Source organism: Sesamum indicum, linkage group LG11, assembly GCF_026168435.1.
Source record: "Sesamum indicum cultivar Baizhima isolate 11 linkage group LG11, ASM2616843v1, whole genome shotgun sequence".
NCBI classification, from domain to species: Eukaryota; Viridiplantae; Streptophyta; class Magnoliopsida; order Lamiales; family Pedaliaceae; genus Sesamum; species Sesamum indicum.
This window is the reverse complement of record NC_142667.1, coordinates 4,092,473-4,164,561: the sequence shown is the minus strand read 5'-3', so window position 1 is coordinate 4,164,561 and position 72,089 is coordinate 4,092,473. Positions and strand designations below refer to the sequence as shown.

At 39.0% G+C, this 72,089-nt stretch overlaps 3 protein-coding genes, 1 long non-coding RNA gene and 1 other non-coding gene across 13 annotated transcripts; 2 read left to right on the top strand and 3 right to left on the bottom strand.

Annotated features, from left to right (window-relative positions):
- The first annotated feature begins 16,497 nt into the window (after nt 1-16,497).
- On the top strand, nt 16,498-39,791 carry LOC105173307 (uncharacterized). The gene is made up of 3 exons (XR_002288008.2): nt 16,498-16,715; nt 16,998-17,055; nt 39,458-39,791. It is a non-coding gene; the product is annotated as an uncharacterized LOC105173307 (transcript).
- LOC148785019 (uncharacterized) lies at nt 18,501-20,920 on the top strand. The gene is made up of 3 exons (XM_088875677.1): nt 18,501-19,407; nt 19,479-20,119; nt 20,187-20,920. Exons 1-3 carry the CDS (start codon nt 18,501-18,503, stop codon nt 20,817-20,819), a joined length of 2,181 nt encoding a protein of 726 aa, XP_088731803.1. The 3' UTR covers nt 20,820-20,920.
- Nucleotides 39,792-48,606: 8,815 nt separating the features above from the next.
- LOC110012810 (uncharacterized) lies at nt 48,607-53,514 on the bottom strand. Of its 2 annotated transcripts, XR_016062852.1 has the most exons (4): nt 52,910-53,514; nt 51,207-51,648; nt 50,932-51,018; nt 48,607-50,845 (listed from the first exon to the last, which is right to left on the bottom strand). It is a non-coding gene; the product is annotated as an uncharacterized LOC110012810 (long non-coding RNA). The 2 variants fall into 2 exon arrangements; XR_016062851.1 differs by having other exon boundaries at nt 48,607-51,018; nt 52,910-53,511.
- A 4,137-nt stretch (nt 53,515-57,651) lies between these two features.
- LOC105173306 (uncharacterized) lies at nt 57,652-67,837 on the bottom strand. 8 transcript variants are annotated; one of them, XM_088875694.1, is made up of 17 exons: nt 67,687-67,837; nt 64,297-64,365; nt 64,041-64,199; nt 63,864-63,937; nt 63,728-63,794; nt 63,477-63,655; nt 63,326-63,377; nt 62,929-63,239; nt 62,418-62,805; nt 62,242-62,342; nt 62,010-62,053; nt 60,798-60,984; nt 59,826-59,970; nt 59,536-59,666; nt 59,269-59,430; nt 58,401-58,647; nt 57,652-58,059 (listed from the first exon to the last, which is right to left on the bottom strand). In XM_088875694.1, the coding sequence occupies exons 2-15, from the start codon at nt 64,352-64,354 to the stop codon at nt 59,290-59,292; spliced, it is 2,037 nt and encodes a 678-aa protein (XP_088731820.1). In that variant the 5' UTR covers nt 64,355-64,365; nt 67,687-67,837; the 3' UTR covers nt 57,652-58,059; nt 58,401-58,647; nt 59,269-59,289. The 8 variants fall into 8 exon arrangements, with proteins under 8 accessions (XP_088731820.1, XP_088731822.1, XP_088731821.1 ...); XM_088875696.1 differs by having other exon boundaries at nt 57,652-58,013; XM_088875695.1 differs by having other exon boundaries at nt 57,652-57,997.
- A 1,950-nt stretch (nt 67,838-69,787) lies between these two features.
- Nucleotides 69,788-71,245, bottom strand: LOC105173334 (uncharacterized). Its single transcript, XM_011095036.1, has 5 exons — nt 71,070-71,245; nt 70,694-70,952; nt 70,496-70,571; nt 70,342-70,413; nt 69,788-70,242 (listed from the first exon to the last, which is right to left on the bottom strand). Exons 1-5 carry the CDS (start codon nt 71,243-71,245, stop codon nt 69,788-69,790), a joined length of 1,038 nt encoding a protein of 345 aa, XP_011093338.1.
- Nucleotides 71,246-72,089: the final 844 nt, after the last annotated feature.

Sequence of the window (72,089 nt, the reverse complement as noted above, 5' to 3'; positions counted from 1 at the left end):
AAAAATTTCACATAAAGAACCCCTAACTTAGAGGGGTTCTGGAGTGAGATGCGCGAGCCTCAGAACTTCTTCTGCCAGAATTTTCTTTGGATTATAGTGATAAGAAGTAAGGCAGTTTATCTGATCTCCTTCCAGCCCCCCTCCCTCAATTACTGGCTCTGGCTTATTTACGCTCCAATCACGCCTAAAAGGTCATCCTTGACCTGGTGGTGGCCAAATAAAGATGTATTTTTCTTTGCAAGGGCCAACGTTAGAAGTAAGAGAGTCGAGAAACCTACAGTCTTTTCGAGCAGAAAGGTAGAAAAAATGTCTATCCCCTGATCATTTAGAGGTCGTAAAGGAATACAACGACCAAAAATTATCGAAGTTGGGCTAAAAACGGTGAACCTTCATTATTATGATAAAAAGGATTATATGGGGAATAGAATTAGGTGACAGTTGCATAGGACAGAGGTTCGAACGAGTCAATATATGGGCTACATAAGGGGCTAAAGGTAATCGCAACCCAGCGCCAAAATGATGAAGTGAAAAAGAGCAGAAGCCTTTTGGAGGTCGATGCATGTGATCGAACAGCCTATGGATAAGGATCTCATAACTATTGGGAATAAAGTAGTTTTCTTTTATGAGATGAATTTGTTGCTTTAAAATACTAACTATACCAGCCCAAGGACTATGTTCCAACATTGACTGAAATTTAGCATAAGTGAGGGAGTCGTCAGGATCGAATTCTTCTACCTAGCGACTAGATCGCAGCCTGTTCCTAGAAGGACCTTCTAAGTGAACAGGGGTCGTATCCATATGAGGGGACGTAGCCAAATTAGAACCAGAATTAGAAGATTTGGAAGAAGACATGGTACCTTGATAAAACGAAGCCGAGGTAGAAGCGTAGAAGACAGAGGTCGAGGGAGAATAAGCAACGATCTCAAGCAGGTGACAGAACCAGTAAAATTTTTTGAATGGAACTACTATATATAGCAGAAGGCAGACTTGCACATTGAAAAAGAAGCCACCCACTGACAAACACGTGGCATCGCGCGGATCAAGATGACAGTCGTAGATGGGACAGGACCTTTCGACTTCTTCAAGGTAATAAATTACACTTGATAGAAGTGGGGGAGTCATGATAAAGCCAGAATTACTGAAAGACGGAAATACCCCTCATTAAGGGTAAAAAAGGCATTCCAGCTGAAATATGTCTTTAAGCTGCTAATCTTGCAGAAATTAGGGATCCGCGTGCAAGATTCAAGGCTAGGATCGTGGAGGATCATTCGCCGTGTGATCTGGATGCGTAATTAACGTGGGACCGTCCGATCTAAAGATGGAAAGCCTAGGATTACGACACGTGGCTAGACCCCATATCCAAAACTTATAAATATGTTGTCTGGCTCATTAAGAGGTAGAGATACATTCAATCATTTTAAGAAATCACTGAAGATCGCATATTTCTATCTTGAACCCATACTGACTTGGGCGTCGGAGGGTTTTCGTCAGGGACGAACCCGACTAGCCAAATTTTCTTAAATCCTTAGGTCCCATTCAAGGTTCGTTTGGAGAATGTGGTACGATCGAGATCGTTGATCAAGGTCATATATTTTCTAGGCGGATCATGTGTAGTTTTGTATATCACATACAATTGAATTCAAAATTCAATAACCACCAAATTTGCCTCCAAGGCAACCCATACACCCACACCATATAACCTTCAACCATTATGAAATAACTACTCCATCATGTTCATCATGGTGAGGAATTTTAACTCCTTCTTAACTTGCTTCAACCTCCTTCAAATAGGCTTGGACTTCAAGTGTGGACCGGGCTTGATTTAACCAAATTAAAAATCAAGCCGAACCAATGTCCATTGGAAAATAGTTAATTAATTTAAATTTAATCTAATTAAGTCCAAAGATTCATTTAATCCAATTAAATAAATTTAAGCTCAAACACTAATTAATTGATCCAATCAATTAATTAAGCTAAACCTAATAAATCAATCAAATTAATTTAAAAGTATTAAGCTCAAAAATTAATTAATTCTTGAGCCATCCATCAAATGGATTCTTAAATAAATGGTCCAATCATTTATATATTCTCTTTTAACTAATTTCATCCAATTGAATTAATTCATTTCTTCTCGAATTAATTCCACCAATTCCAAGTGATTTGTGTGTGACTCTTTAGGTTCACCCTCAGGTAGACTTAAGCTTGTAAACAATACCATAGTTAATTAAATCTAATTTAATTAATTTATTTTTAATTAACCATAAATTGAAATTTCAAGTCACCATAGGTGGCTGTCTAGCAACATTCCTTTGTGGTATGCCATAGTCATTATGAAAATGATAGAATTTATCAAACATAGGTTGATGAGGGCCATCCCTGGTCGATTTGGGGCGCGCCAACAGACCTTTACCTTCTACCGCCATGAGGCTTAGGTGATGGGAATAGTCAATGGGGTGTACACGGCATTTACTTTCAGAAAGGGAGGTTTTTTGTCTCGAAAGTCCATTCGAGGTTTCTTATCGAGGGCCTCTTCCTTCTTCTCATTCCTTTTCTCTCCACGACTCTCCCTCTTAGAGGCTTGGGCATCCTTCATGCTGATATATTTTACGGTCTGGCCAGGAGTGCGTCGAACTTGGAAGCGGGCTTCTTTGCTAGGGACTTGAAGAAGTCCATTCAACAGTCCTTGGAAGAAGGTACTAGCTTTGACCTCCTGGGTGGCTGAGGCACCTCCAAGGCCACTGTGTTGAATCGTTTCAGGTATTCCTTCAAAAGTTCGCCCTCCTTCTATCGGATGGATAAGAGACTGAGTTCCATTTTTTTATGTTTTTTACTACTAGCGAACTGGTGTAGAAAGAGCGATCAAAACTCATGGAAACTCCCAATTGTGCCTATAGGTAATTGATTGAACAATTGCTGGGGCCGCCTTAGCGAAGATGGTGATAAAAACTTAACATGTAATTTCATCTGTGTAATGGTGTAAAAGGACTGCATTCTAAAAACATGAGAGATGCTCTTGTGGATTTATGGTACCATTATACTCAGCAGTAGTCGGAGTATGATAGTTCATGGGGTGCTCATTCGCCATTACTGCTTCTGTGAAGGGGACACCTTGCTGCTCCTCTGAGGGGGCTCCTGTGACCTGGTACCGGACGTATTGCAGGCCTTGTTACAACAATTCCATGCACGCAAACCATTGAGGTGGGACATCCTGTTGGGCTTGGGAGGAAGGGGGCCCTGACCTCGTGCAACCGAGGATGCAAGGGCAGGGTGGTACCCTTTCACTCTTCCTTTGGGGCATCCACATCAGATGGAGTTACTACACGGGGGGGGGGGGGGGGGGCTAGTATTGCTATTTGTTCTCGTATCGCCTCCGCAATCATTTCTTGGATTATCCCTAGGAGCACTGGGGATAACTCTCCTGAAGAGATGTCGGAGGAGGTGCTACAACGTGGAGGCTAGGTCAGCAGGCCTGGAGCATTGTTGCTAGGGATGTCCCTGTCACAATCTGCAGGGCCTGGGCACTACCAACTGTCTCCACGGTCCTCTATTTGTTCGGTGCATTATTGGGTGCTTCCATTGCTACTCACGTCTTCAACTCTATGTTTCCCACAGTCGGTGCCAATTGATGCGTACAAAAATAGCACTTGTCCAACCAATCTAGATTATCGTTCAAGGCTTGGACCAAAACATTTATGGACCTAGAGAAAGAGGACCTGTAAAAAAATACACTAGCACTCTGATGCTTAAGTTAGTATCAAATTTGAGGTAAATAAAACGAGAAAGTAATAAGTGTAGTAAGAATTGAAATATGTTGAATGAATTCAAAGAAAAGTACGTGAATTCGTGATAGAATGCATAAAGTGTACTTGAAATGATGCTTAGAGAGTCAAGGAGCTTTCCCCCGTGTCACAGGCGTGCTCTTTTCTCAGCAGCGGGATGTAATTCTCATATATTTTACGCCTGTTAAGCGTCTAAGGTTACGCCTAACCTTCAACCAGCTTTCGCACATATCAGAGTATAGCGATAGTCCATCGCGTGTCCTCGACACTGAAACTCGCTAGCGCGACATCTGAACACCTCTCTGCACAGCACTGCGTGCCCTTGCGCTCGCCTATCCAAAATGCCCATATTCGTCGAGCTCTCGGCAGTCATGCCTTAGCATCTCGCACACAATCTCGGAACCTACCGACGTATTGCTCAATGGCAAGGAGCATCCTCGCTCCAGCTCGGCATTACGACGCTACGCATGCGCCTGCAACGCCCATCTCATGCCCAACACTCACTCAGTACATCCTACGCGCTCGCCCTTGTCATGGCCGCCTTCCATGCCTCGCTCGAGTAGGACCGCATCATAAGTCCGAGGCCCAATCGATATGCCGACATCTTGCCATTATCTCACACGGCATGCTCGATATGCCGTCTTGCCTTTTGGCTTTGGCTTCACAATATGCCCACAGTGCGGCGTCGTCCCATGATCGCTGATCTTTAGCCGACACACTCCCATGGACGGCTAGAACTCGATAGTGCATTCCATGAGTTGGATCACGAGGTCTTAGAATGCTTGCATCGATCACCCATTCGCACGAGAGGCGTTGCCCTTGATATCTCGCAATCCGCAGGGCAACCTTGCGCGTCACACGAAGCCTCTCGACCGTATCAACATCCAATATAGGCTATCCTGGCCCTACGCTGCCCGTCAGGTTTCCAAGCCCTTCGGGCTCTCTAGTGCTCCTCTTGAGCTACCTAGAGCAGGCTCTTGAAAGCCCCCATCATGACCCCAAGAGAATGCCCATTTAGTGCAGACGTTGTCTCATGCATCTGCCGTCATGCACGGGGAGGGTAGGCTGGAGCTCACCACTGGATGCCCCCCTTATAATAGGCTTAAGAAAATAATCTCTTGTTCCAAGAGTAGAACACTGAGAGGGCCGAGGAGTGCACTTTTTCCGCATCTCCTTGGACCGACGTCCAAATCACGTCCCGCTTGAACCGTGGCATAGCCTATGGCTTTCACAACATAACTATAGAGTTTCAGCCTCATCTGATCATTCATGGTTGAGGAATTGTCTCCACAATACTCTGAAACTAAAGTCTCGCCACTGCACTGGCAGACTCTAAACATCATCATCGTTTCCTACCGAAACGGAACTATCTACCTCTGAAACATCTTGGAGGTGCTCCAAACACTCCAAGGATCTCGCCATTGAAACTGTAGCGTAAATCTCCAAGGATAAAGCACTCTGCTTCACAGATTTCTCTCCTGCTCGCACGCAGGGTGGCGCTTGATCATCGCCCTTATATCTCCGTAGCCAAACGTCCTAGGTTTGACTCCATACTTTGCGGACAACATCCCCACGCATCAAGGAGATTCCCATACGAACAGTATTGCAGTCCCCAATCGGTAAGAGTCTCAGCTCGAAGACCATTTGCTCTCTTGCATGCTGGTCGGCATCCCCTAGCCGTCCGCACGTCCTCCGCAAGTCACTCCCGACCGTCTATCCCAAGGTGCGGCCAGTGACACCCCGTCTGGGGGAACCAAACATGCATATATAGGGGAGTGGCCCGGTGTCATAGGCGTGCTCTTCTTCATTGCAGCGGAATGTAATTTTTATATATTTTTCGCCTATGCGGCCTCAAAGGTTACGTCTAACCTTCGTCCGGCCTTCGCACACATCAGAGTATAGCGACAGTCCGTCGCGTGTCCTCGACACTAAAACTTACTCACTGAGGCTCTCGGCACTCGTGCCTTTGCATCTCTCACACAATCTCGGAACCTGCCGATGCATTACTCAATGGCAAGGAGCATCCTCGCTCCGCCTCGGCATTACGGCACTACGGTTGCGCCTGCAACGCCCATCTCATGCCCAAACTCACTCGGTACATCCTAGGCGCTCGCCCTCGTTATGGCCGCCTTCTATGCCTTGCCCGAGTAGGATAACTTCATAAGTCCGAGGCGCAATCTCTACGCCGACATTTTGCCGTTCTCCCGCACCGCATGCCCGACATGCCTTCTTGCCTTTCGGCTTTGGCTTCACAATATGCCCACAGTGTGACGTCGTCCCACGACCGCGTAACTATAGCCAACGGACCCCCATGGACGGCTAGAACTCGATAGCGCATTCCATGAGTTGGATCACGAGGTCTCGAATGCTTGCCTCGACCACCCATTCGCACGAGAGGTGTTGCCCCCGATATCCCGCAGCCCGTGGGGCAACCTTGCACATCACACGGAGCCTCTCGGCAGTCTCGGCGCCCAACGTAGACCATCCTGGCCCTTTGTGCCCGTCAGGTTTCCAAGCCCTTCGGGGACTCTAGCGCTCCTCTCATGAGCTGCCTAGAGCCGGCTCTTGAAGGCCCCATTATGCCCCCAAGAGCTGCCGGAAGTCTATGCCTAGCTCTACACTCTCTTCGAAATTTTGTGCCTTGCTTTACACTCTCTTCGGAAGTCTGTGCCTTGCTTTACACTCTCTTCGGAAGTCTGTGCTTGGCTCTATACTCTCTTCCCGACTCTCTCAACTGTGCTCCAAGTCTTGTCAAGTGCGCCTCTGAAATCTCCAATGCTCCTCAAGACAGTGCCTTCAAAGCAGTCGAATTGATCTGGAATGAAGGAAGTGTGAAGTCTGTGTTGTCCCTCAAAACAGTGCCTCGAATACACTCGAATTGATCTTGGAACGATGAAGTGTGGAGTCCCTGCAGCTCTGATACCACCTCTCACGAGGCTCCTTCCGCAAAGCGCAACGTGTGGCTAGTAGCCCGCTGACTACGTCTGCCAATCTCCACACACACCTCCGCTCGGCACTAACGCAGCGCACCGAAAGGAATCACAATAGGAAGGAACAAATCACACAATAGTAAATTGCACACGCGATTTTAGAAAGGAGCTTTATTGATTGCTGAAAAATGCATATAGAGTAAACAACGATGCTAGAGGAAGGGGATCGCCTTGAAGGGGACTCTAACACGTCACTAAACCAAGCTTCTTGAACTCATCCCCCCCCTCGATGTGTTGCCGCCCTCGGCAACACGCAAACCCGCCCCTATAGTAGACCACACTTAAACACTTGCAAACACATCATGGGCCGCCTGCTCAATTGTCGGAACCATGCCGCTCGTGAACCGAACATCTCTCAAAAAGGGCTGCCGCTCAACCCACCACAGAAATGGGACCCCTGCCCTCAGTCCGGTTGACGACCAAGCTTTCCTAGCTTCACCGCAAAACACCACCTCTTGTCTCGTCCCGAGCGCTTAACTGCAACTGCAAGGATAGGATCTCTGAATCCTTGTCCGGCAGTAAAACTCCAAACGCCAGTCTCGCATCGGTCCGATCACTAACAAGAATGGGATGTTCAACTCTAAGCCTGGCTGCAAAATTCAAACTCAAATCCCAGCCCGACAGCACCATGTCGCTCATGGTGAAAATGGAGCCTGGTGCTCCTGGTACCAATGAAGCCTACTGCTCCCCTTGAATATCCACACGGTAGTCCCCCTCGAAAATCTTAGACCAAAGAGCCCATATTATGGTGTCAGAATCCTGTCGAGGAATGTTCACAATTCAACTCAAAATCGTGCTTCTGATGAGCACCCAACACACGGCTTAGTGGGCTGCTCCCACTCAAGCTCCGGACAAGTTGTCTTTCTCACAAAGCGGATGCCTATGCTTCTTGGTTCTTGAAGCGTGTCATCTCCCGCTAAACGCATCCTCATCTACCATAATAGCATTTCATCCTATAACGCTGCTCGGCCACACACGGCTCGCACTGACAACTGCCCACAACGGGAAAAGGGTCTTAACGTCCACTCTTCGCAACCCCAAAGGTAGCTTGTTCCACGCACCTCATGTGCATTGTGCTTCGGCTCTTGAATATTCAGCACGTCCTCCTCTGCTGGAAGATCTTCATACTAATGAGAATGTGGCCTTTCATCCACCACTCTCAACTCAAGGTGGTATCTCGCCCACCAAAACGGCCTCGTCGCTAAGACCGCCTCCTGGCTTGTGGCAATCTGCACACATGGTTGCTACCACTCACTCACAAACATGGCTCTCGCAGTCCACCCGACGCATCGGCATGTCCCCCTCTAGCTCAGGGAAGCCAAGTGAACTCTGAAGCCTGAATATCAATCTGCCGAAAAGAAAATTTGGATCACGGTTGACATATTGCTCCACGCTTCTACTGCGCTCACACCTCTGCCAACCAACAACAGCAAAGTTGGACCGTAGCCGCTTGCTCTCTGAAGCAGCCTAAACACGCACAAAGGACTCTACCCAACATGATCTCTGCAGTACACGTCCCCCAAAATCATCTCGTTGTGAGGAGGGGTGATTTTGTCTCAACTGATGGTCTCAACTTATGCTAATTCGCCTCTACATCAGGAAGAACGTGTGTCCCCAATCAGATAGGCACAACTCTCAACCGGGAGTTCTCGTCCTACAGGCTCGCACTAACCTCGCCCCATGACGGAGACGAGGCTCTGATACCACTTGTTACAGGCGTGCTCTTCTTCATTGTAGCGGAATATAATTTTCATATATTTTTCGCCTGTGCGGCCTCAAAGGTTACGCCTAACCTTCGTCCGACCTTCGCACACATCAGAGTATAGCAATAGTCTGTCACGTGTCCTCGACACTAGAACTCACTCGCTGAGGCTCTCGGCACTCGTGCCTTTGCGTCTCGCATAAAATCTCGAAACCTGCCTACGCATTGCTCAATGGCAAAGAGCATCCTCGCTCTGCCTCAGCATTACAGCACTACGCTTGCCCCCGCAACGCCCATCTCATGCCCAAACTCGCTCGGTACATCCTAGGCGCTTGCCCTCGTCATGGCCGCCTTCCATGCCTCGCCCGAGTAGGACAACATCATAAGTCCAAGGCCTAATATCTATGTCGACATCTTGCCGTTCTCCTGCACGGCATGCCAGACATGCCTTCTTGCCTTTCGGCTTTGGCTTCACAATATGCCCACAGTGCGACGTCATCCCACGACCGCCTAACTATAGCCAACGGACCCCCATGGACGGCTAGAACTCGATAGCGCATTTCATAAGTTGGATCACGAGGTCTCGAATGCTTGCCTCGATCACCCATTCGCACGAGAGATGTTGCCCCTGATATCCCGCAGCCCGCGGGGCAACCTTGCACATCACACGGAGCCTCTCGGCAGTCTCGGCGCCCAACGTAGGCCATCTTGGCCCTACGCTGCCCGTCAGGTTTCCAAGCCCTTCGAGGACTCTAGCGCTCCTCTCATGAGATACCTAGAGCCGGCTCTTGAAGACCCCCATCATGCCCCCAAGAGATGCTCATTTAGTGCAAACATCATCTCATGCTACTGCCATCATACACGGGGAGGACTGGCTGTTGCTCACACTGCATGCCCTCCTTATAATAGGCTTAATAAAATAATCTTTTGTTCCAAGAGTAGTACACTCAAAAGGGCCGAGAAGTGCACTTTTTCAACATCTTCAAGGATAAAACACTTAGCTTCGCACATTAAGCTTCTACTCGCGCCCAAGGTTGCGCTCCATCGTCGTTGCGTGCTGGCCGACATCTCCTAGTCGCCCGCACGTCGTCCACAGGTCACAGCCGACCTATGAGAGCTGATGACGCCCCAAAGGTAATAAATTATAGATTATAATTGTAATATAATAAAATTTGAACGGATTAAATTGGAGTTCGTTATAATATTTGGGGATAACTTATATTAATTAAGAAAATTTAAAAAGGATGCAAGTTACTACCGACCGTCTAGCCCGAGGTGTTGCTAGTGACACTCTCCCCCACTTGATCTGTTGACATCCTCGTCAACACATACACAAAGGATTGAGGTGTATGCGGTGCCCAATATTCTCTCTCAGTATCATGCAACACCAGACCGACCTCCTGCTCTTTCCAACGTTCCGGTCGTGAAGTGCCTCTCCAGCACAACACGTGATCTCCTCACAAATGGTGCTAAGCTCCCCCACAAAACATAGTGTCTGCGCCTCTTTCTGCACTCTCTTCCCAAGGTGGCGGGTAGTTCTCAGTAAATAGTGCCTCAGTGCACTGCATGATCGCCTCAAGTTGGAAGTCTGTGTACTCGTCTACACTCTCTTCCCCAATGTCGCTCACATTAGAAGTTTGTGCCTTTCTCTACACTCTCTTCTCAATGTAGTCTGCTGAAGTCGAAAGTCTATGCCTGGTTCTACACTCTCTTCCCAACTTTCTCAACTGTGCTCCAAGTCTTGTCAAGTGCGCCTCTGAAATCTCCAATGTCCCTCAAGACAGTGCCTCAAATACACCCGAATTGATCTGGAACGAAAGGAGTGTCTGATGTTCCTCAAGACAGTGCCTCAAATACACCCGAATTGATTTGAAACGAAAGAAGTGTGGAGTCGGTGTCTGTTGTCCCTCAAAATAGTGACTCAAATACACCCGAATTAATCTTGGAACAATGAAGTGTGGAGTCTGTGCTGCGCACACTTCACACTTTCTCCCCCACTAGAGGTGTTGCCATCCTCGGCAAACACGCAAACCCCCCTCTGCGGTAGACCACACTTAAACACTTGCAAACACACAGGCCGGATGCCCAACTGTCGGAATCACGCCGCTCATAGACCAAATGTCTCTCAAAAGGGTTCTCGCTCAACCCAACACGAAAATGGGACCTCTGTCCCCAATCTAGCCGACAACCAAGCTCAAGTCCCAGCCCAGCTGCAAAACTCAATCTCATATCTCTGCCCGAGCGCTTGACTGCAACTGCAAGGGTAGGATCTATGAATCCCTGTCTGGCAGAAAACAAAAAATCAAGTCCCGCATCGGTCCGATCTCGAACAAGAATGGGATGTTCAACTCCCGTCTCGACCGCACTAACAAGGTTGGGGTTTCTCGTTCCCCAGCCCGGCCGTAACATCAAGTTCAAATCCGGCCTGCGCGCATCATGTCTAACACAGACGTCAAGATTAGAACTTTCTAATCCCGACCTGCACAAAAGTCACACTCGAGTCTCAACTTGAGCGCACCATGCCGCTCATGGCGTCAATGGAGCTTGCTGCTCCTGGTAATGATGGAGCTGCTGCTCCCCTCGAATATCCACACGGTAGGCCCCCTCAGAAATCTTAGACCAAAGAACAGGGTGTTAGAATCCCGTCGAGGAACGTTCTAAATTCAGCTCAAATTCATGCTCCTGATGAGCACCCAACACAGGCTTAGTGGGCTGCCCCCACTCAAGCTCCAGACAAGTTGCCTTTCTAACATAACAGATGCCTATGCTCCTTGGTTCTTGAAGCGTGCCATCTCTCTCTAAACGCACCAGCATCTACCACAATAGCACTTCATCCCAGAACTCCGTGCAACCACACACGGTGCTCACTGACAAACTGCCCACAACAGAAGGGGTCTCAACGTCCACTCCTCGAAACCCCAAGGGTGCCTTGTTCCACGCACCTCATGTGCAATTGTGCTTCGACTCCTGAATATTCAGCACACCCTTCCCTGCAAGAACGTTCTTCAAACTCATGAGATCTCTTCATCCACCACTCTCAACTCAAGGTGGTATCTTGCCCACCAAAATGGCCTCGTTGCCTAGACTGCCTCCTGACTTGCGGCAATCCGCACACATGGTTGCTACACTCTCTCGCAAACGTCGCTCTCGTAGTCCACCCGACACATCGGCATGTCCCCCTCTCGCTTAGGGAAGCCAAGTGAATTCTGAAATCTGAATATCAATCTGCCGAAAAAAAAAATTTGGACCACAGTTGACAGCTCGCTCCACACATCTGCGGCACTCACACAACTGCCAACCAACTACAGCGAAGTTAGACCGTAGCCGCTTGCTCTCTGAAGCAGCCCAAACGCGCACAAAGGACTCTACCCAACAAAATCTCTGCAGTAGACATCCCCCAAAATCATATCATTGTGAAACGGTCTGATCTTGTCTCAACTGATATCACCTCGCCTCTACTTGACGTAGAGCTCATGTGCCACTTGTCGACCGGGAGGTCTCATCCTCCAGGTTCTCAACTCACCTCGGCCCATGAAGGCAACGAGGCTCTGATACTAACTATTACAGGCGTGCTCTTTTCTCTCGCAGCAGAATGTAATTCTCATATATTTTTTGCCTATGCGGCGTCTAAGGTTATGCCTAACCTTCGACCAGCCTTCGCACATATAAGAGTATAGCGACAGTCCGTCGCGTGTCCTCGAAACTGAAACTCACTAGCGCGACATCTGAATGCCTCCCTGCGCAGCACCGCGTGCCCTTGCGCTCGCCTATCCAGAATGCCCATACTCGTCGAGGCTCTCGACACTCATGCCTTAGCGTCTCGCACATAATCTCGAAACCTGCCGACATATTGCTCAATGACAAAGAACATCCTTGCTCCGCCTCAGCATTACAGCGCTACGAATGCGCCCGCAATGCCTATCTCATCCCCAACACTCACTCGGTACATCATAGGCACTCGCCCTCATCATGGCCGCCTTTCATGCTTCGTTCGAGTAGGACCGCATCATAAGTCCGAGGCCCAATCGATATGCCGACATCTTGCCGTTATCTCACACGGAATGCCCGACATGCTTTCTTGCCTTTTGGCTTTGGCTTCACAATATGCCCACAGTGCGGCATTGTCCCACAACCGCTCATCTTTAGCCAACGCACCCCATGGACGGCTAGAACTCGATCACCCAGTCTTGGAATGCTTGCCTCGATCACCCATTCGCACGAAAAGCGTTGCCCCTGATATTTCACAGCTCGCGAGGCAACCTTGCACGTCACACAGAGCCTCTCGGGCATATCGACACCCAACGTAGGCCATCTTGGCCCTACATTGCCCGTCAGGTTTCCAAGCCCTTCGGAGACTCTAGCTCTCCTCTTGAGCTGCCTAGAGCACACTCTTGAAGGCCTCCATCATGCCCCCAAGAGAATACCCATTTAGTGCAGACGTTGTCTCATGCTTCTACTATCATGCACAGGGAGGGCTGGCTGGAGGCTCACCACTGCATGGCCCCCCTTATAATAGGCTTAAGAAAATAATCTCTTGTTCCAAGAGTAGAATACCGAAAGGGCCGAGGAGTGCACTTTTTTCGCATCTCCTTCGACCAACGTCCAAATCACGTCCTGCTCGAACCGTACCGTAGCCTACGACTTGCACAACATAACTACAGAGTTTCAGCCTCATCCGATCATCCATGGTTGAGGAATTGTCTCCACAATACTCTGAAACTATAGTCTCGCCACGGATAAAGAACTCTGCTTCACACATTTCTCTCCTGCTCGCACGCAGGGTGGCACTTGATCATCGCCCTTATATGTCCATGGCCAAACGTCCTCGGAATGACTTCATATTTGGCGGACAATATCCCCACGCATTAAGGAAGTTCCCATACGAACAGTATTGCAGTCCCCAATCGGTAAGAGTCTCTGCTCGAAGTCTCTTGCGTGCTAGCCGACATCCCCTAGCCACCCACACGTCCTCCGCAAGTCATTGCCGACCGTCTAGCCTAAGGTGCGGCAAGTGACACCCCGTCTGGGGGAACCAAACATGTATATATAGGGGAGTGGCCCGGTGACGCCCCAAAGATAATAAATTATAGATTATAATTGGAATATAATAAAATTTGAACGGATTAAATTGGAGTTTGTTATAATATTTGAGGATAACTTATATTAATTAAGAAAATTTAAAAAGGACATAATGGGTATTTGGAGAAAAATCTAATTAAATAAATAGAATTAAAATAATATTATATATATGTATATGTTAGTAAATAATATATATATATATATACATATATATATATAATGAGTTGAGGGTGGGAGGTGGGCCCACCAACCCCCCGGCCTCACTCTCTTTCTCTTTTTCCATGGTACACAACACACACATCAAAATTGCAATTATCTCGGCGGGTTTTGTAATAAAGGTACGAAAATTTTGATTTTAATTATATTAATTTATATAATTATATTATTTAATTGGTCCATTTATTAAATATTGATTATATTGAGCGATGTACTATTTAACTGCAATATTTTATGAATATCAAATTGGATATAAAAATGATATTGTTTGTTAATTAGATTATTAAATTTGTTAGATTTAAATATTACATAGTTAATTTATATAATTCCATCGAAATTATTAACCAAATACGCAATTTTACGTATTGTTGTTTAATTAAATTATATAGTGGCGAGGGATTGATAGAAAATTCATAGAAATATTTCAAAAATTATATTTAAGAAATAATATGTTATTAAAGAAGAAAAATGAGGTTTTTAATAAAACCCTAATTTAGGAATGTTATTAAAAATGATACTTATAAATATATAAAGGGTTTGGTTAAATGAATCCCTACGAATTAAATAATAAATTATAAGTATTTTTATGAGGCCTAGAGTGTCTAGTTATTAAGAAGAACTAGAACGAAGATTTATATTTCGTAGAAATAAAATATCAGGGGTAAAGTGAAAGGACCGAACCATTACCTATTGAGTACATAAAAGCGTTGTAAAGTCGAGGTAAGTATATAATTAGTATTATCTATATATGTTTCCTTTATTTGTGTTATTGTTGTTATGTAAATTTGTAATTCATGTTGAAGCTGGTTTATCTGAAATATATGGGTGGTGGATGATTCAATCTGATGGACGATATTGTATATGTGAAATGAGAAAATACGTTGAAATATTATGTTTGTTATATGATGTGTTGGGGGTGTCTGAAAATGAAAATATATCGATATATGATTTTACGTTACTAGTTTCTTACAAGAACGGTGATATGTGGAAATGAGGGAGTGGTGAAAATTGAATATAATTGTGATGTGAATACCCCTTGATGTTGTTGAAAAGCCTGTAAGGCGAAATGAAACGTAAATAGCTATGATGCAATATGAGAAAGAAATGAAATAAAAAGAACTTTGATGCAATGTGAAAAAGATGTTATATAAAAAGAGTTATGATGCGAAATAAAAGAGTTATGATGCGAATTGAAAGAGCTATGATGTGAAATGAGATTGATGAGCCGACTGTCAAGGGGATTCACTTGAAATTATATAACGATGAGATTGAGTTGACGCGAAAAATACGATATCACCTTCTAGTAAGCAAACTAGAAAAAAAGGGAGTTTAATTGGTTGTTTTATTGCGAGTTAGCTATGTGGTGCAATAAAGCTGATTATGTTGGAATTAAATTAACTATATTCTATGCATGTTACATACTTATCTTATTTGGGCTATAAATGTACATATATGGATAGGACTGATTATTTACTTACTGAGTGGCAAGCTCAATCCTCTGCTGGTATTTTTTTTCAGGAATAGATCTTGAGGTGTCTGTCTGTCGAAGGCTAGGTCTAAACGCTATATTCAGGCAGATCGGGTCCAGTATGCAATTTTCTCCTCATTGTTGGTTAGAATACAAATCACATTTTATTTGTGTAAAGAGAACGTAAAACCGAGGGGATTACATGTGCATATTGATTAGATGATTATGTGCATATTTAAATACAGGAGTTACTTTAAGTATAACGTTTAGTAAAGATTTAGCCCTAGTAGGGATGAGGGTGCTACACCTGGCCTCTTGGGGGTCTAACCCTCTTCATATATTTTCGTAGAGATTAGTTGGGGTAGCTGGATAAAGAGCAAATTATCCTTATCTACAACTGGATGGCTCAACTGGAGAGGGAGTTGTCATATTTGTTGGCTTTTTGGACCAATCGTTCTTGTTAGATCGTGACCATGGGCTGAATTTGAGAGTGCCCTAGGCCTCCGTCCTCCTTGGACTGCTTTGTCACTTGGGCTGCTGAAGCTGATATATCTGGGGTTAAAGGTTGGGCTGTCCCATACATCAAGTATATTTAAACTCTATTTTTCAAAAATATTACAAAAAATGTGTTTAATCAAATAATAATATGTGTACGAAATAATATAATAAGATGATATAGTAAATAAAATATAAAAATTCAAAAAATTAAATATGTGAAAGTGTAAATTTGATTATTGTTAAATTATTTGAAAACACCTATATCAACATTAAATATACAATTTTAAAAATAAATTAAAAACGATAAAGTTGAATTAAGATTATTATAACAAGATAAAGCAGTCAAAATAAAATTGAATTTACTTACCAAAAAAATCAAAGCAGTTAGAGCACCCCCAAAGTGCTTCTGGCTTTTGGTTTAAAAGCGATTTTTTAATCGTTTAATAAATAGAAGCTGACATTCTAAAATTTCAAAAATACTTATTGAAAACTAAAAATTGAAAAATACTTTTTTAAAGCGCTAGCAAACACTCCCTAAATTTGAACTGATCCAAAATTATAGGACTAATTTTATAATTTTGTCGAACAAGTACAATAAGTTATACAAACACCTCATTATTGGGAATTATTTAAATAAAATGAAATGAAAAAAGAAAAGAAAATGTTGTCCCCACCTGACGTAGCATAGCCACCCAGTGGCCCCTACCCAAATGACGCCATATATCACCAAAACTTGCTCAAAAACAAACTAAAATATCATTCTCACTCACATATCACCACCTCTCCAATAATTCCTTTCTCTTTCTCTACACACACTGCCAACTACTCAGCAGAAAAATGGCAATGGCGAATGCTTTCTCCAGCTCCTCCTTCACCGCCCTCCAATCAAAACCTTCCAACTCTCCCTTCCTCCGCCATTCGCCCGCCTCAAAGCCCATGTGCTACTTTTCGGTCACCCCGCGATTTAACTCGTCGCCCAAAAAGTAAGTCCTCGATTTCTCCTGTTGGTGCTGGCTCAATCTTTATTGATTACTGGGTTTCTTGATTTTAGTTGAAGTGGGTGGATAAATTTTGAACCGGTGCCTGCGAACTTGTTTTGGGTTTGATGGGGTGGTGGGTGGTTGAGTATAATTTGTTTATTTATTGATTTTAGATGGTTCATGATGCTAGTTTGAGGTGTTATTCTGGTGGGTTTTTTGGTAAACTGAATGCTGTGATGTTATGATCTTAGTTGGAGGGTAACTTGTTTGGAATTGTTTTTGTAGAACTGTAAAGATGTGTGCCTCAGTTGATGGGGTAGACTCAGTTGGTTCGATGTCATTGGTAAGTCGAGTATCTCATTTGATTTGATTGTTCATTTTTTATCCTGAAACTTTGAATGAATATGACTTGTGAAAATGATGGTTTGTCCACTTTAAGTTGATGTAATTATCGAGGGATGATCCTTGCATGATTGGATTTGCAGGGTAGAATTTGATCTTCCGGTTAAAAGAGTTTTAACATGATCTTGTTCTTGCATAGGCCTATGTAGTTCTTCTTTCTTTTATTATTGATACAAGGTAGCTTTACCATTTGCCTCTTTTTTTACTTCTGCACTAACAGTAAATGAAACTACAGAATTATCACTTGTCAATTTTGTACATTGATAAAAGTCTCATCTGTTTCCAAAGAGGCAACTCAGTTGACTGTTTCAATTGATTTACTGGTTAGTGAGTGCTACCCTCTATTGTTGTTTGTGCTAAAAGTACTGACAGTGAAGGAGTTAGTGTATGCTCCGAAGGAATTGCCCCTTTTTGAGATTGATAGTTGACTAGAAAGAGGTATCCTTCTTCACATCTTGACTGGTAGTAATAATCTGTATAAGCAATAGCTCCCACTCTGCAGCTATTGGGTGCCAGCAGCAGGTATCTTGTCGCGGAGGGAACATAATTTCGTATTTGCACTATTATACTTCATTTCAGTTTTAATGTGTTTACATGCAAACGACAATTTTAGAAATGGATAAACTGACTTGGAAAGTAAACCCCAAAAGGGTTGACCTTGATACCTGATCCGGGTCGAAATCTACGCGACCTCCTTGGTTCGATCTCCCAAGCGGTTCGAGGTCGCTCCTCTCCCAGACTAGTGATTGGGCCCTGAGAAAAGAAGCAGATCGTTAGGCTTGCTGGGGTGGCCCCCAGCTAAGGCCCTCCGATGCTGAAGTCAGTGTTGGGTTGAGGTCGAAATATGGGGTCGCTGGGAAAAATAGCAAGCTGAAGGTAAAATGCGGTCAAGACGACGTACCTTTAATACACTGACTGGGAGGTATTTATAGAGAGCCAGGGGGTCTATCGACCCGCTACGCGCGTGCCACGTGTTCTAGGTAGTCGGGTCGGGTCGCGATCCGACCCGGTAAAAGTGGCGCGGGTCATGCTGGCAAGCTTGCGATTTTGGGCCCCATCAAGGGCAAAGTTGTCTTTTATGAGAGAATAGGGTTTTACCCCCATCATTACTCCCCTACTTTTCTTAGTGTGAGTAGCACGCTAGTCGAATGGTCCATCGATCTCATCCTTTAGATCATCATCGCCATCTCGATATCTGACCGTTGCCTTCGACATCCGACCGTTGTCTTCGACACGAATCTCCATAAATTTATCCCTATAAATACAGGCAGGTTCGACTGCAGTTTTGCTTCATTCTCAATCTCAATCGTTCCTCGAGCGACCTACCTCCTCCAGCTGCGACCTGCCTTCTAGCCAGGTACTTCCGAGCGACCTGCTTTTAATATTATGTCTTCCAAGCCTAGTAATTCTGGTAGCTCATCCGGTAGTTCATCTAGTAGCTCTGGTAGTTCATCGAGTACCTCTGATAGTTCATCTGCTAGTTCTTCGGGTAGTCCCGGCAGCTCATCTGCGACCTCACAAATACCCATGGCTCGTAGAAAACAGATAGGATCCCCTAGCGTAGGCAGAAGCGACCCGGAAACAACGATCCCGCTGATGACCCCAGAACATAGTGAGGGCGAATCGACTGATAAACCTTGTCTAACCATTGAGAGTTCATTATACTTGACAGCTGATGCGATTAGAGAGAGGTATTATATTCCTCTAGATTACGAAATTATTCTTCCTTCCCCCTCAGATCGCATGAATCGACCTCCTCCAGGTAGTTGCCCGATTTCTATTGTACATTTAGCTGCAGGCTTGCGTTTTCCCCTTCCTCGTACCGTTGCTAGAATTTTATCTAGGTTAGAGATAGGTCCCATGCAACTAGCTTCCAATTCCATCTGCCATATTTTATCCTTTATTATCATAATGGAATACTTCGAGCTTGAACCCGACTTCGATAGCTTTTGGTCGCTTTACAAGTTTACAACCTCGAAGAGGTCAGGCGACCAGGGCTTCTTCTATCTTACTGCCAAACCAAACTGCTCCTTTGTTACCAAGTTAAAGTCCAACGTGGGCTCTTGGAAAGACAAATTTTTCTTCCTTCGACCTCCTTCTAACCAAGTCTGGCCATTCTCTTGTGACTGGCGAACTACTAAACCTGAACCCAAAGTCCACGGCGTAGGGTTAGATGACGACCTGATCGTTACTATCACCCAGTATCAATATCAAGCCAAATTGCTTTTGACGGAGCATACCCTGAAGCTCGCAGGTCTCAGTCCGGCACCTGTTCGAACCCGGGGCTCTTTAGGTGATCAATCTTTTACCTTCCTCTGTTCATAAATTTTGGTACTTAGTGGTGACTGGTTTGTATCTTTGCAGATTCTGTCGTGATGGATGCCCGCATTGCAAGAATGGTTCGTGCGAAAAGGGCTAAGCGAGCAGTTCCTCCTTTGGGACCAGACTCCCAGCGTACTCCCTCTGCTCCCTCAGAAAAAGCGTCGAGGTCGCACAGAGCTCTCTCTCCGAGTCCATCGGGCGCGACTCCCGTCGAGGTCGCCAGTGGGAATAACGATCCCACTCTTGAGCATTTGCCGAGGGACTCCGAAGAGCCAAGTGATTCTGAACCACTCATCTGGAAGAAGTCCAAGGGGAAACAGATCGCTTCGGAGTCGTCCAAGAGGAAACGTAGTTCCCCGCGACCTAATCCCTCCTCCCAAAAGAAATCCAAGGCAGATTCTTCAGCGGAGAGCGAGAATCTGAAGGTAGTTGACGAATTGACTGCCTGGTGGAGAGAGACCCAGATGGACCTCCAATCGCCTTCATATAGTCCGGCTGCCATGGAGGGTGAGAGGCTGATACCGAACTGGGCCATTTCGGGCCAAAGTTCTGTGTTGAAGACCCACGTAGGCCAAGACTCCTGGGAGCTGTATAAATCCACCATCTTGCCTCGCGATCAAGCTCTCCTTGCCCCCATGTCTCATATACGAGTTGAGCAGAACTTCGCTCACTCACTCTCCCAGGTATTGATAAGCACTTTCATTAACTTCTTATGCCTTTGCCATATTAATCCTCAACTGTTATATGTAGGTTTCTGCTTTCGGACATCACTTATCCTTGAAGTGCAATTACTGGCGACACGAGAAGATGGTCGCTGATAAGCTACTCGAGGAAAAGAGCTCAAAGTTGGCGACTTGCGAGAAAGAGAAAATCGAGCTCGCAGCTCAGAAGTCCGAACTAGAGGCTCAACTAAGGGAGCTCAGGCAGAAGGTCGCGTCTTCGGTCGAATCGGCTAAGGCGGAAGGCTTTTCAGCAGGTCGGGTGGCTGGTCGAGAGGAATTCCTATTCTCAGAAGAGTATCAACACCAACTCGAAATTGCCCGGAATCAAGGTCGCGATCAGTACTTGAGTTCTGATGACCATAAGAAGACCTTAGCGGACGCTCGGTTGCGGGGAGCTCGAGACTTCATGAAGTCTACCGCCTTTACGACCGTTGTAAAAGCTAAGTCTGCTGACTATCTTGTCAAGGGTTTTGATCGCTGCACGTCCCAAATCAGGAAGCTAAGAGGGTTCGCGGATGGGTTCGACACAAACTGGATCGACCCGACCTTGGATGGTAATCTTGCGGCGTTCCCCGAAGAACCCCCTTTGAAACATAATGATGAATTTGCTGTCTTGGTGGAGGAACTTGAGAATAGTGGCGAAGAGGCAGTAGATAAGTAGGCTCTTGTATTTCAATTTGTAATCGTTTACGCAGATCACTGTACTTACCTCAGTTGAGGTTGAATCTGTAAATTATCCTTCTCAATGAACTTTCTTCTTTATGAGAGGTTCCCTTTTCATCTTCGTATTCCATGAATTCCCGTAAGATAATCATCAATCCGACCTCCAATATAGGGAGAATTGGAGGGATTTTCAAACACTTTTCCTGATCGCATTGATCGGTTTCGGCTGACAGGGAGGATGCATTCTTTTAGATCGCATAATCAATGGTCATCAGACGATTTTGCACCTTGTGTTGTTCTGTCGGGTTGTACCCTTTCCAGGCCTCGTAGTTGGTGGTCCTTTATAGAGGAGGGGTCCCGTTGTTGACGGTCCTTTGCAGACACAATAGGTCGCGCCTTTCGCAGGTCGCGTAGTTGATGGTCTTTGCAGACTGTCGCGCCTTTTGCAGGTCGCGTGATTGGTGGTTTTCCGCAGACACATGAGGTCGTTTAATTGGTGGTCTTTCGCAGACACATGAGGTCGCGCCTTTTGCAGGTCGCGTGATTGGTGGTCTTTCGGACACATGAGGTCGCGCCTTTTGCAGGTCGCGTGATTGGTGGTCTTTCGCAGACACATGAGGTCGTTTAATTGGTGGTCTTTCGCAGACACATGAGGTCGCGCCTTTTGCAGGTCGCGTGATTGGTGGTCTTTCGCAGACACATGAGGTCGTTTAATTGGTGGTCTTTCGCAGACACATGAGATCGCGCCTTTTGCAGGTCGCGTGATTGGTGGTCTTTCGCAGACACATGAGGTCGCGCCTTTTGCAGGTCGCGTGATTGGTGGTCTTTCGCAGACACATGAGGTCGTTTAATTGGTGGTCTTTCGCAGACACATGAGGTCGCGCCTTTTGCAGGTCGCGTGATTGGTGGTCTTTCGCAGACACATGAGATCGCGCCTTTTGCAGGTCGCGTAGTTGACGGTCTTTCGCAGACACATGAGATCGCGCCTTTTGCAGGTCGCGTAGTTGATGGTGGCGTGATGTTGCGTCGTAGAGTAGGATACTACTGGAGCTATTTATTTCATGTGAACATTCATACATGCTAGTTCAACCAAATATTGTAATTGCGTACATGATTTGTGATGTAAATACGAATATTTCAAAAAGATAATAATCATCCGTTATGGAAATAAAGATACAAACATACCCACTGTAGTGGATTGCTATCTTCGATCCTCATCGCGCTTGCTCTCTGGAGGTGACCGTCGTCGCGTACTAGTGGTATATGGGCGGAAGAGGTCTTCTCTCATGTTAAATTCACATATTTCGACTTCGTTGTCGATCTCCTTCCCACTCTCTATCCTTGATTGCGTTCATCTCCTCCTCGTCGATATATTTGTGGGCCAAAAGCATCAATTGTTCTACGTCTTCAGGGGGGTCTCTAGCTAATGCTGATGCGAATGGTCCCTTCTGTAAACCGTGTACTAATATACTCGTCATCATATCAATCCGCAGCTCCTGCACTTCCAATGTCTCGTTATTGAATCTCCCAATAAAATCTTTAAGAGATTCCTCTCTTCCCTGCCGGATTGCGAATAAGTGGATCGCTGATCTCTTCGACTTTTGTTTGCTAGCGAAGTGGTATGCGAACCTGTGTATCAATTGCTCGTATGATCCAATGGTCCCGTTAGGCAAGCCGGTGAACCATTCTTGTGCCTTCCCTATCAAAGTAGTCACAAACAGCCTTGCGTTAATAGAATTCGTGTGCCTATATAAATTCATTACCATTCCGAACGTAGTGATGTGCTCGCGCGGGTCCTTCGTCCCGTCGTATCTAGGTAGATCGGGTAGTCGAAAATTTGAACCAACAACTTCGGATAGCATTTCGTTGGTGAAGGGCGAGTTCGCATTTTGCCTAGCCGGGTCGTCTTGCTTCTTCAAGTCGCTTCGCTTCTTCAGGTCGTCTAGTTGTTGCTTCAATTTCTCTATCTGCCTTCTTACGCCTCCCACTTCAGCTCTGGAGGTCGCTGGCTGTCCTGCCTTACTGTTGCTAGATGTGGTAGCTGATCTCTCTCTCACCCGACTGGTTCTTGGCATTATTTCCTTACTTTTCCCCATGCGAACAGTTCCTTCTACTTGACCAGCCAAGATCATTTTTCTCCGTTCTTCCGTCCGTCCTTTCTCCGACGGTTCCCTGACAGATGGGCAGTGCTCATCCATGACCTTCTTACTCGCTATCCCGATCATCCGCTGCTTCTCGTCATCGGTTAGATGCCACCTTCCCTCTTGTTCACGCATTGATGATTCTGACATGGCGAATTCTTCCCCAAACCAAATCTAAAGGAGCTTTCCTCAGATTCCCACAGACGGCGCCAACTGATCCGGGACGAAATCTACGCGACCTCCTTGGTTCGATCTCCCAAGCGGTTCGAGGTCGCTCCTCTCCCAAACTAGTGATTGGGCCTTGAGAAAAGAAGCAGATCGTTAGGCTTGCTGGGGTAGCCCCCAGCTAAGGCCCTCCGATGCTGAAGTCAGTGTTGTGTTGAGGTCGAAATATGGGGTCGTTGGGAAAAATAGCGAGCTGAAGGTAAAATGCGGTCAAGACGACGTACCTTTAATACACTGACTGGGAGGTATTTATAGAGAGCCAGGGGGTCTATCGACCCGCTACGCGCGTGCCACGTGTTCTAGGTCGTCGGGTCGGGTCGGTAAAAGTGGCGCGGGTCATGCTGGCAAGCTTGCGATTTTGGGCCCCATCAAGGGCAAAGTTGTCTTTTATGAGATAATAGGGTTTTACCCCCATCAATACCCATAGGCTAATGGAGAGTTAATTAATTTTTTATTATAAAAAAAAATTATATTATTATAATTTTTTTTAAATAAGTAATAAAAGTAAAATCGCGACTCGTCAATAAAATACAGGGAAAAATTGCGAGTTAATTAATTTTTTATTATAAAATAAAATTATATTATTATAATTTTTTTTAAATAAGTAATAAAAGTATGACTCAAATCGCGATTCGTCAATAAAATATAAAAAAAAAACCCAAAACCATAGAAGTCGGGATTTAAAATTCGGACTTCGTATTTTTCCTTTTTTTTCGTTTAATTATATTTATATAATTTAATTTATATATAATTAATTTTATCAACATACTAAAATTAAAAAATTAATAAAATTAACATTGTATTAACTTAAAAAATTATAATTAAGGGTACAAATGTAATTGTTATTTATTTTGTACAATTATAAAAAATTACATTAAATGTATATATGTAAAAGTATATATTTTTGTACAATTGTAAAAAATACAAAAAGTATACAATTAATCCTGGCTGCCCGGTACTGGCACATCTGATTGTGTTGAAAAATTTCTTTGTTGTGCTTGTTGTCGTGCACGCGTTTGCACTCAATCCATCTCGTTGTGAATACGTGTTGTTTGATTTCGACCAGGGTGCGAATAGATGCGAATAGTAGGATCGTGGACCAACTCAAATCCCGGTACACCCCAATAATCTTCGGAATGCACATGTTCAAATGACTTAGAATATGTATTCTTATAAGCCATTATATCGTAATAATCCTTCACCATTGATGCAGCATTAATCATGTATGCAGCGCATACCTTTTGAGCGTGACTGTAAGGAATACCAAATTGAGTTCATTTGCCGCAAGAACATTCTCGGTTCGCAATTTTGACAACATGGGTGTTGACTCCATGTCCACTGTGACGCCTTGTAACAATCGAGGCGGACTGTTGGAAGTAATCGTATTTGGTGACGATATGTTCAACAGAATTTTGATGCCAACGTGTGAACATTTTATATACAAAATCCGTCCACAGTTGGTTGCTGGCCAACATTACAGTACTTCTTGCTAACCTCTCACGGAAATAATGGACACTTCGCTGAAACGTCATCTCAGCAATTGCTGTCAATGGTAGGCGGCGAGCCCCTTTCAATACTCCATTTATGCATTCCGACATATTTGTCGTCAGAATTTCGCATCGCCATCCACCGTCATGTGATGTTGTCCATTTTTCCTTTTCGATCCTATCTAACCACTGAAATGCCTCTAGTGACTGGTTATTTATCTCCTCCATAATGCGATTGGATTTTCTGATCTAATATTCAGAGCCAGCTCTCCAACAAAGATCATTCAACACAACATTTTTGTGTTTACTGTTGAAATTGGAACACACATGCCGCAAGCAATATCGGTGTACGCCGTTAGGTGGCACGAAATCCGGACATTCACGTACAGCTCTTGTGATACCAGCATGGCGGTCAGAAATAAGGTAGATACCCTATCGCCCCCGTATAATGTGTCTGCTCAATTGTCTAAGAAACCACTTCCAAGATAAATGTGATTCTTCATCGACAATTGCAGAAGCAAGAGGGAGTACCTGTTGATTTCCATCCATGGCAGCAACAATCAACATCTTGTGCTTGTACTTTGTGTATAGATGGGTCCCATCTACACTGATAAGGTTGCGACAGTGTTGGAACCCTTCAATACACGACTTGAACGCCCAGAATACGTACCCTATCACATATGCACCGGTTGATGTGTCGCGGGCTTTGTGTTGCCATTCAACAATCGTTCCTGAATTATATTTTTGGAGAGCTCCCAAGTATTTAGGTAGCTTTTGAACGGAGCTCTCCCATGTGCCATAAACCATCTCACGTGCCATCTTCAAACTGTACCATGCCTTTTGATATGGTATATCGTATCCAATATGGTGTTTCACAGTCTGGATGACATACTTGATTCCGTACGACGGGTTGCATTTTACATGTCCTAACAATAAAGAAGCAACATATACTTTATCTAAATTACCGTGTTCGAGGGACATTTGATTCAATATACATGTATGGTCCCCTGCGTATTTTGTTATTGTCCACCTTCCCATTTTTTATTTGTAAATGCCTCGCAGCTCCCATTTACACCACACAGCTAAAAAAAATAAACACGAATCAGTCGAATAATTTTGTATGCTTATACATATACGACAAAAATATATATATATATTTTCGGTACTATGCTTACACAATATTTTCCACTTGGCCTTTGAACTCTCAACTACCCAATACTTGCGTCGGGCATATCGTATTGAGTGATCTTTCACCGCCTCGATTAAAACTTCTTTATTTTTGAAAAGCATCCCACATCAAGTCTGCCTTCATTTTTGTCATAAAATTTTGCATATCTTAAGTTCGGTACATCAATGGAATCCACTGGTACCTCCGGGAATGTTTGTTCGAAAAATGGTATAGAGCGGTAAAATTTCACCCACCCCAATCAACCATTATAAATTTGACGGAGGAAGGGTGGTGGACATTCACTGCATTCATAACTCTCATCTTTCAAGTTTTTCACTACATTCAACTACATCTATTGTGAGGTTATTTTCAATTTATTTTTCGTACAAATGGATATACGTTCTGTATATGGACCTCGTGATGGGACTGTTTTATCTCAACAAGCCCAACATAGGTCCGACGATATTCCGGAAGGTAAGCTAGATGCAGTACTAATTATACGGCGTGCGGACGGTAGCTTTTGGAGTCATTTTCACCAAAATAATATGTCCGAGCGTGTACAAGAAATCCTACACCAAATAGAATTTTATGGAGTTTACAGGTGCGGACGCCTTCAATTAAATCAACACCTCATCACTGCATTATTGGAGAGGTGGCGATCGGAGACGCACACTTTTTATTTTCGTGTAGGGGAAGCCATAATTACCCTACAAGATATTCAAATAATATGGGCACTCCCAATAGACGGCGAGCCGGTGACTGGAATTGATCTCGACCGCACAATACAACAATGGCAAGAATATTGCCTTACTTACATAGGTTTTAGCCCGGATGCAAATGTGTTGAAGGGCTCGAGACTACAGACATCCGCAATTACATCTCATTTAGCGGCGGTCGAAATCATTTATAATATCCCCCAGGCTATCGTCGTCCAGTACGCACGCGCCGTTGCATTACTTCTATTTGGGGGATTGATGTGCCCAGATTCCTCAGGTAACTATGTCTCGTTACTATATCTCTCAAAATTAGAAGATATAGAAACCGCGAAAAACTATAGTTGGAAGAATGTTGTGCTGGCATTTTTATATCGCGAATTATGCAATGCCAGCACAAAAGGCAAAGCGGCAATTGGTGGGGCGCTGCAATTGCTACAGGTAAAATTGACTTAAAAACTCTTACATATTTTTTTTGCTATTAATATTCATTAATAACACATATTTTTATTGTTCGTGTAGATTTGGGCATGGTCACGGATTACGCCACTTTGTCCTGGACTTGGTGTCCTACGGCTATTTATGGGCCAAGTCCAAATAGACAACAATCGCTGGCTCCCAGCAGCACCATATAGTGCTACTTAGAATTGTCAGCACACTTTCACCACTACAGTTCGGGGAACTGTCCGAGTCATACGAGAAATATTGGATGAGATGCAGGTGGATCAGGCAACTTATTTTTAATATTATTTGTATATTTATACCGTGAATTAAATTCGTATTAATTTACATCTTTGTATTTATTACAGTTCATATGGCAGCCGTATGACATGGACTCGGATGTTATTATGGCTTACGCCGATGAATTGAACCCCCAATTATGGAGGTCATCCGTTCCATTGATATTCTACGCAATAGTTGAAATGCATCGTCCCGAATGGGTTGTTCGCCAATTCGGGATGAGGCAGAATGTACCAGAATCGACGGATACCCGTGATATGAGCCTCCATCAGATTTTTCGTATCACGGATATCCGTCGATTCTGGACATTCTGCCTCATCCCGAATTGGCGAACAACCCGTTCGGGACGATGCATTTCAACTATTGCGTAGAATATCAATGGAACGGATGACCTCCACAACTGGGGGTTCAATTCATCGGCGTAAGCCATAATGACATCCGAGTCCATGTCATACGGCTGTCATATGAACTGTAATAAATACAAAGATGTAAATTAATACGAATTTAATTCACGATATAAATATACGAATAATATTAAAAATAAGTTACCTGATCCGCCTGCATCTCATCCAATATTTTTCATATGACTCGGACAGTTCCCCAAATTGTTGTGGTGAAAGTGTGCTGACAATTTCAAGTAGCACCATATGGTGCTGCTGGGAGTCAGCAATTGTTGTCCATTTGGACTTGGCCCATAAATAACCATTGGGCACCAAGTCCAGGACAAAGTGGCGTAATCCGTGACCATGCCCAAATCTACACGAACAATACAAATATGTGTTATTAATGAATATTAATAGCAAAAAAATGTGTAAGAGTTTTTAAGTCAATTTTACCTGTAGCAATTGCAGCACCCCACCAATTGCCGTTTTGCCTTTGTGCTGGCATTGCATAATTCTGGATATAAAAATGCCAGGACAGCACTCCCCCAACTATAGTTCCTCGCGGTTTCTATATCTTCTAATTTTGAGAGATGTAGTAATGAGACATAGTTACCTGAGGAATCCAGGCACATCAATCCCCCAAATAGAAGTAATGCAACAGCACATGCGTACTGAACGACGACAGCCTGGGGAGTATTATAAGTGCTTTCGACCGCCGCCAAATGAGAGGTAATTGCGGATGTCTGTAGTCTCGAGCCCTTCAACACATTTGCATCCGGGCTAAAACCTATGTAAGTAAGGCAATATTCTTGCCATTGTTGTGTTGTGCGGTCGAGATCAATTCCAGTCACCAGCTCGCCGTCTATTGGGAGTGCCATATTATTTGAATATCTTGTAGGGTAATTGTGGATTCTTCTACACGAAAATAAGAAGTGTGCGTCTCCAATCGTCACCTCTCCACTAATGCAGTGATGAGGTGTTGATTTAATTAAAGGCATCCGCACCTGTAAACTCCATAAAATCCTATTTGGTGTAGGATTTCTTGTACACGCTCGAACATATTATTTCGGTGAAAATGACTCCAAAAGCTACCATCTGCACGCCGAAATTAGTACTGCATCTAGGTCCTTCCGAAATATCGTCGGACCTATGTTGGGCTTGTTGAGATAAAACAGTCTCATCACGAGGTCCATATACAGAACATCTATCCATTTGTACGAAAAATAAATTGAAAATAACCTCAGAATAGCTGTAGTTGAATGTAGTGAAAAATTTCAAAGATGAGAGTTATGAATGCAGTGAATGTTCACCACCCTTCCTCCGTCAAATTTATAATAGTTGATGGGGGTGGGTGAAATTTTACCACTCTATACCATTTTTCGAACAAACATTCCTGGAGGTACCAGTGGATTCCATCGATGTACCGAACTTAAGATATGCAAAATTTTATGACAAAAATGAAGACAGACTTGATGTGGAAGTACTTTTCAAAAATAAAGAAGCTTTAATCGAAGCGGTGAAAGATCACTCAATACGATATGCCCGACGCGAGTATTGGGTAGCTGAGAGTTCAAAGGCCAAGAGGAAAGTATTGTGTAAGCATAGCACAGAAGATATATATATATATGTTTTTGTCGTATATGTATAAGCATACAAAGTTATTCGACTGATTCGTATTTATTTTTTTCAGCTATGTTGTGTAGATGGGAGCTGCGAGGCATTTACAAACAAAAAATGGAAAGGTGGACAATAACAAAATACGGAGGGGACCATACATGTATATTGAATCAAATGTCCCTCGAACACGGTAATTTAGATAGAGTATATGTTGCTTCTTTATTGTTAGGACATGTAAAATGCAACCCGTCGTACGGAATCAAGCATGTCATCCAGACTGTGAAAGACCATACCGGATACGATATTTCATATGAAAAGGCATGGTACAGTGTAAAGATGGCACGTGAGATAGTTTATGGCACATGGGAGAGCTCCGTTCAAAAGCTACCCAAATACTTGGGAGCTCTCCAAAAATATAATTCAAGAACGATTGTTGAATGGCAACACAAAACCCGCGACACATCAACCGGTGCATATGTGATAGGGTACGCATTCTGGGCGTTCAAGTCATTAGTGAAGGGTTCCAACACTGTCGCAACCTTATCAGTGTAGATGGGACCCATCTATACACAAAGTACAAGTACAAGATGTTGATTGCTGCTGCCATGGATGGAAATCAACAGGTACTCCCTCTTGTTTTTGCAATTGCCGATGAAGAATCACATTTATTTTGGAAGTGGTTTCTTAGACAATTGAACAGACACATTATACGGGGGCGACGGGGTATCTGCCTTATTTCTAACCGCCATGCTGGTACCACAAGAGCTGTACGTGAATGTCCGGATTTCGTGCCACCTAACGGCGTGCACCGATATTGCTTGCGGCACGTGTGTTTCAATTTCAACAGTAAACACAAAAATATTGTGTTGAAGTATCTTTGTTGGAGAGCTGGCTCTGAATATCAAATCAGAAAATTCAATCGCATTATGGAGGAGATAAAGAGCCAGTCACTAGAGGCGCTTCAGTGGTTAGATAGGATCGATAAGGAAAAATGGACAGCATCACATGACGGTGGATGGCGATGCGGAATTCTGATGACAAATATGTCGAAATGCATAAATGGAGTATTGAAAGGGGCTCGCCGCCTACCATTGACAGCAATTGCTGAGATGACATTTCAGCGAAGTGTCCATTATTTCCGTGAGAGGTTAGCAAGAAGTACTGTAATGTTGGTCAACAACCAACTGTGGACGGATTTTGCATATAAGATGTTCACACGTTGGCATCAAAATTCTGTTGAACATACCGTCACAAAATACCATCAGTTCCAACAGTCCGCCTCGGTTGTTACAAGACGTCACAGTGGATATGGAGTCAACACCCATGTTGTCAAAATTGCGAACCGAGAATGTTCTTGCGGCAATTGGACTTAATTTTGTATTCATTGCAGTCACGCTCAAAAGGTATGCGCTGCATACATGATTAATGTTGTATCAATGGTGAAGGATTATTACGATATAATGGCTTATAAGAATACATATTCTAAGTCATTTGAACCTGTGCATTCCGAAGATTATTGGGATGTACCGGAATTTGAGTTGGTCCACGATCCTACTATTCGCGCCCTAGTCGAAATCAAACGACACGTATTCACAACGAGATGGATTGGGTGCAAACGCGTGCATGACAACAAGCACAACAAAGAAATTCTTCAACACAATTAGATGTGCCAGTACCGGGTAGCTAGTATTAATTGTATACTTTTTGTATTTTTTATAATTGTACAAAAATATACACTTTTACATTTATACATTTAATGTAATTTTTTACAATTGTGCAAAATAAATAACTATTACATTTGTACCCTTAATTGTAATTTTTTAAGTTAATGCAATGTAAATTTTATTAATTTTTTAATTTTAGTATGTTGTTAAAATTAATTATATATAAATTAAATTATATAAATATAATTAAACAAAAAAAAAGAGGGAAAACACGAAGTCGGGAATTAAAATCCCACTTCTATGATTTTGGGTTTTTTTTGTATATTTTATTGACGAAATCGCGACTCGTCATACTTTTATTACTTATTTAAAAAAAAATTATAATAATATAATTTTTTATATATAATAAAAAATTAATTAACTCGGCTAATGGAAGATGTAAGTTTCTATCAATTCTGGACTCTGCTTAAAGCATTATGTAACATTAAAAGAGAACTTCTAACTATTGAAGCATGTTCAATTTTTTACGTCAGTATTGCATCATTATATTCAACCACCCTGAATTGCATATTCATTAAAGCAATGGCTTTATGTGGGTGATGAGGATTTTATTGAAATTGTGAGGTCGCAAAGCTGGTTGTTGATCGCGTAGTGTCAAGGTCATGACAACCGGGTCAGATTTTAACCGAGTCCAACCCAGATAGATGTCGTCCAGAAGAGGTGCTTAGTCATTGCATGAAGGACCTTAGGAGCAACACGCACCAAGTGGTGGAACCCAAGATCTCCACTATAAATACCCCAACCTACAGAAGGAAAAGGTATCTTCATTTTCTATCACTTTACTCGCATACCTAGATTGCCAACTTTTCCTTCGACCTCAGAACTAACTTAAGATTCGGAGTGTCGTCGTCGGGGACGAACCTAACTAGTTTAACCTTCTTTGTTTTATCTTCAAATACCAGATTCGGGGAGGTGACATGGTGAGATCGCGCTCATTGATCTAGATCGCACGTGATCGAGCCAGATCAGATTGGCGCCGTCTGCGGGAATAATTGAGGATAAAACAAAACCTTGACATGGAAGGACATTCGAGGGAAAACATTCCTGAAATTGAGGGAACATCAAGGGGAGTTGAAAGAATGGTCCTATTAACGCAAACTGAGTTACAAAGAATGATGGAAGAAGCTGGGAGAAACGCTATTATGGATGAATGTAGAGCTGCCATATCAGCAGAAAATGAAACCGCGAGGAGAAGCGTAGGGAGGGAAAGAGAAGTCGAAAGAGTATCTGAAGGTATAAGTAGGAGGGGACCAGGACCTAGGTGCATGGCCGCCTCGTCTGAAGTAGGCTCGAGTAGCCGAGCTGGCAGTCAAAGATGCGAAAGGCTTTGGAGACCTCTGAGGCCCGCAACTCCTCTAATTCCTTTATTTTGGCTTCGAAAGCAGCGCGTTCTTCATCCCAACCCCTCTCCTTAGCTCGCTGCTCGTTCAGTTGCGCTCGCAAATTGCGATTTTTCTGACTAGTAGCTGTTTGGCGTTTGCGAAAGCCGGTGAATTTGGACACGGCTCGCAAGAAAGTGCCAGCCTACCCAAGACAACGACCAGACAATAATTAAACATGAACACCAAGTATTAAGAAGTCAGCAGTCTTACCTGTAATAGAGCATGAGCCCCAAACTCTTCTAATTGAAGATAGGGGTTTTGAGTTGTGCCGCCTAGTCGCGGGGTAAGCAACCGACTCTGTAAAGTTCCTAAGAATCTTGACCCGCCTACATGTTTAGCACATTGTTGAGGTAAAAAATCCTCCAGTCGAGGATGGTCTTCTTGCCAGCTAACTCAGCGGACAAGTGGCTCTCAATTCGCAGTTCGCCACAAGCCGTCCTCTCCCACCATCGATCTCCTTGAGATAAGTTAAGTTCTTCTCTTCCTCAGCGCGAGATGCCACCCCTTCCTCCTCAGATCGCTTGTGAAAATGCGATCTCCCAAACCTTGTTCTTTGGGGAGATTTGCTCCTATGTTTATGCTTCTTGGGCTGGCTTTGACCAGCAGCGTCTACCTCCCCATGATGAGAGCCAACATCTATATTGGGGGAGGGGCTCCTTGATGGTCGAGGAACGAGGTCGTGCGGTTGAGTCTCTCTTGACTACCAATCTCGATGGGAGCAGTATTCCTGCATGACGAGCTGATCTGCGAACATGCGAACACAAAGAGTTAGAAAAATAAACATGCAGGAAGGTACAAAAGGCGGGGGGGGAGATCGTGATCACCTAATGAACCCCTAACTTGGAGGGGTGCTAGAGAGAGTTGCGCGAGACATAAGATTTCTTCGACCAGCAGCTTCTTCGAGTAATACCGATTAGAAGTGAGGCTGTTTATTTGGTATCCTTCCAGCCCCCCTCCTTCAGTAATAGGTTCAGGTTTATCTACACTCCATTTAAGCTCGAAAGGCCATCTTTGGCCAAGTGGGGGTCGGACAAATATAAACCTCTCTTTCCAAGGACCTACATTGGACTTAAGGAGTTCTAGATACCAACAATCTTTTCGAGCAGAGAGGTAGAAAAAGCCTCTCTCTCCCGATCTCGTCGAGGTAGTGAAGGAATAAAGTGACAAAAAATTATCAAAATTGGGCTCAAATCGATGGGCTTGAATTATTATAACGAAGAGGATGATGTGGCTGACTGAATTAGGGGATAATTGCATTGGGTTCAGCAACAAACTCTTAAGAATGCTAGCTACTTGAGAGCTAGAGGTAATCGTAGACCAGCTTCAAAATGTTGAAGCGATAATGAGCAAAAACCCATAGGAGGTATATGCATGCGATCAAAGGAACGCGGGATGACGACCTCATAATCATGAGAATTGAAGTATTTTTCTTTTATTTGGTGAATAGTCTGTTTTACGGTACTCCCTACACCGACCCAGGGACTATGATCTAGCAATTGTTGGAACTTAACATGCCGAGGAATTTGGTCATCAGATGACTTTGCAGCATGATTCAACCTAGACCTAGACCTAACTCTATAAGGTCCCTCTTCTGGGCGGCCTCATGCAAGGGGGAGGTCGCAGAAATGGAAAAAGAATTATAACTGGAAGAGTTAAAGAATTATAACTCTTCGGAATTTTTTTTTTTTATTTTTTTTTTACATCATTATTTCATCATCTTCAATTTGTATGGAATTTGTTACAACAATGAAATTTGTTATATCAAACTAAACTTTATGGAATTGGACTAAAAATACCAAAACAATCATCTTCATTCTCGTTTCCAAGATGAATTGGAGATGGAGAGTCTTCTTTGTCACTTTGTACTTCTTCAAGAATCTTTTGCATTTCTTCCGTAGTTGTTGCTTTGGCAATTCTTGCTGATAAATTGTTTTTCCTCAATAGAAATTGTTCTTGCTCTGAATTAATCTCTTTGCCAAGAATTTTTGATGTCTCGCACATTGTGGGATTTTGTTTAAACCACTCCAAAATTGTTGTTTGTTCAAAAATTTTTGTATTCATTTTGTCCCACCATTTTACACAATATTTCTTCCCCAGGGAGAATATGACTGTGTTTTCATCAATTTGGATGGGTTTGAACTGAGATTCGATTTTCAGAATCCAGGTCAAATTAAATTGGATGCAGCATTTGAGTAAGTTGGGCAGATGTTGCCCTGGAAACATACTGATCTTGAGATTTTTTGTAAAGAATTTGAATGCTTCTTGGATCGATTTTGGAAGAATTTGTGGTTCCGGACCAAAATAATACCACCATCTAACGAACAAATTTGAAATTTTTTCTGGAGAAATTTTGATGTCAAAAAGGAAATAAAAAGACATGGTATTTTTCTCATTTTGTTTAAGAAGGAAATGTTGAAAGGCTTTGATGTAATCCCAATATGAAATCAATGGATATTTTTTGTTTGGAATATTTTTGAAGTTATAGGGACTTTTTCTCCAGTCGCACAAAGAAAGAATGGAATTTATGAAAATTCTTCTGTAGTCAATTTGTGAGGAGTTGGCTGGAGCTCCTTTGGGAGACATATTTTGGATAAAAATAGATCTTGTTGAGACAAAATTGTCTTGATAGAATTTTTGGGTCTTTTGAGGATCTTCGTAAATCCTGTTATGGTTTTCATCAAGAACTATTGTTGCTATTAGAACTGGATTGTCTTGAGTTTGTTCATTCATCCATTCATTCTAAATTATACAATCGAGGTGAAAATCTGCTTTCTCAAAATATGGAGAAATTGGTGAATTGAATTGGGAACTGGTAGGTCTAGCAGTAGAAGTCCCTGCTATGTCTTTATAAGTTTGAATGAGTTTGGAAGGGGCAAGAGGAATTAATTTCCCTAACGGGGTAAATCTGTTGGTAATTTGGATAGCAATTTGTGATAATGATGGTGTTTATGAGGTTGTTTGGGTGAGACTTTATGTTTTTTGTTGGAGAGATGGGGGTAAGACCCGTAATGATTTTGGATTTTGTGGACTTTGTGCCTTCAAAATTTGAGGATTTTGTGGTTTCGATTGGGTCTTCTCTGATATTAGAGAAGGGTATTCTAATTTGAGGATTTGGACTGTTGGTTTTGCTAAAGGACTTACATTTAGCTTTGGTTATCCAGTCAATTTTTACATCCCTGCAAAAATTCTATTGTCAAATAGTCAGGAATGCGATTGTAAGTTCCCTTGACATATTCAATATCAAAATCAAAAACAAATAATAAAGCTTGTAATCTTGCAAAAATTTGTTTTGAAACTAAATTTTCAACATCTTTTGTAAGTACATCTTTTATAGCTCACAATCAATTTTTAAAAGAAATTTCTGATTTAACAAATCATCTTGAAATTTAGAAATGCACCATACAATAGATAATATTTTCTTTTTTTTTGCAGGATAATTTTTCTGCGCTGTAGTTTTCCAAATTCCAGAATAATATCTTACTATTGTTTCTTTATCATTAATAATTTGGCTAAGAATACCTCCATATTCTAGTTTTGATGCATCTGTTTGTACAATTTTTGGTGCAGTTGGATAACATATACTTAGACAAAGAATTTCTTTAATTTCTATTTTTTATTTTTTCACTTAATCTATATGAATTTGAGTCCAAGGTGGTGGTGGAGTTTTTAATCTTTCATATAATGGTTTACATACTTGTCTAAGAGTTGGATAAAAATCTAAAACATAATTTTGACTTCCTAAGAATCTCTGTAATTGAGTTTTATCTAAAATTTGGTTTGAAAAATTTTCTCCAAAAGTTAGAGATTTTTGAATTGGGACAATGGTTCCTTGATGAATTTGATGTCCTAAAAATCTAATATTAGTTTAGAAGAGTTTTATTTTGGGGGCTGATACAACTAAGCTATTATCTTTAATGAGTTTAACAAATATTTGTAAATATTTCCAGTATTTTTCTATATTTTCACTGAAGACTAAAACATCATCAATATAAACAATAGCGAAAGAAGTATATGGAGTGAAAATATCATTCATAATTTTTTGAAATTCTGAAGGAGCATTTTTTAAACCAAATGGCATAACATTCCACTCAAATTGGAAAAAAGGGAGAGTAAAACTTGTTTTATATCTATCTTTTTCGTCAATTTGAATTTGCCAGAATCTTGATTTCATGTCAAATTTAGAAAATATTTTTGCATTATAAAGTATTTTAAGAAGATATGTTTTATTAGGTATGGGATACCTAATCCATCTTAATGCTTTATTTAAAGATTTGTAATTTATAACTAACCTAGGTGTCCCTCTTTCTAATTCTGCATTGTTCTGGACAAGACCAAGGAGACTTTGAAGGGCGAACCGATTTTTTATTAAGAAGATCTTGAATTTCTTTTTTGCAATATTCTAATAATTCTTGATTCATCTGTATTGGCCTAGCTTTAGTAGGAATTTGTCTTTCATCAAAATCTGTTTTATAAGGGAGAGTGAAAACATGTTTTTCCTTTCCCAAAATGCATTTGGTAATTTTGAACAAACTTGTTTTTGAATTTTATTTTGAAATTCAAGAATTTTCTTTTGAGTGAAAGGTGCCGAAATTTGTTCTTCTATTTTCTTATGAGAAATTTCATCTATTAGAAAGAGAATTTATTTTTCTTTATTACTAATTTCTTGGAATATAAGAGTATCTTGAACTACTTTAATATCTCTTTGGGTTACAGGGAATTAAAATTTAAATAAGATATCTTTTCCGATTACTTTAGTCCTAATCCCTTCACAACTTACATTAATTGGGTAAAGTATTTGGAGAAAATGATTTCCTAAAATTATTGGAGTATTAAGGTCTTTAACTAGCACAAAACTAGTTTTGAAACAAATTCCATTATAACACACATGAGCTTTTGAAAGTTTGAAATTAATTTTGAGACTGACAGAATTAGCATGTCAGAGTTTTTCTTTAGTTTTTTCAAAATATTTAGTGGGGATTAACCCTTCTTGAATACAATTCATGTCTGCTCCCCAATCCATTAAAGCTATGGCAGTTAATTTAAAATCTTCAATAACTAAATTAATTATTACATACCATTTTTATAAGCAATTCTAGAGATGGTATTAACGAAAGATTCTTCTTCTTCAGAGACTTTGAATGGGGATATTTTATTGAAATTTTCTTTGAAAATTTGATTTCGAAGTTTTATGATTAAATTTCTTGTTGTAACTGATCATGGTTTTCTTTTAAAGTTTTAACTTCCTTTTTTAATTGTCTAACTTCATATTTTATGTCAGATATTGAGACTTTAGAATTAGAAGAATCAAACATATTCATAATTTCTGAGAAATCTGTTTTAGGAGGGGGTTTTACTTTCTGAGGATTTTCATTTGAAATTAATTCTTGAAGTTTATTGAGGTAAATTTCTTTATATTCGAGATTTTGAATTTTGTCAATAAGATTTAATATTAAGGAAAATTGGTTAGTTAAGGTAGCTATTTGTTTATTACAAAGACATAATTCTAGTGAGCAACTAGTACATTCATTATTATCTTCTAAATTAGAGTTTTAAGACTCTTCTGAGGAGGAGGAATATCCTTCATCTGTTTGAATTTGATCTAATTGTTCTTCTAGACTAGAATTTTTAATTTCAAATATTTTTAAATCTTCTTCATCTAAGATTCTTAATAATTGATTTGTTAACTCTCCTCCTAGACTTAATTCATAAATTTTCTTTCGCATTCTACAACCAGTAGCATAAGGACCTGGTTTTTGACATTATTGACATATAATGGAATTAGGAACACTAGAATATTTTTTCTTTGAGAAATTTTTTCTTGGGAAATTAGGTTTAGAAGAGGGTTTAGTGGGGGATTTAAAAGGAGTTTTCTTTGATTATCTATGTCTATGATTGTTATAGTGTTTTGACTTTGATGATGATGATGGTGACCTTATTTTTTGAAATCCAAATTGTTCACACCAACTTCCTAACTCTTTTCTAGAAGTAAGATTTTGTTTCTTTAGTTGGGCTTTAAGGTAAAATCATTGTATAATTTGTAATCCTACTAAATTAACATGATTTATAATTTCTCCGTAAGAAAGAGATGTAATATTTTCATATTTTTCTTTAATTTTTTCATCAACTTTTTCTGTAAATGATTTTGGTAATCCTGAAATAAATTATTCTTTCCAAAAATAACTATTTGCATCATTTCTTTCATAGATTTTGGATAAAAAGACATCTTTATACCATCTAAAATCATGGAGTTTTCAACACTTTAGATTTTGTAAAAATTCTGTATTTCTTTCTTGATATATTTGAGGATTTCCAATAAAATGGATAATGGTTGTATATATTAAAGACGATATTGCATTAGATACGGGTCTTCCTTCATCGTTATTAATAATATTTCCTTCTGGATCTTTTTTAACACTTGAAAGAATTTGAGTCTTGGCTTCCTTAGTTATTGTATTATTCCACCAACCTTTTAATTGACCATTGAATCCTAATATAAGATATTTAGCAGCATCTTCATCTGTTAATCATGCTCTCTCTTTGTAAATGTTTGATACCATAACATTTGTTTACATTGGCTAAAAATTTGATATTCAGACAATGTATCTAGATTCCCTTCATATATTGAATTTCCATTAAAAGACCTAAAATTTTGGACTCCTTCTATTTTTAGATCAGGGAGAGTTGGTTTATAATAATTTTTATAAGGTGATAAATATTGAATAGTGTTAATAAAATTAGGAATTTTTTTATTATTAGAATCTTCATGGTTTTGTCCAATTGTATTTATGACTTTGTCTTTACCTAGATCTCTTAGTCTCTCTTGGATTCCTAAAAGAATAGACTTTTCTGGATTTAATTTTGGTATATAATCAGAAATTTGGAGAGGAAGATTATTAGCAGTAATGTGAAGAGTTTGATCTTTAGACGTTATTAGAGAAGATGATAAGGGCTCTTTCTTTTTTAAAGTTTCTTTAATTTTGTTTCTATCCGATGTAATTGTTTTCCTATGGAATGAAGGATTAAATTTGAAAAATTATTTTGTTTAATCTGAACAGTGCTTACCTCATTGGTGGATGGTTCACTTACTGGAAGACACTTGATGATTTGGCCTTTTATGGAGATACCGGATTCCTCTAAAGGTGGATGTTCATTGAAGATTATTGACCTATCAAGCTTTGTCCATTTTTTTAGAGTTTTTTGGATGACTGCTAATTTATCATCTCCATATGTTTTGAATAAATAGGAGAAAAAAGGAATATTTTGTTTAGTGTATGAAATGTACTCATACCATTCAGATCTGATGTTTGCTCTTTGGGGTTCAGAAAAATTACTCATGAACCATTTTCTATTAGAAATATTTTCTTTGGAAAAAAAGTATATTTTAAGAAATTCTTTGGTAATTGTAAGAATTTGTGATGGTGCAGAATTGGGGATCTTGTTTCCTCATAGTCTTGATATATTGGTTGTGCAAGATATTGACCTATTCTTATTCCTTGAAATTTTGAGGTAGTAGGTCTAAATATTTCTGAAGTTGAGTGTCTAGAAGGGGTGATAGGATGAGAGTAGGAAGTTCTATTTTTTTTTTTTAATGAATTTTTTCTACAAAATTTTACTCCTACAGATCCATCGGGATGTTGAGTAATTTGGTCGATTTCTGAATTTTCTATGGGCTGAATAGGGAAAATTGATCCGGGTGGTAGATTCCTTGTTTCCGCTAAAGTAACATTTTTTCATTCTATAGTTTTTGGAACTAAAAGATTAAATTTTGCCCTATTTATTTCTCAAAATATTGTTTGACCTGGTGATTTAGTGTGAGATATGGCTTGAATATCTAGGCCAGTATTAGTAATTTTGTAATGTAGCCTATAAAATATTTCATAAATATGAGATCCTGACTTCATTTTATAATTGTAGTTTTTTACATTTAAAGTAAGAATATCCAAAATATGAGGATCATTGAGAGAAATGGTAAAATTTGAAAAAGAATTGAAATAAATTGGACCATTACAAAGACTAGTTTCTACTAAACCAAGTAAGAAATCATAAAAATCTAAGTGTTTACAATCTCTTAAAGCAGGGAACATACTAGTGTCTAATCCTTCTCCTGTTAAAGGTTTTATAGCAATTTGCACAAGACCAATATGCAAAAATTTATAACCATTCTTAATATGTTTAATAATAGAAGATTTTGAAAATGGATGTAATGTTTGTTGATCAAATACTAAAGGTAAAACTTGTTCTTCTGTCTTCATAGTATATGCAGACATGAAATCAATAAATGACTTCTTATAAATTTCTTTAGTATTAATCTTTGGAGGTTTCCAGTCAAATAGATCTCTATTCTCCCACAATGTTTCTCCTGTGGTAATTATATTCGAATTTTCTTGGTTGTCCCCTGAAGAGGAAGCTCCAGAATTCATGCTTCTTATGAATTTATCCATAATATTATATCTTCATACTTTGCTCTTTCGGATCATACAACGATTTATCGCGGTACAAATAAATCAAGTAAGTCGACTTACAACGTGTCGAAGTCCGATTCACAAATTATGAATTTCTATATATAGCTATATTCCAAGAGTTGCATGGCTTTGATACCATTCAGTACCAGGATATCACAAACCAAGAATAATTTGAATATAACAACCATATTTGAAATCATTTAAGGAAATATAAAAATCTAAAAGAATGAGATGACAATCAATTATATAAAGCAATAAATTATATAAAGATTATAGAAATTATAACAAGGATATTTAATGAAGCAGAAATTAAAGACAATTATGAGTGGAAGAAAACTTACTTGAATTTCCGAGAATTTGTATACAAAGAATTTACAGAATAATTAGATGTACAAAGATATTAATTATCCAAAATATCCTATTTTTGTAATATGAACGAAGAAGTCATGAAATACAAGAGAAATGAGAAAGAACTTGGAAGAAGAGATGAAGAACAAGAGAAAGAACTTGGAAGAAACAAATTCTAGTGATTGTGTGTGAGAAAAGCTCTCAAAAAATAAGTTGTATTTTTCTCTCCTACAAACACCTCCATTTATAGAAACGGTTGATCTTCATCATGCAGTTGAATTATTTGTTGATTGTGGTTGTCCATCAAACCTCCATAATGCAACAAGTGGTCTGCAAAAGCTGAAATGAATTTTCAAATTTTTGATTTTTGATTTTTTTTTTTTTTGACATCATTATTACATCATCTTCAATTTGTATGAAATTTGTTACAACAATGAGATTTGTTACGTCAAACTAAACTTTATAAAATTGGACTAAAAATACCAAAACAATCATCTTCATTCTCGTCTCCAAGATGAATTGGAGATGGAGAGTCTTCTTTGTCACTTTGTATTTCTTCAAGAGATTTTTTGCATTTCTTCCGTAGTTGCTGCTTTGGTAATTCTTGTTGATAAATTGTTTTTCCTCAATAGAAATTGTTCTTGCTCCGAATTAATCTCTTTGCCAAGAATTATTAATGTCTTGTACATTATGGGATTTTATTTGAACCACTCCAAAATTGATGTTTGCTAAAAAATTTCTGTATTCATTTTGTCCCACCATTTTACACAACATTTCTTCCACAGGGAGAATATGACTGTGTCTTCGTCAATTTGGATGGGTTTGAACTGAGGTTCAATTTTCAGAATCCATGTCAAATTAAATTGGATGTAGAATTTGAGTAAATTGGGCAGTTGTTGTCTTGGAAACATACTGATCTTGAGATTTTCTGTAAAGAATTTGAATGCTTTTTTAACCGATTTTGAAAGAATTTGTGGTTTCGAACCAAATAATACCACCGTCTACGAATCAATTTGGAATTTTTTCTTGAGAAATTTTGGTGCCAAAAAGAAAATAGAAAGACATAGTATTTTTCTCATTTTGTTTAAGAAGAAAATGTTGAAAGGCTTTGATGTAATCCCAATATGAAATCAATAGATATTTTTTGTTTGGAATATTTTTGAGGTCATAGGGATTTTTTTCCCAATCGGACAAAGAAAGAATGAAATTTATGAAAATTTTTCTGTAGCCAATTTGTGAAGAGTTGGCTGTGGCTCCTTTGGTGGGCATATTTTGGATAAAAATAAATCTTATTGAGACAAGAATGTCTTTATAGAATTGTTGGGTCTTTTGAGGATCTTCGTAAATCCTGTTATGATTTTCATCAAGAACCATTTTTGCCATTAGAACTGGATTGTCTTGAGTTTGTTCATTTATCCATTCATCTTCAATTATACAATCGAGGTGAAAATCTGCTTTCTCAAAAATATGGAGAAATTGGTGAATTGGATTAGGAACTAGTAGGTCTAGCAGTAGAAGTCCCTGCTATATCTTTATATGTTTGCGTGAGTTTGGAAGGGGCAAGAGGAATTGGTTTCCCCAACGGGGTAAACCTGTTGGTAATTTGGATGGCAGTTTGTGGTGATGATGGTGTTTTTTAGGTTGTTTGGATGAGACTCTGCGTTTTTGGTTGGAGAGCATGGGGGTCGGATCCGTAATGATTTTGGATTCTGTGGACTTTGTGGCTTCAAAATTTGAAAATTTTGTGGTTTCAATTGGGTCTTCTCTGGTATTAGAGAAGGGTATTCTAATTTGAAGATCTGGGCTGTTGGTTTTGCTAAAGGACTTACCTTTAGCTTTGATTCTTCAGTCGATTTTGACATCCCTGCAAAAATTATCCTACAATAGATAATATTTTCTTTTTTATTGTAGGATAATTTTTTTGACAAGAAAATTTTTGCAGGGATGTGAAAATCGACTGAAGAATCAAAACTAAAGGTAAGTCCTTTGGCAAAACCAACAGCCCAGATCCTCAAATTAGAACACCCTTCTCTAGTACCAGAGAAGACCCAATTGAAACCACAAAATCTTCAAATTTTGAAGCCACAAAGTCCACAGAATCCAAAACCATTATGGATCCTACCCCCATTTCTCTGACAAAAAACACAAAGTCTCACTCATACAAGTTCAAAAACACCACCATTACCACAAACTATCATCCAAATTACCAACAGATTTACCCCGTTGGGGAAACCAATTCCTCTTGCCCCTTCCAAACTAACTCAAACTTCTAAAAACATAGCAGGGACTTCTACTGCAAGACCTACCAGTTCCCAATCCAATTCACCAATTTCTCCATATTTTGAGAAAGCAGATTTTCACCTCGATTGTATAATTGAGGATGAATGGATAAATAAACAAACTCAAGACAATCCAGTTCTAATGGGCAACAATGGTTCTTGATGAAAACCATAACAGGATTTACGAAGATCTTCAAAAGACCCAACAATTCTATGAAGACATTCCTGTCTCAACAAGATCTATTTTTAGCCCAAATATGCCCACCAAAGGAGCCCAGCCAACTCCTCACAAATTGGCTACAGAAAAATTTTCATAAAGTCCATTCTTTCTTTGTCCGACTGGGGAAAAAGTCCCTATGACCTCAAAAATATTCCAAACAAAAAATATTGATTGATTTCATATCGGGATTACATCAAAGCCTTTCAACATTTCCTTCTTAAACAAAATGAGAAAAATACTATGTCTTTTTATTTCCTTTTTAACACCAAAATTTCTCAAGAAAAAGTTCCAAATTGGTTCGTCAGATGGTGATATTATTTTGGTCTGGAACCACAAATTCTTCCAAAATCGGTCCAAGAAGCATTCAAATTCTTTACAGAAAATCTCAGGATCAATATGTTTCAACGACAACAACTGCCCAATTTACTCAAATTCTACATCCAATTTAATTTAACCTGGATTCTGAAAATCAAACCTCAGTTCAAACCCATCCAAATTGACGATGACACAGTCATATTCTCCCTGGGAAAGAAATAGTTTAAATGGTGGGACAAAATGAATACAGAAACTTTTGAACAAACATCAATTTTGGAGTGGTTCAAACAAAATCCCACAATGTGCAAGGCATTAAGAATTCTTGGCAAAGAAATTAATTCAGAGCAAGAATAATTTCTATTAAAAAATAATAATTTATCAGTAAGAATTGCCGAAGCAACAACTACGGAAAAAATGCAAAAAATTCTTGAAGAAATACAAAGTGACAAAGAAGACGAGGCATCTCCAATTCATCTTGGAGACGAGAATGAAGAGGATTGTTTTGGTATTTTTAGTCCAACTCCATAAATTTTAGTTTGATATAACAAATTTTATTGTTGTAACAAATTCCATACAAATTGAAGATGATGTAATAATGATGTCAAAAAAAATCAAAAATCAAAAATTCAAAAATTCATTTCAGCTTTTGCAAACCACTTGCTGCATTATGGAGATTTGATGGACAGCCACAATCAGCAAATAATTCAAATGCATGATGAAGATCAACCATTTCTATAAATAGAGGCATTTGTAGGAGAGAAAAATACAACTTAGTTTGAGAGCTTTTCTCACGCACACTCACTAACATTTGCTTCTTCCAAGTTCTTTTTCTTGTTCTTCATCTCTTCTTCCAAGTTCTTTCTCATTCCTCTTGTATTTCATCAGTTCTTTCATATTACAAAAGTAGGATGTCTTGGATAATTAATATCTTTGTACATCTAATTGTTCTCTAAATTCTTTGTATACAAATTCTCGAAAATTCAAGTAAATTTTCTTCCACTCATAATTATCTTTAATTTCTGCTTCATTAAATATCCTTATTATAATTTCTATAATCTTTATATAATTTATTTATTTTATATAATGATTGTCATATTCATTCTTTTAGATCTTTATATTTCCTTACATGATCTCAAATATGGTTGTTATATTCAAATTATTCTTGATTTGTAATATCCTGATACTGAATGGTATCAGAGCCATGCAAAGTATGAAGATCTAATATTATGAATTGATTGTCATAGTCATTCTCTTATATCTTCGTGTTGCCATTCAACAATCGTTTCTGAATTATATTTTTAGAGAGCTCCCATGTATTTGGGTAGCTTTCGAACTGAACTATCTCATGTGCCGTAAACTATTTTACGTGTCATCTTCAAACTGAAACATGCTTTTTGCTATGATATATTGTACCATATATGGTCTTTCACAATTTGGATAACATGTTTTACTCTGTACGGGGGGTGCATTTCACAAGTCCTAAAAGCAAAGAAGGAACATAAATCCTATCTAAATTATCATCTTCGAAGGACATTTCATTCAATATACATATATGGTCCTCCCATATTTTAATATTATCCACCTTTCAATTTTTTGTTTTAAAATCCCTCACAACTCCCATCTACACCACATATTTGAAAAAAAATAAATATGAATCAGTCGGCTAATTTTGTATGATTATACTTATACAAATATATATATATACCTAGGTTGCGCTGCTTACAGTATACTTTCCACTTAACCTTTAAACTCTAAGCTACCCAATACTCGCGACGTGCATACCATATCGAGTGATCTTTCACAGCCTCGATTAAAGCTTTTTTATTTTTCAAAAGCATTCTCACATCAAGTCTGCCTTCATTTTTATCATAAAGTTTTGCATGCCTCATAACACTCCCCATGACATCGCCGTCCAGTACGGCCGTGCTGTTGCATTGCTCCTATTGGGGGATGATGTGCCCAGAATTATCAGGTAACCTGATCTCATTACTATATTTTTCAAAATTAAAAAATATTGAAACGGCCAGGAACTATAATTGTGGAGTGTTGTACTATCATTTTTATATCGTGAATTATGCAATGTCAGCACAAAAGACAAAATTGCAATTGGTGGCACGCTACAATTATTACAGGAAAAATTTACGTAATAACTCATACACAATTTTTTGTATGAATATTAATTATTAACATATATTTGTATTATTCGTACAGATTTGAGCATAGTCACAAATCACTCCACTTGCCCTGGACTTGGTGCAGAACGACTATTTACGAGCCAAGTCCAAATAGACTACAATCACTCGCTCCCAAAAGCACCATATGGTGTTATTTGAAATTGTCAGCACACGTTCACCCGAATAGTACTTACAGGATACTGTTCGGGTGATAAAAGATATACTGAATGAGATGCAGGCGGATCAGGTAACTTATTTTTAATATTATAAATAGATTTATACCATGAATTAAATGCATATTAATTTACTTATTTTTATTTATTACAGTTCATCAGTCAGCCGTATGACATGACTCGAATGTCATTATAGCTTACGCCGCTGATTTGAACCCCCAATTATGGAGGTCATCATATCCATTGGTATTCTACGCAATAGTTGCAATGCATCGTCCCGAACAGGTTCTTCGTCAATTCGGGATGAGGCAAAATATTTCAAAAGCAATGGATACCCGGGATATGAACTTCCATCAGATCTCCCATAAAAATCACACGGGCACAGATTGGCACATGCACCACATACAATACATTACTAGGTGGCAAAGACGACATGGCACAATAGTACAAAGGCCGCCCATTTTCAATAGAAGAGAACCAGAATGAGATTATTCGGAATGGTACTACAATATAACAAGAAATTTCGTGTCGTCATCTACTGATAGACGTGTGGAAAGTGGGTACCAACCTATAGAAGCACCTATGTTGAAATGCATCTCATGATGATAGATGGCGATGCGGAATTCTAACAACTATGTTGAAATGCATAAATAAAGTATTGAAAGAGGCTCGTCGCCTACCATTGACAGCAATTGCTGAGATGACGTTTCAGCGAACTGTCAACTATTTTCATTGGAGGTTAGCGAAAAATATTTTAGTATTGGCCAACAACCAACTATGGACAGATTTTGCACACAAGATTTACACACGTTGGCACCAAAATTCTATTAAGCATACCGTCACTAAATACAATCAATTCCAACAATCCACATCGATTGTTACAAGACGTCACAGTGGATATGGACTCAATACCCTTGTCAAAATTGAGAACCGAGAATATTCTTATGGCAAGTGGACTCAATTTGGTATTCCTTGCAGTCACGCTCATAAGGTATGCACTGCACACATGATTAATGTTGCATCAATGGTGAAGAATTATTACAATATAATGGCTTTTAAGAATACATATTCAAAGTCATTTGAACCTCTACATTCCGAAGATAATTGGGATGCACCGAGATTTGAATTGGTCCACGACACTACTATTCGCATTTCTTCTTGCCTAGTCGAAATCAAACATCACGTATTCACAACGACATGGATTAACGCGTACAAGTCAACAAACCAAAAAAAAAATTCTTCTACACTATCAGATGTGTAGTACCAGGTTATCAAGAATAATTATATATTTCATTATATTTTTTACAATTGCACAAAAAAATATAAGCTATTATGTTTGTACACATTATAATTTTTTAAATTAATATAATTTTAATATCATGAGTTTTTAGACTTTAATATGTTGTTAAAAATTAATTTTATATAATTAATTTATGCAAAATTTAATCAAACAAAAAAAAGATTGGCTAAGTCATGATTTCAAATCACGACTTGGTGTCGTGATCTGTAATCCCAACACCAAGTCGTCGCGACTTGGCTTTTTCTTAAAAAAACATTGATCTTTTGACCAAATCACGACTCAACATATTAATATTAATATATTATAAAAAATTATATTAATATAATTTTTTTTGTAATAAAAAAATAAATAAACCCCTACTTATACCAAGGAGAAATTATTAAAAAAATGTCAAAATTAACAAGATAAAATGAAATGTAGATTTTTAAAATTTTGAGTGGCACCGCGTTCTTAAAATGCAGTGCCACAATTTTCCTAAACAATAAAAATTAATCAATCACCCCAATTTTGGATTGCAGTGACTGAATTTGTAAAAAAAAAAATCAATTTTAATTAGTCAACATGTTTACTCACCACGAGGCCTTAATTTTACAATAAAAAAAAAAGTGAAAGACTGCCACAGAATTTAAAAAAAAAATCTATGGTCAAAGTAGCCCGCAAAATGCAGGTTGCTCTGTGGTAGACACTACGCCAACGCTGGTTTAATTGCTGGTGGCGTAGTGTCACTTTTGCCCGTGAATTGCAGCTCACTTAAATAATTCACACCTCACTCAAAAGAAGTATGAAAATTTTCATTTCAAAGGTGCAACTCACACCTTTCAACCAAGAGAGTAGAAGAAAAAATTCAAGAGTGTAAAATTTTGTAGAGAGTAGAAGAAGAACAAAAATTTTTGAGTGATTATGGCTAATTTTTGTCCTATTGATACAAGTATATTGTATGGCCAGTTAAATCATTAGTCGAAAAATGTGTTCGAAGCTCCGAATATAACTTTATGCATACGACGCGGTGACATATCTTTTCTTCACGTCCTTCAACTAGTTCCACGTCACACAATCGTGTTTTGCAAGTGCTCCAGAATATCAAGGTTCTAGATGTTTTACAGTGTGGGCATATTGATATTGCCACCCACCTAATAACTACATTAGTCGAGAAATTGCGTCTTTCATTTATCGATTGGCGAGGCAACTGTAACACTGCAGGATATCGCTATCATCTAGACACTCTCAGTGGAAGGTAATCTTATTATCGGGATAGATACAAGGTATAGTAATCAACAGTGGCAAAATTATTGTATCAATGATTGGGTTTTATGCATATGAAAATGCTTTCAGATGGTCCAAAATAAAACTGACAACATTAATATTTACTTAAAAATACATGAGATGAAGATAGCCCGTTCTAGGTTGTATTACAAGAGGCACGTATATGTACCATGTGCATCATAAATAGGGTATTGTATCCTGATGCTACGGGAAATAGCGTATTGCTGTTGTATCTACGACATATGAAAAACATACATGAGGAAAAATACCTTAAACTAAGGTTCAGCAGTGTTAGCTTATCTATATCGAGAGTTGTGTACGGCACCACAGCGAGGGAAAACTAATATTGGCGGTGTCATGCAATTGCTACAAATATGGCATGGTCCTACATCATAACACTTGCACCCATTCCCTCGAATGATACTACAAATCTAGTATCAACCATAATGGACCCAAAAAAACATCCTACCTATCCCTCCATATGTTACACGATATGAAAATTTTTATTTATTTATATAGTTCTAAAGAAATTTTGATTTCAATTATTTCTCTAAATTTTATTTTTAAGTAGTCGTATCATATATCTCACACGCATACGGCGCACAATGCTCTAGCATAATAAGGAACATGTTGGATCATGTGCAATTAAATGAGGTACACCATTGTGATTATTTTTTACTTATAGTATATTTTTATGAAATTTTCTCAAAAAATATTGATTACGTGGTATGATATTGTAGTTTATTTGGACTCCGTATAATGATATACACCCGATGTAGCTGCATTGCCACTTTGTGCAACTCACACACCGTGGAATATATGCTGCCCATTGATTAATTATTCACTGGTAAAGATGCATTACTTAGAGATGGTTCTCCGCCTATTTGGCTATGTACAAGACATCCCCGAAACCCACTAGAAAGTGAGCGCCATTTGCACACAATAGACAGGGAGGCGTCAAGACTTAGACTAGACAACATTTCACTCGGACTATGTTGCAAAATGGAACAATGTGCAATCACTGGGGGGCATTACTAGAGTTGTGGTCATTGGGCGTGTTCAACTCATTGCCTTCGAATGTCAGTGATGATGCAACATAGTGTCTTCGTACTTTCGAATTCACATTATGTGTATAATCATCATTAACAAATGGCATGTATGGAGCATTTGGATTGAAAACAGTAAATAGACCTGCTTCTGGGTAAATACGTGATGGTCTAGCCTCTATGTAAACAGTAGATGGCCCAACCTCTACGTAAACACTTCATCGGTCAACCTTTGTCAATGCACTACCACAAGTTATATCAGCCAATCCGACTCGAACACTCGGATACCGTGCATTGGAAAAATTCATAATTTCACATCCTATCGCACGAGCTTGCGTTTGAGTTTCTCTCAATGACTGCTGATCATCTCCGAAATTTTCACAGTCTATCACTAGTTGCTCCATTCTGTTATACTGGTAAAAAAATTGTATTCCGACGTAAACATTATGCTAAAATAACTTAACAATAAAAAATACAAAGTGCTTAACACATATTCACAATCGCGGGTGTGAATTGATCAATAGCCCGACGTGTTCGTTGACACTATATTATGTGAAATTTGGACTGGAGTGATTTGGTGATGCTAGTTCATAGCTAGGAAAGGTATCACGACCGCCTCTAATAACGGTTCCAGCTTAAGTCTTGACGTCCCCGCCTATCTATTGTGTGCAAACGACGTTCACTTACCAATGGGGTAGGGGGATGTCTTGCACATATTCAAATAGGCGGAAAACCCTCTCCGAATGATGCATCTCCACCAACAAATTATTAATCAATGGACAGCATATATTCTACGGTGTGCCAGTATAAAGCGGCAATGCAACCACATCGAGTGCATTACTATCATACGAAATCCAAATAAACTACAATATCATACAACATAATCAATATTTTTTGAAAAAAATTCATAAAAATACACTATACGTAAAAAATAATCACAGCGATGTACCTCATTTGATTACATACGATCCAACATGTTCCTTATTATAGGTAGAGCATTGTGCGCCGTAGTGTACGAAATATATGATACGACCACCTAAAATTAAAATTTAAAAAAATAATCAAAATCAAAATTCTTTATAACTATATAAATAAATAAAAATATTCATACCGTACAGCATATGAAGGGATAGGTAGAATGTTTTCAGGATCCATTATGGTTGACACTAAATTTGCAGTATCATTCAAAGGAATGGATGCAAGTGTTATGATGCGAGACCATACCCATATTTGTAATAACTGAATGGCACCATCAATATTAATTTTTCCTCGCTGTGTTGCCGTACACAGCTCCCGATATAGATAAATCAACCTGCTGAACCGCAGTTTGAGGTATCTTTCTCATGTATGTTCTCCACATGACGTAGATACAACAACACAGTGTTGCCCGTAGCATCAGGACATAATACCCCACCTATGATGTACAGACACATATACGTGCCTCTTGTAATACAGCCTCGAGCGGACTATCTTCATCACACATATTTTCAAGTAAATATTCATATAACACTGTCAATTTTATTCTGGACCATCTAAAAGCATTTTCATATGGCATAAAACCCAACCATTGATGACAATAATTTTATCAGTGCTGAGTACTATACCTTGTATCTACCTCGGTAATAAGATTATCTTTCACCAAGAGTACCCAGATGATAATGATGTCCTGCAGTTTTACAGTTTCTTTGTCAATCGATAAATGAAAAGTATGCGTCTCGCTACGCCATTTCTCGACTAATACAATTATTAGGTGGGTGTTAATCTCAATATGCTCACACTGTAAAACACACAAAAATCCTATATTTTGGAGCACTTGCAAAACACGAGTGTGACATAGGACTAGTTGAAAAACGCAAAGAAAAAATATGTCAGCGCATCGTACATATAAAATTGTATCCGAAGCTCCGAATACATCTTCCAATCGATGATTTAACTGGCCATACAACACACTTGTATTAATAGGACCAAAATTAACCAAAATCACTCAAAAAAATTTCGTTTTCTTTAACTCTCTACAAAATTTCACACCCTTCGAATTTTTTCTTCTACTCTCTCGGTTGAAAGGTGTGAGTTGCACCTTTGAAATGAATAATTTTTCACACTTTTCTCTAATTGCAGTTCACACTTAAAAAAGTGTGAGCTGCAATTCACGGCCCAATAATGAAAAACCAACGGTGGCACAGTGTCTGGTTGGCTGCTTTGACCATAGATTTTTTTTTTTTTTAATTCTATCACTTTTTTTTATTATAAATTAAGTCACCACGGTGTGTAATCGCGGTGACTAATTAAAATTGATTTTTTTTATACAAAATCAATCACCCTGATCCAAAATCTCGATGACTAATAAAAAAATTTCTTCAGAAAAATCGTCGCACCGCATTTTTAAAACACGGTGCCACTCAAAATTTTGAAGATCTACATTTCACTGCATTTCTTTAATTTTTTTTTTAATAATTTCTCCTGCATTCATATTCTGATGTCCTTCCGGGGCTTCGTTCCTCCTTAATTATAGTTGATGTATAGTGGTCTGGGACTTCATTCCACAAGTTAATAGTAATTTTCAACGCTAGTTTATGATGAATAGATTTCGTTGTCGAGAAAAATATTCTAGAAAATTACTTTGAGTCTATCTCAAGCACAAATTTCTCCCTCTCGTACAAGTAACTTTTTTCCCAGACATATATTCAATAAGTAAAAACTACTTTATCAACATTTGCTAGAGAGATGCATCTACCCCTCTTAACTAAAGAATGAAAAAATTAAAAAGGGCAATAATCTAGTCACCGACTCACTGTACCATATTGATTCAGCAGAACCATGCAAGACAACAACTAACGGATCAGAAGGGGAAAAAAACCCAAAAAACAGCAAGCAGTTCGCAGACAACCAGGCAATACAACGAGGAAAAGAAAAAGAAAAAACCTCACCAGAGAGGCGCTCGCGAGGATTCTGTAGAGCGTCGCGCAAAAACTGATCCACTGTGTTAACCAAATCATCTGACTTAACCGAACACGAATTCAAACTAAAGCCCGTACCTGAATCCTCGGCTCTCTCTTCCTGCTTATTACAGCTAACATCGGAATCCTTTCGAGGAAAGCATGAGTCGGCGCATGCTAGCGTCGACATCAGCAACCTCCCACGACTCGGGACCCTCGTCCGCTGCTGCCGACGATGCCGTTGCAGAGCCCTCCATGAACGCTTCGTGTAATCTCGTCCGATTAAAACGTAGCGAGTCCTCAGAGCTCACTTCTATAACAGCAAATCATCAAATCCAGTTGAAATCCGAGGCAGCATGAGACTCCGATTCGGACACCCAAACGAAATTCATCCATTTCAGCCGCTGAATTTAGGGGAAAACTGAATTCGTGATTAGAGTTTCAAGAGAGAGAGAAGAGAAAATACGAGGGAAGAGGATAGGGTTTGACGACTGTTTTTATGCCCTTTTTTTCCCTTCTTTATCCCCTTTTGCTTTTGCCTCGGGGGTACGGGGGGTGTTGACACGTGCGTGTCACGTGACATCCGTGGCAGTGCCTTTCCTCCTCCTTGTCCTGACGGATTTGGATTTTCTGCGGTGGGAATTCGTGTGATGGTTAAATTGGTACAACACAAAGTCCACAGGGAGTCGTACTCTTTCGTCACGCAACAAATTCATTTTTTCTAACTATTAATATTTTAATTAACTATTTTTGTAAAAACATTTCACTATATATTGATATTCCAACCTATATAAATTTTTTAATATATCTGATGTCCGATATATCTTATTAAAGTCGTATTAAAACATTCGCTTGAAATATTTACGATACTCAAATGAAAGTTAATTCGTTTTATTAATTTAAGGTCTTATGACTCAATCCTAGTGCATCCTGAATTCTAATATGTAAGGATTCACCTCGGTTATTAAATGGTTCTGGATCTGTAGTTCTAGTAAAATCGTATAGTGGAACAAAATTTATAAACAGCCCACCTCCGTGCAGCAGCTATAACTTTTATTACCCTAATATTCTTATTACATTTTGGGTAAATTACGTTGACATTTCCTGAGGTTTGGAATAATTACGAATACCCCCTAGTTGTTTGAAAAATTACAATGAAATTATGTAATCTTTGGATAGATGTATGAAATTGTGAATTTTGTCCTTATTTTATTTTTTTTAAAAATTAAAAACTTATAAAAAAATTTAAAAGGTTGGATGAAAAAATTTTAAAAATTATAAAAAGGTTATCTACATAGTCCATTACAAAAATCAAAAAAATTTAAAAAATAAATAAAATTATTATTTTTGATACATGAGGGAATTTTGGTCAATTTATTATAAAAAAAATAAATGAAAACCTAACATACTGGATTAATTGTTAGACAGCTATTAAAAAATCAAGGAGGCATTTGTAATTTTTTAATCAACAAGGGGATATTCGTAATTATACTAAATCTCATGGGAGGTCGTTGTAATTTACCCTTACATTTATTATTACTTCTCTTACAACCTATTGACTTAAGCATTAGAGGGTTATAACTAGGGTATTCCCGATGTATATCTAATGATGGTGTGTTTTGTAAGCTTACAACTGAGAGGATCGAGGCATATGTCATCTATTTTCTTTTTTGAGATAGCAATAGCGCAAATTCACTTAGATAGACATTATGTTGAATTTTCGATACAACAATATTTATCCTATTTCTTATTATTAAAGGGAAGACCCTAAAATAAGTACCATTGTTGATAAAATGTGAATTGCTTAATATGTCTTTAACTATAGTTATTTCTACAAATGACCATCTTTTTCTTTATTAATTTCTTTCTATTAAATAAGTATAATAAAATTTTGAATTATACATACGTTGAGTGTGCTTCAGTGGCTAGTACTATTTATTAAATTTGAAGGAACTAAAATATTTTTAAAAATTGATAAAATAGAATATTCAAGTAACATATCTTAATACCAATGATTCTTTACCTGGATGGTAAAGCTGAAGTCTTACAACCAAGAGGCCATGAGTTCTAATTTTATGCATATAGGTATTAGTCTACTTTTATACTGTTACATATATGTTGTTTTTTTGTTCTTTTTAAAATGGTTGATTGATTTAAAAATATTGTTGCAATGCAAAGTAATTTTCTTCTAAAAAGCTTTATTGGAAAATATTTTTCGTATTTTTGGGATTCAATATGGACATGAGTTGAAGCAAAGGGTTAATTTGTCCAAAATGTACAATAGATTGGGAGTGATGATGAAAGACATTTAGTTCTATACCTGTAGGGGCATTGTAGGAGTTGGAACCGGAGGAGATAATGGGAAATCTGAAGCTACGAGTCCCACTAGAGAAGTCAGGTGATTGGGATTTGAGAGAGAGAGAGAAAGAATGAGAATAATTATGTGGATCATATATATAGATATTTTTGTTAATAAATGAAGACCTCGACTTATGTGAAGTGGATATCAATTATTGATATGGTTGGAAAATATAAAAGGGGGATTTTGCTTCTTTTTTCTCTAAGCGGTTTTCTCGACAGGCCAAGGACTCCTCCATAAGCGGTAAAGCGCACAAGTACTAATAGCAGTAGGTAATTCTACACTAAGAATCCTCTGCTGCACATCTCGAACCATCAGCGCACCTACAGTGAGTGTATCTCTATGTACTCCATCAAATCGCCTAATGTTGCACTCACGCCCGATATGGTACACACATGAGGCTAAAAGAGCGCAGTAGATCGTAGAAACATAGTGTTTGTCTCTCCATCTGCGAGCAGCCCATAAGACGTCTGTAAGCCAAGCTCGGTTTGGCCAATCGAACCGAAGTGTACGTCGAATCACCCTCAAGCAGCTATGCGAATAAGTGCAGCGAAAAAATAGATGTTCATGGGTCTAATCAGCACCATCAGAACAAAGTACGTAGGAACTATTAAGATGAGCCAATCAAGGCTTATCCATAGTAGAAAGTCTACCAAGGATCGCCAACCATAACACAAAAGCATGTCTAGAGGTTTTGAAGTGGCCCAACAATAGTGAAGACCAACCTACCTTTGGCCCTTTACCCCGTAGTGAACAAATCATCATAGCAACTGTTAGTTGTGTATCTCTTGACCGCCAAAGGATACTATCAGTCCCTCCATGGATGGGTAGAAGGGAATGCAAGAGCTGTAGGGAGTGAGTGTCAGTGATAGAGGGCCAACACCATTGCCCATCTAGAAGGAAAACCGCAACCTTGTTCGTCTCCCTAGTGTTTGTAAATCGAGGGCAACCATATATGACGTCTTTTTTGTCGATTTTTCTGCAGAAAAGAACATGACATGTTGTGCATATATGAAAAATTTAACATCACATAACCTTTAAATATCCCATGTGCACTGCATGTGATTTTTTTTCCGCAAAAAAATTGGTTGAAAAGCAGTTATAGATGACAAAGTGTAAAATTTTGTAATGTTGAAAGGTAATTAAGTTGACACAAGAAAAAATTTTAAATGCTAAAGTATAAAAACGATCATAGTACGAATGGTAAAATAGTATAATCCTTAAATATCACATGTGTACTGCATGCATGCGATATTTTTTTAACAAGAAACTAAGTTGGAAAACAATTATAAATGACTAAGTGCAAAATTTCATAAAGTTAAAATAATAAGTTGACACAAGAAAAAACTTAAATACTAAAGTGTAAAAACAATCATAATTCGGATGACAAAATATAATTAACCCAAAACATAATGATGGATTTTATCAATTTATTTATGAAAGAAAAAAAGGGTACGATGGGCTTTTGGCGTAGTTTTTTTTTCTTTTTTTTTTTGGGGGGGGGGGGGGAATTGATTTTACATACAAACGGTATTGATTTTTATAAAATTAAAATTGATCGAAGAGTAAATTCTATAATATTGTGAAAATGATTAATTATCTCATTTTAAAAGTTGAAAATGATACCAACACTCACTAGTCTATACTACATATTAAGGGAGAACACCTCTTTGGTGTCTCTTTTATTTTCGGTATGCTATTTTTTTTTCTATCCACTAACTTCCACATTTTCCCTTTTATAGTAAAAATTTTTTTTTAGTTATTTATTTTTAATTAATATTTTTTCCTCTTTCTCCTACTTGAAATATTCTCTTTCAATATTATTTATTTTTTTTATCAAAATTATTTTTATATTATCATTTTTTCTGCAACCAAAAAATAATAAATAATATTTTTTAAAATTTTTTTGTACACATATTAAATAGCTAGTTAATTTATTAAGGAAAAGACCTCAACAATAGCTACCTCGATGGCAGATGATTAGTTGCCTAAAATACCCATAACCATACTTATTTCTTGCATAATACCCATCTTCTTTATCATTTAATTGTATTAATTAATAATTTCTTACTATTCCTGTACATACAAAATCAGTTCATCATTTTATTAGTCTTGATCAATATTCATTTTATCTTTATATTTTTATTTATACGATTAAACAAATTTATAATAAAAACTTAATTATGCACGGACGTTGGCTAGTAATACATAGTTACACGGTTGTCCATCTAATTTTATTTTTTGTATTAACTTTCTAATCTCTTCTTGCCCATGCAAATGGTTTGATCAGTGTTTGGAAAGCCACTTAAACCTGAGGGATGGCTGTGAATGCAGAAATGAGTGAAGAATCGAAAAGGTGGACACAAACTGGAAATGCAGAGTCCAAAGACAGTAAAACTGCGCAACTTAAACAACAAAGAATCTGATCAAAAGCAAGAGCTGTTTCTCTTTTACTACGAAAAGGAATACAATAAAACTGCTAGTATCGGGATGATCCTTAGGGTTCGCTCATCAAGCAAACTTACATTTGCTTTTAAGGAAAGCGTAAATGTCTTAAGATGCATTGGTCCGGTGCAGCTATCATTGTTCCGCCTGGATGCGGCCACCGAGTATGTAAAGTATTCTATGGCTATTTTCTGATGTATTTTCTCTACTCCAAAAACCCTGTCTGTCACCTGCAATAGCTTAGGCAGCTCCTCATCATCCCCATCTGGATATTGCTGTTGCAAGATTTTGCTTCTCACATAATCAAGAATTCACAAGATAAATTACATTATCCTACCTGTTTGAAGAATCAAAATCAACAACATATCCAAAAGAGAGAGAGAGAACTAGCTTCTGGTTCCGATAACAAGGTTACTAGACAAAGTTCTGCGGCATGTTATAGCATAAGGAAAATCTATTACTGAGTATTGCAAGTGACTCAAACTTGTTAAATGCTATCTGGAGCTGAACACAGTGAGACATAGAAGTTTTGTTCAACTGCGGTTACATTATTGAAAAAAAACTCAACTGTATGAAAATGTTCTGCACTTCAAAAAAATCCTGAGAATATAGCTAACTTGTCTGTGAAGTAAAATGAAATTTCCATAACTGATATAGAACAACAAGAGCTAATTTTACCTGCCTATCAACCCAAGGTGCCAGAAAGGTTGCTGTAAAACCGAAGTGTCTCAGGTGGGGTGATTTCACTTTCCAATAAGCAGTTGCTTCGCCATACAATTCTTCAATCACTTTGTTTGCAGTAAGGGTACGCCCAAAGTAGGATGATGCTGAGAGTAAGATAGACCCCGAGGTGGGCACCTATAGCATCGAACTTCCATAGAGCTTCATCATTGCACTTCAAAAGAAGCACAAGAGTCACATTATGCTGCATAGTGCATAACTCCCATCAACAAATCAGATCATACATTTTGAATCACTTCTGCAGCAATTTCACTCAAGCTGATGTGTTCACACTCATAAAAAGCAGAGATATGAATGAGATGATTATCTCCTCTAGAGTGAACCAAGGTATAGGCTTTTCATAAAATACAAGGGCATATTTGGATTTTAAGTATCTTTTCAAATATATAGCAACAGATATGGTATTCCATTCCGTTGCAGATAAAAGGATTTGGCCACCATTGCCATGCTGGCTAACATGATATGCTTAATGTTCTAGTCAAAATATAGCATGTACATTGTGCTTGCCTCCAAATAATTGAGCTCAAGGAACTGAAAATGGAATAATCTCTAGTAATTTTAAAAGAAAGTATTTCGGCAAAGCACTGTAAATCAGATTTTGAACACTTGAATCTCTACTATCTAACTGAAACTTTAACTTCTGCAGCAAAATTTTAAGTGGTCCATAACCAGCACTTATGGTTCCTGTGGTTAGCAGCAGCACGACATGACAACGGGGATGGGTAACATCTAGTAATAATGGGCAAAATGAAGAACATTTTCATTAATCAATTTCTTGATATTAAAAAGTTCTACTGGCACGTACATTTTTTTTACCACTAGTCAGTTATCCACTCTTATATTGACTCCATATGAACAAATCATCTTCAATATCCTCCGACTTTGAAGGGCTTTGCACTTCAGTAAAGTCGTTTTCTACATTCTCATTCACCTCTTCATCAATGTGCTCATCTTTGGCTTCTTCATCCTTCACAACACATTGCAAAGGCATAAGCCAATTTGATAAACAAATATTTAGTTATAAATAAAGATATCAGTTCAATTAGATTTTGTAAAACAGCATAGGACATACACCAGCATTCAAAGTCCCCTCATCCACTTCATTGCCTGTCAAATCTATTGATTCATCATTATCAGCATTCTGATTTTCTTCTGCGGCAATTTGCTTTAAGCGTTCTATGACCTTTTCAAAATGGGAATGATCTGCAAAATGAAGAATAGCAAATTTAGAGAGACAACATTCCAGCAAGTTTAATTTGTTAGTTTCCAGAACACCTAAGATGATCTCTTCTTCCAAAATCATTACTATTCTTCCTCTAGAGTTATTTTTATATAGAAGCACAGACTATTGCATAAGTTTACCTTTGGTACGGTTAGTCAAAGCTTCACGGAGCCTCAATGGATGTTGCCGTTCTTCTTTTTTGTATTTCAGCTTCACTTGCCGGCGGGTCCGATCAGGAAAAAGTTGTTGTATCATAGAAAGATCTGTCCCAAACTGCCTCACAGCCTACCAAATAAAATAGGTAAAAGCAGAAATTAATTGTCAAGGAGTTAAATAGGACCCAATAATATTCTCCCAAGAAGAGGGATATTCCAGAACCAGATCAAAAGAGAAAATGGCATTCATAGGCAAGATGTGGACCACTGGATGATAAGAGCTGCACCTGCAAACCACCGTACATTTAGAGGATATGAGGGCAGAGGAAGGATTTGAGGACGCAATGAGTGGAGAAGGCAAAAAAGGTGCCAACCAGAAAAGAGAAACTGAAGCTTAGTGATGCAGGAAGATTAAGGAAAAATATTCACTCCTTCCCAGTTAACCTGCAGCTAAGCATGTATTTCATGAAAAATGCACTCAACCAGTGAAATGGTTTCTAAGTGTTTGTAGTTTAATCCTTTATGTGGTATGAATTGCTTTGACTATTTACTGCAACGGTCTAGCTAATAGTCTATTTCTTCTCCACCAAAAGGTGCATTTCTCATGAAGAGCTAACTAGGCTCCTAGAAACTTCAACAGAGTGTTCTCACAAGGCAGTTTGATTAGGGAATTTCTTTTAAGCAGGAGATGAGTACATCTATGACTGGTGACAAGACTGGTGACTCTCACATATCTTCATTTCCAATCAATCACAACTAACAAGAAGATGAATTGGCTAGAACATTCAATTAGCAAGTTAGAAAAGCAAGGGGATCTAGCCTTCAGAACATTATCATACACCAATCTAAATTAGCAACACAAGCCTTCTTTTCATCAACCCCAATCACTTTACAAAGAAAACACTGACGTTAACCATTTTTATATGATGAAACTATAAACGTAGCAGGAAGACATGCCTCATAGAACAACTCTGTGTCCTGTTTGGACCATCTGATGCTGGGTGTTCTGTCCATGTGGGTGTGATAATTGAAGTAGATGGGGCTCTCTTCAATCCTAGGGCTTCCTTGTCCATCATTATATTCTCCATTTTGTTCAGAAGTGAAGGTCTCTTCTTGATTGTATCGGCTTGAAGAATTACCATTACTGCAGAGTAACACAGCCAGAGCATTACATCATTCCGCATTGAAAAGTATTCAACAGATGTTATATAGTGTTTCAAATATAAAACACAAAACTAGAAACAAGCAGTTTCAAAGTATAATGAAATAACCAATATATTCACAAGAATGTTATATTATTACCGCTCATTTGACTATATTCTTCACTATAATGCAGGATGATGCCACAAAAGTTAAGATGACACGAAAGAAACAGTAGTACATTGTGAACTTGGACATTCTCAGTAGCAAATGCATCAAATCCTGTTAAAGAGCAGTAACCAAGAACCAAAAGAATGGCATAATCAAACCGCAAAACTTGTTTTGACTCATTTTACATGGGTAAAACTACCTCATCTTGCTCAAAATAACTTTCGATTCCTACTGACTCTGAAAGATAAGCCTGAGAATAAACATGTCCATGATTGACCTCAGACAATCAGGATCACTAATTTGTCATGCGCTACTCTACCTCATCCTCTTAATCATCACATCTCTCATCTATAACAGTCTAGTAGCAAAATCATATAATTTATCCATGAGCACATCTTTTGCTTTGGATCATCACCTGAACTTCCTAAGTGCAATCCACTAGGACTAGGAGTCTAGGATACAAGATTGGTGCATCCTAATCAACACTTCCTTCAGAGATTAAGGTCGAGGATGTTACTAAACAGTATCTACCACGTTTAGATGCTAAATAATATATCTTCATAAAACTAATTACCCAGTATTTCTCAGGCCCTTTTTTCCACCCTCAGTGGGCCTGTAACTTTTGCGAGGAAAATACAATCACCATTTTTTTCTTCTGCCTCAATGAGCCTGTAATTTATCATTTATGCAAGGAGAAATACATATAAATTCATCAACATATTCTTTTCTGCTAACATTCTGAAAATTCAAGAGATTTAGCACTACAATTAAAATCCAACATTCTCCCTCACGAAGGCTACAGAATTCCCCATCTTTCATGTTAGTGAATAAAACATCAAGTTCGTTATATTATATTACCTTTGTTTATTTGCTGTTACTCCTGCTCCCGCCTCTTCTTTTTTCTGTAAGGTAAATAATAAGATCACCATTCTGAAAATAAGCATATTAATAACTAGTTTTCTCTGGAAAACAAAGCAGAAGTTGCCTTCAAATTTTTTTTTTTTTTTTACACTGGACACAACTGATTATGCATTCATCAAAGCAAGTTGCAGGATGTAATAAACCCAAGTCCATTTCACAATTTACTTACCATCTCCCGCTCCTTGTGCTCTGCCAGCAGAATCAAATCCCTAAGAGGAACCTTTTGGTATTCAATCTCATCTTCAGGAGTTGCAAGCAAAACCTTGTCCACTATATTACAAAGGTCTCCAGTCAGTACATTAATTACAAAGCAACAGCCTCTGATCTCTCAATAGTTACAAATACCTCGCCTTCGCCGAGTAGAGTGAGAGAACTTTTTAGGCTTTGCATCCTTATCCGATGCTTCAGTCTCCTTCCTCTTCCTGACTGGTTTTTCAAACTTCTGCTTCACCTTTTTCATTTGTGAATCACTTTCCACTTGGAATTCCTCATTATTAACAGTTTCCTCCTCTGCAGCAGAATTGACAGGACATTCTTCAGAAAATTCCTCACTAGCACGGACTACATCCTCCACCTCATCTCCTAGTTCACAAAAATTTGTTTTGCTTTTTCTAGGCCGTAATGATCTACCCATTTCATTCTCCTGACAGGATGTGGAAGTCTTTTGCTGCTGTTGAGAAGGATCTAATGCTGTTTGAGTCTTATTCCTTCCTATCTTTGCCCGCCGAGAAGCCTAGCAAACATAAATTAATAATCCAAGTATGCTAAGAAAAGAATGGAACATTAACAATATAGAACAATATAATATTTAACAAAAACATGTATACTCTCAACTTGTAGCGGATAAATAGCTTACAAGTTTTGCAGGAATTTCAGGCGGACACTCCAGAGGAATGCCCGAATCCAACTGGGTCATCTCCGTAAGATTCATAGACTCTTCATTCAGAGGAAGTTCAGAGGACGCTTCAGTTGGCAAGGTATGAGTGAATCCTAGGGATGAAAGATCAAGAACATCATCTTGTTGAAATGTAGGACTAAAATCCTTCTCCGCATAACTAATTTCAGGTGGAACAGATTGTGAACCAAGTGAGCAAGAAAGCGACTCGGCAGGTTTAACTTCATGCATTTGTAATTTCGGTTTTGGCTGAAATTTTCCTGTTCTATGTCCTGGACAAGGATAATATCAATATCAGAAAGGGTGCAATACTATACAAATAAAGCTCATAAAGCAGGCATTTTAAACTTCAACATACCAGAGTTGGTTGTAAACTCAGATGCATTAATAGAGTCCATAATATCCATTTCCTGCAATTGACCAACTTAGACCTCAAGTTAACCAAATAGGAAGCATTCACATTTAATGGTTGAGAAAGAGCCCAGGGGCTCGAAATATCAGCTTTCTACCTCTCTTCCCAATTCTTTATCATGCATGCGACCACATCCATCACTACTTGAAACAATAGGCTTCCCAGCAGTTACAGGATCTACGGCCGCTGACAATTCATGACATTTGGGAACATCAGCCACCTTACATCTGTGGGTTGAATCCCCAACAGAAGAAATAACAGGAGCAGGCCCTCCTCCTATGATGATCTTAAGGCAAGCCACAACTCAGTAAATAGAGAAAAACCAGAGACGAGGAACTTTTTTCTCACCCATATCAGTAGTCGTGTGAGGAAGAAAATCACCAAGTGCTTCCAACCCAATAAATATGTCAGCATTCTAAGAATAAGGAAATATATGCATCAGCAGACTAGACCAACAAATATGTCATAGAAATACAGGACTCACCTCTGTCACTGACTTTTCAATGGAAGCATGCCAGCCTCCATCATAGTTAGACACAACATCCAGACCTGAAATCACTGAGAACCAGCAATGCTTTACCATACATTCATTTTTCCTCATTGGTAACTGAAACTCTGACAGATAATAAATTACAATGCATCGAATCAAGAAAAAACAAACCTTTTTCTGATGACTCTGCACGTCTCCTAGGGTCGCTTGATTCGCTCTGTGCAGGATCAATGGTTTGGGCTGCTTGTGAGGAAGAAAGTGAAGTTGCTGCTGCGTCCTTTCTCGGCGGTCGGAACTTTGACTTTGGCTGAAACTTGCCTACTGCCCGTGCTGCAAAATTGTATTGAAGTTCATGTGTATCCCTAAATTAAAGTTGCAAAACCAGCCACAGCTAGGAACAAAATAACAATAGAACTACAGTTTTTACCATTCTTCACTGCTTCATCAGCAAAAATATCATCCAATGGATCCAAATCAATACCCATTGCAAAATATCCTGAATCATAACAATTTTCAAGTGATAGATGAACATAACATGAACTTGAAAACCATATCCAAAAATATAATTTAGAAACTAAGCAAATTACACTTAAAAAAATATCCTCATGTGATCTGAAGAAAAAGAAATGGCATGACTAGACATTACTATGTTTCAGTAATCACATGTATGGATGAGATACAAATCCACATTCCTTACAAATCTTACAGAACTTGTTATAGCAATAGAAAAAGGAAAATTCAAATGGTAAAGCTGCTACAATGGATGTTAACACAAGCCCAGATATGCATGCATGTAGAGTTCATCATGTTGCCAGAGATTAAGACTACCATGCCAAGTTGCACAGGGAAAAGGAAATCCATGGCATTAGGTGTTCAACAACTTGTGATTATCAAAAGGCTATATTCTTAGAACAAATTGTTAACAGCAGAAATGTTTGGTGAGAAAGCTTACAAGATACAAAATTTAGATCACATGAGAAAACAAATTTATATCTATAATATTTGGTAAAAATGTGTATACCTGCCATTCTCTTTATACACTTCTTTTTCCATATATAGACATGTACAGCCAGAGGTGAAGGTAACTAGCATCCGACACAGGAAAGAATTTTTTTGCTACTCATGGAAGCTCTCTCTTCAATCCACATCTCTTAAGTACACAAGAACATCCAAACACAAAGGTGTCTAGGGCCTTAGGCAAAAAGTGAATCACATGCCTTAGACACCTTACCGAAGAAAGGCGTGATAATCGGTATTTGTTAAACATTCTCAATAATGTTAATAATTTAAAAAAAAAATGTCGGAAATGAATAACCAAATTCATATATACTAGGATAATTTAGTTTGTAGAACAGATTTAACATATGGAAAGAAAACCAAAGCACTAAATATTAAAAATATAATAAAGAAGTGTAGTAACTTGAAGGTGGCCCATCCAAGCAGCTGGAACACTTGTGGCAGAAAGTGGAAAGACAAATTTCCTGAAGAAGTTCAGGTCTAACATCCTGCCAACTCATCATGCCATGTAAACAACTTCAGGGTCGACTGAGCAAGATATTTTGCATAAGCTGGGATTCAGCCTTGAGTGGAGCCATTATGAAGAATTGCTCACTGCTACTCTATGATTCCCACATGTAACATGATATGGATGCATAGTAGTTAATGGCGCATGGCGCACAATGGCGCCAAGGGCTCCTGAAGCCATGGCTCACGGCGGGGCGCGAGCCTTCACGAAGGACAGCGCAAATGTAAAAAATAATTTATATATTTAATAATTAGTATTTTTCAACTAGAACAACATATAAGAAATTAAAATAAATAAATAATACTTATATTTTTTTCCTTTCAAAATTAGAGAAGCAATTTCAGAAATTAAAATTTAAAAAATATGTAGCAACTCAATATATTATACTAAACTAAAGCATATAGTTGAATTACCGAAGCATAGCATACTTTAATCAATAAACAAATAATAAGTATATGAAAAGTGATAAATTTAATTTACATATACTTAATTAAAGAGTATATGAATCAGAGACAAGATAAGAAAAGAAAAAACAGAAACAGAAACAGAGTAAGTCTATGAAGAAAAGAAAAGGAAGAATAAGAGTAGGAAAAAGACAAAATAGAAAAGAAAACCAAAGATAAACCCAAAAATAATAACAAAAAGTATCAGCAAGAGAAGGAAAAAGAAAGAAAACTTAGTTGGTGGCGGCACAGGGAATAAGCACAGCAGAGGACTCAGACTCAGAATACCAACAGTCTTGATTCTCATGAAATATTATGTTGGAACATGCATGCAGTCCAACGGTCACAAGGGGTTTTATTCGCCTGATGTTCCTTTCCTTATTAGTTTTTTTTTTTATTCTGATGGGCCCAGGCCTAAAAAGGCCTGAGCTAACAAAAGCGCGCCTCGTGCGCACCTGGGCAACAGCCTGAATGCGCCCAGGCGCGCACCATGGCAGCGCCTGCCCAAAGGCCAGTGCCACAGGACGAGAATGACAGAGGCGCCATGGCGCGCGCCATTAACTACTATGGCGAAAACATCACAGATGGTAATTAGGAGGTCTTTTAAACGGATGGGACACTTAATCATCGGAATACATATCCCAGACTTTGTATTAGCTTTTGCCCCTGCCATTGTCATATGTGATCCAACCGAGGGGCATGACATTGATTCAGGACACGAATGAAGTCACACTTGCACTAGATTTTATACTTATTATTTTGGTTGAATCTGTAAGAGAAATGTATATCAGGACGAGAAGATGAAGGTCATACTTCAAAGGCTAATCTTGCTACAACCAAGAATGTTATCCATCGACTTCTTGGGGTTTCCAGCTTCTGACTTTTCACCTAATGGGTCAGAAAATAGCTAACAGACTACAAGATACTGAACATTTAATGAATCTGTATCAGCTTGCAGCATCATATGATTCATATCCAGCCAAGAAAGCTTCAAAAGCTATCACCCGCAATTTTAACCCAAGTCTTCCTAAAAATTGAAAGCAGTACTCAATTAAGTTCCTAGTACCAAATTCTAGGCGGCCATAGTTCAACTAAAATCACTAAAACTTAAAAGAAGATCCAGATTGTAATAATCTATTCTCATTTGAAGTTCACAATAGCAAATATGATTTATGCATATGCCAATGATAAGTCTAACTTTGACTGGTCACTGGCGACCAACAAAGCAAAATAATTTGTCACAGCCGCATTATTCCAATCTTTTCTCCATTTTTTGCCTTGGGTAAGAATTACACTGAATAACGATGACCAAATATTACAAAACTACAAAACAACATTTTACTCTAATTTGGCTACTGCCTTGTTCGATCCTCTGCGTCTAACATTTGCTATCATCAACTACTGTAGGGATAATTAGTTCTACATGAATATTTACAAGAAACACAGACTCTATGAATCAGAAACTAAAAATAAAATTATGAATAAAAAACTAAAGATAAAACTATACATCAAAAACTAAAGATGAAGCAATAAACTAACAACAAGCACAGCACAACCGAGATAGCGAACAAAAGGGCTAATACTTTTTATCTTCTAAACATCAGAAGGATCAAAGACCACCACACAATAGGATCAGTAATAGCATAAAACCCACAATTCTAAACAAGCAGTTGAACTCAGTACACAGACTGTCAAATGGGCTTGCAAATTCGATAAATATGAACAAAAGATCGATTAGTTTGAGGCGAAAAAACGAGTGAAATACTCGAATTGAAATCCGAGAAAAGAAGAGCGAACCCTAGTTTTTCTTGTTCAATTGGGATTATATGATGGATAAGAGAGGGCTCACCTCGTCAAGAAACCATAGATGAATTCCGGCAGCGGGCAATCGAAGTTCACGAAAATTTTAAGGTTTGAAACTAGATTCAGACGGTTGAAGGAATCATCGTAGCTCAGGTAGACGTAGACTGTTATAACACCAGTACCCCTATATTGCGTTTATAATTATAATGGTCAAAATAACTTGTTTTAAACCTTATTTTTAGTTATATTTTTTATATTTTCATCCCTTTTAAAAATTTAATTTTTTGTTCTTAACTATATTTATTTAAATATCAAAGTATCAAAAAAATAGAATTTTTTTAACTTAAATTGAAAAATTAAATTGAAATCACAATAGAAAATAATATATTGAAGTATATTTTTAAATTAAATCTACATCAAATGAATGTTAATTAATTTAAATTATTAAAAGAAATCTATTATTGACTAATCTAAATTATTATTTAATTTAAATAATATTTAAATTTAAATTATTATTATTACATGTATTTAAAAATTTTAATATTTTTTTTATAATTTAAATTTTCTAATCTTTTTATAAAGAATCTTAAAACATTTAAAACTCAATTTTTCTTAATTTAATTTTTATCAAAACCTTAGTAAATATTTTTTTAAAAAAAATTGATCACCGTCGCCCCTGATGAGAAGGGCGATAGTGTTGCAATCGCCCCAAATCGTTGCTCTGGTGTGAGCGACCTTGCTATTGCCCAAATCTGGTTTGAATGACACGACACTGCTAGATTGCCGTCGCACCCTATGTTGGGGCGACATCGCCTCTCACCACGGGAAGCAGTGAAGGGTGGGGTGGAAGGGGGGGCAAGGGAGTAGGGTAGGTGGCAAGGGGTAGAGTAGGGTAGGAAAAAATATAATTTATATAAATACACTTTTATAAATAGTTAAATGCACTCTAGTAATCCATTAACAATATTTTTGTTAGACGTTCTATGCAAGATGATAAATTTAAATATATTATATGAATTAACCGCATAGAATTGACATATTATTTTGGATTTTTTAAATTTTCTAATTATTCTAATGATGTAGAAAAATATAACATACAAAATATTAAATGGTTAAAATGAATATATTTATATTTAAAAATCAAATACAAACCTTTAACATGTAAATCAACCCTCCAACGCATCCTTCATTTTTTATAATTTTGAAGATCCACAAAATCCAGTATTAACTAATTAAAATTTATAATACATATTGCAATGGTTCGAAAAATATATTTTGGATTAATACGGAGTAGTGTTCAATTAAACTACGACAATCAGTTCACATCAGTCATTGAATGTTAAAAGACGCACAAAATCATGTTCCCGTTAACTTTTTAATTAACATATGACAACAAGTGACTGGTTCATATATTATACAACAATACCACTATGAATTAAGGACCGCCACGTCGCCGTGGTGGAATCCCTTGTGGTCGCCGTGAGCGTGTTATACTGTCTCCCTCACTATTCGAATGGCCTCCACGATCGGATTGCACGTCAAAGCGACGAATGTAATCTGTCCATGATCCAATCCCGCCAACTCCAGAACCCATGTCTAGACTTCGACGTGACGCTAACGAAATATTGCGCACCAATCGTGGGCCACCATCCCCACGAGCTACCTGTTCTACTACATCCTAGCTGGCAATATGGGTATGCGTTTGGTTCGTTGCTGCAGTGGATCCTGAGATGATAATGGGGGCATCTTCGCCACCTCTCACAAAACTACGCGTTGCATTACTACTCTAGCTATGCCCCCCGTCACTATGCACCTCTGTTGGACCAAGCGGCAGTTTAATTGGGCCTCATATCTCAAGCATGTTGGGGTAATGAGGCTCTGGGTACTGGTAGTATCGTCTAGCCAACGGGTAGATCTACAACAGGTTCATATTGACAACCATGCATTGAAAAATAAATATTAATTTGAAAATGGCAGTTCTTAGGTTGCAATGATTGAATTAAAGTGATAGCATGTCATACCCCTGTCGAATGTAACGACCCTAACCAATTTTGACTCATAATCCTCATTTGGTACTTGTTACATGCTAGTCAAAAGTTGCACATTAACATTACATCCGGATGTAATTACTTTATGTTTATCAATGCCTACATTGGATTATAAGATGCCCACATCTGCATCGCTATGTTGTCACGGAATATACGTTGTGCTTCTAATTCAGTCACGGTAGGATATCCTCTATGGTAAAATGCATCCATATCAGGAGGAATTTCATCTTCTGGTTCGTTGAAAATGATGTCATCATGACTGAACCTACGGATGAAGTTGTGAAGTGTACAACAAGCGATAACTAAATCCACTTGGTGTTGAAGAAGGTAGCTCGGCATCCCCCACTGCAATATTGAAAATCGCTTTTTCAGTACTCCAAAGCAATGTTGAATTACATTTCGCAAACGAGAATGGGCATGGTTAAATAGGTCCTGTGGGGTACGGTATCGGCGACCATGGCCCCTATACTCGGCTAGGTGGTATCTAGTACCTCGGTAAGGCGCAAGAAAACATTGGTAGTTTGTAAATCCAGCATCCACTAGATAGTACTTGCCTGCAGTACTTCATAAATCAACATCAGAATTGATAATATAAGAATTGCTAGTCCCCCTTTAATGGTGTATAATGGAATTGTGTTAACCAGTTTACTCACCATTTGGAGGAAAAGGGAAAGCTGGGTCCTGTGATATAGCATGGTTCAAGACACGGGCATCAGCTGCACTTCCTTCCCACCCAACATACACATACGTAAAATTCATATTAAAGTCACAGATAGCCAAAAATGTTCTATGCTAGTCGCCCTTTACGAGATCGATATCGATTCTGATCTATTTGCAGGACCCATGCAGGGACCAATGCACCGTCCATCGCTCTGACACAATCCTATGATTCGTTGAAAAAAATGTGAAAGTATGACCAGAGATTAGTTATATGGATGAATTGCCAAGTAAAGAGTCAACAATGCAAGGCGAACTCTAGTAGACCCATGATGATACAACTTATACCTTAAAGTATGGGTAGAAATCTTGATTGCTAGCCACCCTTTGATGAGTGTCTGTAAAATTGGGGCAAGTGATTAGCTCGGGTGCCATAGCGCACAAAGCGGAAAGCACCCGGTGGAATCTACGGTGAATAGTCTCAAGTGAGTGTTGGAATCGCTCCATATTGTCGCGTTGTCGTTTATGCATGTCAATCGTTTGCATGAACAGTGCAACCTCCTCAATGGAGCTCACTCTCGAGGTCTGACCATGAGGCAGCAATCCCCTAGAAGTTAACGCATCAACTAATGCATAGAAGCATGCTTTTGTCATGCGAATATTGTCGTAAAACCTGCCAGTGTGTGGGGTTGTCATTGTCTCGGCTACCCATCCTTCGCCTTACAGCGCACTAGTGTTACGAGGTATAGTCTCTCTAAACAACTCCGGGCATATCAAATTTTTAAACGCATAAAACTCTTCAGGGACAACAGATTCATTGCTGCTTGGAGTCCCGGGTGTATCCGGGCTGTCACTAGAGGAATTTGTATACTCAGCAGCTCTATCACTCGCACTCGCCATGGTTCTACAATTGAAATTTTAAAAAATAACGACAATATGGGATCTCGAGTTGAGATAATAAGCATCAACAATCATAATAAACTGACAAATAATTTAAAGTAACAGAGTAGGGATGTTCAGCCCCATGACGATTGTGACAACACACCAATTAAGGATAACATGGCCGTCCGAGATGTCAACATACCAATTAAACACAAATACCTATTTAACCCATGATCGTCCAAGATGACAAGCATGAGTTACTTTCCCAATGAATACAACCAGCGTAATTTGTTCTCATCATCTAAACGGAGGAAGATCGTTCGAGTGCTATGACTATGAAAACGCTCTAATGCTGTGGTGAAGATTATGTCAGGCAGATCCTTAAACTTTGTCAACTCATCTACGCAACGTTCGATACTCCGTAGCTTTCTGGCCGGTTCTGTCAATCTTTCACTGCAGTGACTTTTGCAACTTGTCCAGTGTCTCACACTTCTTGTTGTGCAATTCGCTCATCCCGCGCCTTGTTGGGCGCTTGCTACTAGATGGTGATGTAAAGCTTTTGGAGTAGGAAAGTATCCACCAGGAGTCGGCATCGACTGTAGTCGGAGAATGATGTATCTTCATAGTCCTCCCGCGAACGGCGACTGCCTGAATTCTCACCCATCATATGATGATCGTCCTCGATAGATACGGTCTGGGCTGCTCGGGTTGGTTGTGCGGTGTTCCTTGCGAACATTTGGGTGCACATGTCTATTTTTTTATACTCAGAATTTTCCTACATTAGGCAGTTGTTAGGCAATTTATGTACGTCGCAAACGTGGAATGTTTCTATACTAGAGGTCAAACAAGATGTTAGGTGTGG

Excerpts from the sequence above, each read along its gene's own strand:
- LOC148785019 (XM_088875677.1), top strand. The coding sequence starts at position 18,501 with ATGTCTTCCAAGCCTAGTAATTCTGGTAGCTCATCCGGTAGTTCATCT. Across the intron at positions 19,408-19,478 it reads TCGAACCCGGGGCTCTTTAG|ATTCTGTCGTGATGGATGCC; the intron begins GTGATCAATCTT and ends GTATCTTTGCAG. Across the intron at positions 20,120-20,186 it reads TCGCTCACTCACTCTCCCAG|GTTTCTGCTTTCGGACATCA; the intron begins GTATTGATAAGC and ends TGTTATATGTAG.
- LOC105173306 (XM_088875694.1), bottom strand. The coding sequence starts at position 64,354 with ATGGGTATTGATTTGGATCCATTGGATGATATTTTTGCTGATGAAGCA. Across the intron at positions 62,343-62,417 it reads CTCTACTCGGCGAAGGCGAG|TGGACAAGGTTTTGCTTGCA; the intron begins GTATTTGTAACT and ends TTTGTAATATAG. Across the intron at positions 60,985-62,009 it reads GTAACAGCAAATAAACAAAG|TAATGGTAATTCTTCAAGCC; the intron begins GTAATATAATAT and ends GTTACTCTGCAG.
- LOC105173334 (XM_011095036.1), bottom strand. The coding sequence starts at position 71,245 with ATGGCGAGTGCGAGTGATAGAGCTGCTGAGTATACAAATTCCTCTAGT. Across the intron at positions 70,414-70,495 it reads TCAGAATCGATATCGATCTC|GAAGTGCAGCTGATGCCCGT; the intron begins GTAAAGGGCGAC and ends TTGGGTGGGAAG. Across the intron at positions 70,243-70,341 it reads TTTCCCTTTTCCTCCAAATG|GCAAGTACTATCTAGTGGAT; the intron begins GTGAGTAAACTG and ends GAAGTACTGCAG.